This window comes from Xenopus laevis, chromosome 1L, assembly GCF_017654675.1.
Source record: "Xenopus laevis strain J_2021 chromosome 1L, Xenopus_laevis_v10.1, whole genome shotgun sequence".
NCBI lineage: Eukaryota > Metazoa > Chordata > Amphibia > Anura > Pipidae > Xenopus > Xenopus laevis.
The window spans coordinates 167,898,107-167,963,909 of record NC_054371.1 but is presented as its reverse complement, the minus strand read 5'-3'; the positions used below and the strand labels follow the sequence as shown (position 1 = coordinate 167,963,909).

The 65,803-nt window shown below is 38.9% G+C and overlaps 1 protein-coding gene across 1 annotated transcript; it reads right to left on the bottom strand.

The window, feature by feature from the left end:
- Positions 1-23,641: 23,641 nt before the first annotated feature.
- Positions 23,642-41,009, bottom strand: tbx1.L (T-box 1 L homeolog). Its single transcript, NM_001096675.1, is given in 7 exon segments — positions 23,642-25,146; positions 28,224-28,321; positions 29,248-29,315; positions 32,435-32,590; positions 32,949-33,120; positions 36,370-36,471; positions 40,448-41,009. Coding segments are annotated over 7 exon segments (1,392 nt in total). The 5' UTR covers positions 40,858-41,009; the 3' UTR covers positions 23,642-24,760.
- Between the last annotated feature and the right edge of the window lie 24,794 nt (positions 41,010-65,803).

The following is a 65,803-nucleotide window of genomic DNA, read 5'->3' as shown; positions in this document are numbered from 1 at the left end:
CTCTTACCACAAATGATATGGGGCAAATGTATACATTTTTGTTCTGCTATTTATTCAGCGATTTATTTATTTATTGTTTTTATTTATTTTGCAACACAGTTTTTAAAAAAAAAATAGAATAGTGTTTTTACTTTTTAATAGAAATCTGGTTGTAGGTGGTGGGATTTTTATTGTTTGCAAAATTTGTTGGCATTACAAAATCTATAGATAGAATGAAACATGCATTCCTTGTACATTTGGTGAAATTCAGTTATAGGGAACTCGATGTTGCATGACTGCATTCAAGTTTGGGATCATGCATTGGCTCCATGCTTAGGCTGCGGCTGCTGCATGGGCTCGAGAAACCTACAGTCTCAGAGTCAAAAGTGAAATGAGCTCTGTTCAGTGCATCTGGAATGGGAGGTGCTGACTTGCTCTGTTATTCTGTACAAGCTGAGTTATGGGAGCCGTATGATAAATTAAGCCTGTCACTCCCAAGGCATGCTGTTTTTTTTATTGTGAATGTGTATAGTTTATAGACATTTTCTAATTAGCACATGAAACAATGTTTTTATAGAAATGTGCTTTTCATCATTGCATTTTACTACCCTGTAATACTTTGTGCGTTCGAGTTTATAATAATAAAATACAAAAAAAAAAAATCCGTGCATATGTGTTTATACACAGTCCTAACGAAATGTCTATATATAAAACAAACCTGCAAAGTATTTCTTAGCAATGCACAGTCCTGGAAAAATATTGCGTTTTGCATGTTAGGAGGGGAAAAATGACCATCTCAGCCAAATATCATATATTTACAGGCTACATGGTTTGATTGCTCAAACTATGAACTATAAGAGAATATATTCCTTAGCCCTGAGGTCACAAATTGGGTTTCACCCTAAATGTTGCCCTACCTTCAGGCTGGCTTCCTGAAATATCTTGAAGAGAAAACCATCATTCACCCAAAATGTCCCCTAATGGTTCATCAGTTCAAGCAGTGGGCAGCCCTAAAGTTTCTGAACTCTGGCTTTTTTACGAGTTCAGTGAATAGGACTTTTGCGTATTGTTTTAATTAAGAAATGCTTATTGTTTTTGTTATTTCTTACACTAAACAGGGCCAAAACTGAAATAAGTCACATTCAACTTTCTGTACAAACACAACCAGAAAAAATCAGCAGTCCATTGTGAAGCCTCTGTATACTGAGCTCTTCCTTATCTCAAAGCCTAACAAAAGTTTTAGCTAGGAAAGAGGGGGTTATTTATACAGAGGACTTCTCAGTAAACTGTTGATTTGGTTTGATTGTGTCTATTTATTGAACTCATACTGCCCCTTTAATGTTATTTTAAAATTATTTGTACTGTTTTATATAAAGTACGGGTTTAATGAAACGGTCTGCTTTTTTTGTATAGTTATTTTCATTGTAGGTGACTGCTACCTACTTAGTTAGTCTTGCAGTACCCAGCAAGGGTCTTCATGCCTTAAGTCTACTAGAAATTCATTTAAACGTTAAATAAACCCAATAGGCTGCTTTTGCTTCCAATAAGGATCAATTATATCTTAGTTGGGATCAAGTACAAGGAACTGTTTTATTATTTCAGAGAAAAAGTATATAATTTTAAAAAATTTGGATTAGTTGGATAAAATGGAGTCAAATTCTGTAATTCAGAGCTTTCTGGATATTGGGTTTCCGGATAAGGGATCCTATACCTGTATATATGTATATATATATATATCTAGTAAAAACATGAAGTCAGTTAAACTGGCTATGCTCTAGGGCGGCATTCAATTTTCATTAATCAGAGCCTCATAAACACTACCTATTTTGGCACTTTAAGACTACTCCTTCTATATGCTTGAAGAAAGGTCTCTGCAACCAGATCTCATCAGAACTGAAATCAAGGCTCACAAGTAGGACCCCCCCAGTCTGTTTACAACTGAGAATGCATTTCTATATCACTTTATGCATTTTTATATGAAAGTGATGGGTTCCAAAACTCTAGGGCATTTGAAGGTGAATCTATTAAAATGGTGAAAGTGCAAAATACATTAAAATTGCTTTTTTTCCCCGAAATTTATATTTTCCCAAATATTTGAGAGCAAATGCACCTTCACCTACCAGGGCAAAGTTTTACAAGCATTTACATTGGGTAGTGATTATTGTGCATTTGGGCATCTTCCATATTAGGGAGAGAATATGTGCATTCGTTTATATTCCCTTACTTATCTTAAATGATATTGTCATACAAAGAATGTGGAAGAACCCATGGGTAGGCGGCTGCTTTTAAAGTCTTTGGATGGCTACTGACCTACGCTTGAAGAGATTTGGCCTATATGATTAAAATTCTGTATTATCAAAGAAGAAGAGGTAACAGCTAGAATTATTTTCTTTGACTTTGAGGCAATGAAATACAGATATAAAGAGTCATTCATACTGTAATGTGTATTGTAAAACCACTTCCAATTGACTGGTATATGTCTTTGGCAGTTTTATTGTAGAAAAGTAGTGGCACATGCCCAAATATGACCAAAGTTGTGCTTTTTTTGCACAATCTGTATGCACAACTTTCAGGAAGGATACCTGTACTTACCCTTTCAATGATAGATTTTTGTCAGTGTTTATCATCATGTCATAACAGATATATAACATTGGATACATTTAACCTGTATATATTAATGCCGTACAGTATTAGGAATTCTTCCATATCCTCCACAGACATTGCTCTTCTTGCCTCTTGGTAATTTGGAAGAAAATTTAATTTCAATAGAATGCATATTACTCTCATTTATGAATGCAAGCATGCGTGTAAAAGCTCAAAAATCATGCTAACCTGATTCACAATTAGGTCCTGGCAACTTAATTACCACTGGTCGGTCTAATTTGATTAATTATACACAGCATGCAAAATACATGGCTCTTGGACATAATGGGCTGCTGCCGTAGACATCTACATAGAGATGGTGCTAGTGTTATGGTTGCCCCTGTGATATGCAGCTAGAAATATTCAATTGATTTGCACCTGATGTAATTTTTCCCAATATTTATATCGTGCAACTGCCATCGTGTACATTCCTGTGTTCTGATGCCGCAAGTTCATGTGCATGCTGGTTTACAGACACCTTCTATTATGATGGGAAAAAAATGCAGTGTTGCGGGAAAACACTTAAGATTTGCTCCACTTTTTTGACTTTGTACATAGCTCCACTTTTGTAAAAGAGCACATATACCACACTGATCATTTGAGTTGGCCCCAATGTCAGCAAAGGAGTTAATGCTAAGTTCATGAATGGGAGGCATTTGGCTAACTGAATTTGCACACGTGTTTCAGCGGGCCCCATGACATTTTATTTATTTTTGTAAATGCAATATAAGTGTATTTTTGTATATACATATACATTTATAAATACATATATACACTCATTCATATGTATATCAGAAACATTACATTAGACACTTGTTTACAAAGCAGAACTACCTTGGGTCTGTCTCCACTCCCTATAATAATGTTTTTTTGCAGTGGTAGTGCTTGATGGGTAGAAAAACATTTCTTTAAAAAGCCTTGTCCTGTAGGTTCATTAATCATTTGGGCGCTGAGAGCAGGCTAGGTTTGGCTTGTAGGACTGCATGGTTTCCTGCCAAAGATGTGGATGGGGGAGGGAGGAAGACACAAAGGGGATCCAAAATTGGTAGAGCTTGTCAACTGGGCATTAGTTTCTAGTCAAAATATACAGTGAGAGTTCTTAAAATTCCTTCCTTCTAAATGGACATGGTTGGTGTGCTAACAAATACTTTTCCTTTCCCTGAATGTCCATACATATGTGTTTATCTTGTATAAGTTAATGATTTCTTGTAACATGACTACAAGTGCTTCACTGAGATACTGTACAGAGAAGGAAAGATCCTTTGCATGTGTTTTATGCCATGTAAGAAGCAGTGACATCTGATTTACATGAAGGTTTGGCCAACAGCATGCTCTGCTTTGCTTTGCTTGTTGCTTTTTCCCCACAATAGTCAGAGGATGTTTTTATTTGCAGTGTGAGTCTGAAACGGGCAGTTGTGTGAGCAGTTGTATATGCTTTGTTCTTAAATACTTTCCAAACTCTTTTAGGGGCAGGTTTATTAAGGTTAAAATTTCAGATTTTTGTGTCAAAACTCACAAATTCGAATTCAAAAGCACCAACTTGAATGTAAATTCGAATTCAAATTTGAATGTGAGATTTATCATATATCGTTCATGGAAACAGTTCTGATTCGAATATTCACCACCTAAAAGCTGCCAAATTCATTTACAAGCCAATGGCGGAGGTCCGTTGACTGATTTGAAGATGTTAATAGTCTTCCTGACGAGTTTCATTCATATTTGATTCAAATATGAATTAAATTTTCCGGTCGTTCCCATTCTATCGTATTTTTGATTTTTTTTCATAAATAATCTCCCACTGAGTACATTCCAATTTATTAGAGTAAAAAAATTAATTCAAATCAAATCGAAATTTGACCTTTGATAAATAACCCCCTTAATTACTAATACAAAAACAAGAACATCAATTCCAGAAATAGATATCAGGAATCTGTGTTCTGCAAGTCAAGCCTGATTTATATGATCCGTGCTGTTTGCTTCGCTGAAAAATTTGCGAAACGCATTAAGTCAATGGGCGTCAACATAATTTTGACGTGTGACAATTTTGACGCGAGCGACAATTATTATACACACAACTATTTAGTCCCAATGCATTAAAGTCAATGGGCTTATGAACAATTTTATATTGTGACTATTCAGATATTTCGGATTTTTTACTGCAGTTTTGCGAATTAATTCGCTGGCGGCGAAATTCACAGCAAAATCGTGCCTGGTGAATTTATTTGCCCATCACTATACATTTGTCCTTAGCCTCAAAAGGGTCCCTTGGCTAAAAAATAATATTGGTAAAAGAAAGAACAAATATATGAGTGAATGTAATAAAAGTCACATTTCGCAATGTAATACTCTTCCTTAAGCTGTTATTACATTGCAAATTTGAATTGCCCACGTTTAAAAAGTGCTTGAAGGTGTTGTAATCTTTTGGAGCAAACATAACTTTTTCAGTGAGAAGTTCTATTACATTCACTGAGCACTGGCGAAAACTATAAGGGATGCACCAAATCCAGGATTTAGCTCAACAATTAGGATTCATCTGAATGAATCATGTGACTCTGGGGAAGATTTATCAAGGGTTGAATTTAGAGTTGATGGGAGTTATTTTAAACTCTCAAACTTGAAATTCAAATTAAAAAAAGGCCAACTGAAATTTATTTAAAAAATCTATTTTTTTAACTTCTGGTGAATAAGCTTTATTTGATAATTCAAATCGAATTCGGATCATATTTGCTCAAATTCGATTCAAAGTTTTTCCCAAAAAACTTTGATTTTTCAAAGTCCACCAAATGTCTCCAAATTTTTAAAGAGACAGTACATGATAAATTTCAATATTTGAATTTTCGATTTTTTTTTCAAATTCGATTCGAATTTGGACTATTCCCTAGTCGAAGTAGACTAAAATAACCCTCGAAATTCGAATTTAAAAATTTTTCAATTCGACCTTTGATAAATCTGCCCCTTAGTGTGACAAGACTTTGTTCACAACTGATGTGGTCACATCTGAATATCCAGCTTTACTCTTTGATTCAATTGCGAAAGAGCCCCAATCTTTTTGAAGGATTTTGTATTCAACTGAATTAAAAAATTATTAATTGGGGTAATCATTAAACTTAGTTGAACAATAAGTCCTAGCAGTTTAATGACAACTTAAAGTGGACCTGTCACCCAGACACAAAAATCTGTATAATAAAATTCCTTTTCAAATTAAACATGAAATACAATTTCTATTTTTTTATTAAAGTATTCAAAGCTGTTGTAAACTCATTTAAAAATCTCAGCTGTCAATCAAATATTGTCTGCCCCGCCTCTATGCCTTGGGCAATTACTTTCACTTTCCATTCAGCACTTCCTAGATGTCACTGCTCTCCCCACATTCTCCCGTTCTCTTCAAGTTATGGGAAGGCCCCCTCCCATACGTCCATGATTTACTTTTTCTCTTTAATAATAAAACACTACTTTGTACTTGATGGTCACAAACTGCATGAATTCCAGATAATAGTACATACTTGTATAGTGCAATCTACACAAGTCAATAAAACTATGCCAGTGCACTCATTGTAAGTAAGCTGCGAATTGCATGTCGTTGTGGAGACCAAGCTATGACAATATATAGTGAATAAAGTGCCCCCTATTGTAAAATATAAGGATATTATAAGGTACCGAGGAGTTTCATGACCATATAAAAACATGAGGCCGAAGGCCGAGTGTTTTTATACAGGTCATGGAACTCAGAGGTAACTTCTAATATCCTTATATTTTGCAATTGGAGGTACTTTATTTATTATAATACACAAATTTCAGTGAGTCATGTGACAGAAATGACATCAGAACTCACCGTTTATAACTGATGACATCAGAACTCACCGTTTATAAGGATATAATTCATAGCTTTTGTGTATTATATAAGGATATACCTGTGCAGTATGGTTGTGTTCAAACCACATATAAGCAAGTGAATCTGATCTAATTTGGAAAATACATATGGAAGGCATGCAGTGGAACTCAAGCCACATATTCCATATCCTAAAGGCATGTCGAATAGCCTCAATCCTCATACATTTGCAATCTGAAATCCTCAAGTGGCTGTATTGTCCAGTCATTACCCAGAAATCAGTACACATTTTATTTTTACATCAGCTGGCCTAGGCTGCATACATTGACCATATTAGCAGACCACTGCCTTATAGTATAGTACAGGTATGGGACCTGGCGCTTTTTCCGTAATTTGGATCTTTATATCTTATATCTACTATAATATCATGTAAACATTTAAATAAACCCAATAGGCTTGTTCTGCTTCCAAGGATTCATTTTATCTTATTTTGGATCATCTACAAGCTACTATTATTATTACTATTATTATTATTATTATAGAGAAAAAGGAAACATTTTACAGGGATTATATGGATAAAATGGAGTCTATGGGACTCCTTTCAGTAATTCGGAGAATTCTGGATAATGGGTTTCCGAATAACGGATCCCATACCTGTATTAAAATAAATTAAATGTATATTTTCACACTGCCTGTTTTGGGCTGGTTTATATAAGCTCCAGTTTGCTTGTGTGTAGTTACATAGTGTATGAGGTGTTATCATTTTTTATGCCATACTTCACATGATCTTATATAAACTGAGCAAAAGGAAGTCATTAAGCCTAAATAGTGCAAGTAATAGTGTAGAATTTGTAGCTCATGTAAAACAGGCCTCCTACTTCCCTGAAAGTACTTTGCTAAGAGCTCAAGCAGCTTCCCCATTCCTAGATGAACGTTCAGGGAGATTATGAAAAAATATTCCAGGATCATATGTCATCGCCCGCTGGTTCTTAAAGCTGGGGTTGTGACCTCCCCAGAGGGGGTTGCAATATCCAGTTTGGGTGGTCCCCAAGTCTCTGTTTTTAATTACTGAGCCCCCATTTCCAAGTGAGCAAATGAGAAAGGAGTTACAGTGAGTTAAAATATCCTACTTTCTACTCAAAATGTTTACTAACACAGGACAATATGACGTCTCTTTAATGGCAAAGGGAACATATGTAACTGAAACAATCCCCTTCGTTTATTATTTCCATGTGTTTAAAGGCATTAACAAATTAATATACACATGATAATGTTTAAATGCCTTCATTTTCCCTAATCATGTTTTATCCATGCTGTCATTTGAATGTGTTTATAGTTAGCCGAATAATAAATTGCATACCTCCAGCAGCGATGGGGTTAAAATGTTTTGCTAGTATTTAGTAGAAAGGTTTTAATTATGTAGTACTAATTACTATTGAAACTTAAAGATAAAAAAGTGAACAAAAATCATCAAGCATAAAAACTATGATGATAAAATGACAATGAATAAGCAGTCTTTCCGTAATTTGGATTTCCATACCTTAAGTCTACTAAAAAATCATGTATACATTCATTAAACCCAGTAGGTTTGTTTTGCCTCCAAAAAGGATTAGAATCTTAGTTAGGATCAAGCACAACTGTTTTATTATTGCAAAGAAAAAGGAAATCATTTTTTAAAATTGGAATTATGTGATTATAAGTGAATCTATAGGAGATGGCCTTCCTGTAATTTGGAGCTTATACTCATATTTGTATATATTTAATATTTATATGTTTTTCCTAATGTTACAATCGGTTTACAAAGATACAAATTGTAGCTTCCATGCCTGTATTCACTTAACCCTCCCCCCTCCAAATAATCAGTTATTGACAGTAGATTCAAGTTCTGCACCTAAATGATGACTCTGTCATATCTTCAGCTCGTCCTTGTTATTGTTTCTGAGCAATGATGTCTTCATTTGTACACACTACCAGTGCACCCTGATAAATCCATTTCAACACAACTGTCACGGTCAAAGATCTTTTACCATAGTATATGCTTTATTATACTATGTCATCTGTATTTTTTTAAATGAATTGGGAGCTGGGAATATATATTTTTTCTGATTTTCTATATATCCTGTTGGAGGGCTGAATCTTATGTAATGAGATTCACTCCATGGGGCAGATTTACTAAAAAGTGAAGTGGCCATCGCTAGAAATCCCATCCGCAGGGACATCGCCAATTTACTAAAAGGCGTAGCGGACAATTCGCTAGTGAAAGAGACCGTCGCTAGATCAATTTCGCTTCCTTTTGCCAGGCACATTTTTCGCTCAGGCGAATGATTGTTACTCTGCAAATTCACTAAAGTATAAATTTTACAGAATGTTACCGCTTTCGCCATAGTTTCCTTCGCCACCTTAGACCAGGAGAACTGCTAAAATGACACTACATCCTTCCTAATCTTATGTCAGTGACATCATATCCTGTATGCTGAAAAGTCATTAAAATGTAAAAAAAAAAAACGCTGGTGTTTTTTCATATTTTAAAGCAGGATTGTCTTTAAAATTTGAATCTATTAAATATTTTTGTTTTAAATTTTTTTTACCATTTGAGGGGCATGCCACATTTGTTTTAGGGTGGGCTCATGTCTAGGACATTAGAGGATCTCTTTTGCTTTATTTTGCTTCCTTGGGCATTTTAAATAATAAGTGGCCACTTCAAACTTTTGCACCAACATCTCTAATAAAGACATACTATAATGACCTATTTGTACCTGCCCTATTCAAAATGACATAAGCGCAAGAGTACTAACAAAGTTTCGCCAGGCAGAAATGAAGTTAGCGAAAGTCTGCTACGAAATGCTTGCGCTGACGAATTAATGCCTATTGTAATGATCACTTGAGCGCAATTTTGAAAAATTAAAATGCAGTATTGTCAGAATAATGATACAGGAAAGAAAAATGGCAGACGTTTGGATCTATTTATGTTTTAAGATGTTAAACCTCCATAGGATGAATTGATGTATAAGTCTTACAGGGATTTGTGAGTGTGTAACAAATCGTTTACACAGGTGGTTTGTGCTGCTCTCTCCTTCCTGCTTCTTAGATCGATGGCAGTGATGAATTCATTAGGAATGCACAGAGCTTAGCATTTGCTTCCAGAATTCTTGACAAAAATCTCAATTTATGGCAATATTTTGTTTGGACCAAGTTAAAATCCTAATTGCAGCTAATGGCAAAAACTCAGAGACAGACAACAACAATGTCTCTAAACACTTGCGTTCTGGGTGTCTCCAAACACATCTAAAGAATAAATCTGTGAGCTTTAGGCTAGGACTACACGGCCGACATTGATGCGATCCGACGCTGGGCGACTAAACGCACGCTTCAAGTCGGATGCGTCAGGAACAATGTAAATAATGTAAAGTCGGATTGTGTCGCGACGGTGATCCGACGCGACATGACTGTCGGATGCAAACACTGCAAGCTGCGTCTGCATCCGACAGTCGTGTCGCGTCGAGATCACCGTGGCGACACGATCCGACGTTATACTTACTTACCTTGTTCCTGTCGCTTCCTACTTGACGCGTGCGTCGGATCGCATCAGTGTCGGCCGTGTAGTCCTAGCCTAAAACCACCAAAAAAAATAAAACGATTCATTTGATCCAACAGTATTTTTACATGTAAATACAGGTATGGGACCTGTTTTCCAGAATACTCGGGACCTGGGGTTTTTTCAGATAAAAGGGGTGTTTCCTAAATGATCATCATACTTTGTCTACTAAAATATAATTTAAACCTAAAATAAATCCAATAGGATTGTTTTACCTCCAATAAGTATTAATGCTATTTTAGTTGGGATCAACTACAAGGCACTGTTTTATTATTAAAGAGAAAAAGGAAATCCTTTTTCAAAAAAATGTAATTATTTGAAATGGAGTCTGTGGGAGATGGCCTTCCTGTTATACAGAGCTTTCTGGATAACACGTTTTTGGATAACAGATTCTATACCTGTATGTTTTATTGGACGGTACTGTTTTTATTTATTTCGGCATGAATATCAGCTTTCCTGTTTAAGCTCAAACTTAGTTCAAACTTTTATGCCAAAAACTCATCATTCAGAAAGTCACTGTAATAATAAAAAAGCATGTTGTATTTGGCGGAAACTAAACTGCATGAATCCATATTAGTGGCAAAACAGCACTGCTGCTTTTTTTTAAACTGCTAAATGTTTTAGAATCCGTACGGTATGGTGATCTAAATTACAGAAAGATCCCTTATCTGGAAAACCAGATACCAGTAACAATTTGCTTCTCCCTAGATATTTGTGCATTTCCATAAATATACACATATTGGGTTGGTTTCATGGTTCCTGCTTACACATACATGTACTTTTTTTATTTTTCCTTATACATTGTGGCCGATTCACTAAGAGTCGAATATCGAGGGTTAATTAACCCTCGATCATCGACTAGGAATTGAAATCCTTCGACTTCGAATATCGAAGTCGAAGGATTTAGCGCAGATAGTTCGATCGAAGGATTATTCCTTCGATCGAACGATTAAATCCTTCGAATCGAACGATTCGAAGGATTTAAATCCAACGATCGAAGGAATATCCTTCGATCAAAAAAAGTTAGCCAAGCCTATGGCTAACATTGACTTCGGTAGCTTTTAGATGGCGAACTAGGGGGTCGAAGTATTTTTTAAAGAGACAGTACTTCGACTTTGGAATGGTCGAATAGTCGAACGATTTTTACTTCGAATCCTTCGATTCGAAGTCGTAGTCGAAGGTCGAAGTAGCCCATTCGATGGTCGAAGTAGCCCAAAAAAAAGTTCGAAATTCAAAGTTTTTTAACTTCGAATCCTTCACTCGAAGTTAGTGAATCGGCCCCTATATAGAGTTGCTTTGCAAATGCATATAATGCAATGTTCTAGCCTTGCTTCAATTCATTCATGTATTTAAACGTGACCTTTATTACTTTTTTCCCTAAAACACTTGCACAAACACAGAGGAGAAGGTTGCAGAACTACAGGAACAGGATCTTTTATCCAGAATGCTCGTGACCTGTAGTTTTTCGGGTAAGGGATCTTTACACAATTTGGATCACCATAACTTAAGTCTGCTGTAAATAAAAGTTAAATAACTGAAAACCGGATTGTTTTGTCCTCAATATGGATTCATGCAGCTTAGTTACCGTCAAGTTTTTTTATTACAGAGGAAAAGAAAATCATTGAATTGAATTATTTGCTTATAATGGAGTCTATGGGAGATGGCCATTACGAAATTCAGAGCTTTCTGGATAACGGATTTCCAGATAAGGGATGTCATACCTGTATTTGCTTTTTTAATACAAATAATGTGACTATTATGATAATTTATATTTTTTTTCCATAATACACTTGCACAAACCCAGAAGAGAAGGTTGTAGGCTGCATCCATATTGCAGGCCTGATGTTCCATCACTAATTCTCTGTGATCCCTTAGGGTAAGTCCACACTGGGCGTTTTGGGGAGATTTTGTCGCCTGGCGACTAATCGCCTCGTCTTTGCGGCGACCAATCTCCCCAAACGCCTTCCCTGACTCTGTGCCGGCTTAAAATGAAAAAACGCCGGCGTTAAAAACACGCGGCGGTTCATTTTCCGAAGTCGCCCGAAGTTGCCTCACGAGGAAACTTCGGGCGACTTCAGAAAAGGAATGGCCGCATGTGATTAGCGCCGGCGGTTTTTCATTTTAGCCGGCACAGAATCAGGGAAGGCTTTGGGGAGATTGGTCGCTGTGTTCACATATTAGCCATGCTGTAGTTTGCTATATAGTTCATTATATCCTTAATCTGCAAACAAACACCTAGGAAAAAAGTAATTGCTAATAAGTAAACCACATCAAATAAATACATTCATACTACACTATAGCATAAAATGAGAAATTGGATTTTATTTTCCAGGTGCCTTACTAAAATAATATAAATGTGTTTTTTATCCCTGTGAAGAGCAGGGAAATATAATATAGCAGTGTGCATACTTTGCTCTTTATTGTAAATGTGGGTCCACACTCACTAAAGGTGGCCATGCACGGGCCGATAAAAGCTGCCGACAGACCAAGTCGGCAGCTTATTGGCCCGTGTATGGGGGCCCCCGACGGGCTTCCCCGATCGAGATCTGGCCGAAAGTCGGCCAGATCTCGATCGGATGGGGTTAAAAATCCCGTCGGATCGCGGCCGCATCTGTTCGTTGATGCGGTCCCGCGATCCGACCGCCCGTTTGGCGAACGCTAGGATCCGATCGTTGGGCCCTAGCAGGGGTGCTTTGCCAATGAGGCGAGTTGAGGCTGTCGCCTCAGGCGGCAGCGCCCCACTAGGTACCAGGGGCAGCATAAATGCTGCTCCTGGTACTTTAAGAGCGAATTTCTGTGGGAGGGGGGGCAGCAGCAACTGCTGCTGCCTCAGGCGGCGAAGGTGCCAGGATCGCCCCTGGGCCCTAGGGCCCACGATCGGATCAGCCCGATATTGCCCACCTCAAGGTGGGCATATCGGAGGGAGATCCGCTCGTTTGGCGACATCGCCAAACGAGCGGATCTATCCGTGTATGGCCACCTTAAGATTATGTTGCCAACTCTGCTGATAGAAGGACCTACAAGAGCCTACATAAAGCTGAAAAGCTTTCCTTCTTGCTAGATATACATGCCAACTGGTAAAGGGGTAAACCTTCATTTCTTAGGTCAAGGTGAAGCACAGAATGAAAATATGCTGCAACAGGTTACATTTTCCAAATAAGATAAAACAATTAAAAGAATGTACTTTATTTCTCTGCTATATTTTTAGTGAAAAAAAAAAAGAATTATAGCTTTCCAAAAATGTTATTTAAAATCTGTATTAATGTATTGTATGTAGCTTTGTAAAATAAACCTTTTCATTAGTAGTAATTAAGAAAATAGACCCATGATGATTATGAAGATGTACAATAATGTTTATAAACTCGACAATAGTTTTGTACTACCAGTGCAGCTGAAGGTATAATGAAATAAAAGTTACACTGAAATATTTCATTTTAGATGAAATTTTAGCCTAATATGAAGACCATTATGGGAAGAAGTAGATTCTTGCACTAGAGATAACCTACTTAAATGTAACTATTGTATTTGGTAAACCAGGGGCACAGTTTGAGTCCCACCCTGAGTAGCAACCCTGCCCCCCCTACCTTGCACATGTAGTGACTGCTAGTAGTTCTGACACATTGGGGAAATCCCTATATTACAATAAACGTTCTTCCTGGAGCCTTACTGGGTCCCCTTTCCCCATGGGCCCTTCTGCAGCCACAGTGTCTGCTACTTGTATTGTTTACTGCTGTAAACCAGTATCAACTCTTGCAAGGTCACTGGGAGCCATTAGCAAACTTTAAGGCACTGCTTGCAATCCCAGCCTCAACGTAAACTTGTCCTTCAAGATAAACACTCACATATATCATCCAGGGCCCACAAGCAGAACTTTGGCTGCCATACCTTTTGATTGAAATATCCACCAGAAATGGTAGACCCCTCATTTTAATCATATGGAAGAGGTCTTCAACATATTCATCTAAATTTTGGTTAATCCACTCCCAGCGAAAGCACGCCTGGACCTGATGTTTACTTTGGTAAGGCCTGAGCATTTCTTTATAGCCTGTATTATTAAATTCAAATTGCCTACTTTAGAATCCTTACATGTTTCTTGGCTGTGGGGCCTACTAAAGAGATCTTTGCCCTGGGCCCACTGATATCTTACAGCAGCCCTGTCCAGCAGCACTAGTGCAGAGATGTCAAATAACCACACAATTTTATCTGTAGGCCTATGTAACACATGGCATTTGCTCTACCACTGAATAAGAAGTCAATCTGCGACCTGTTCAGTAAACATTTGAACATGGCACCCATCCGTCAGTGCTCACCCTTGGTGAATTTTGGGCCAAAAGTGCACACTTGCATGTTATCATGCTGAGATCTGCCCCACATGAGCACTGGCACATGCCAGCATTTTGCACCAGCAAAGAAAATAGCAGATGTGACGTAGGCTTTTTTTTCTTTGCAGGCAGAATATTTTCCTGTACAAGTACGGGACCTGCTCGTCACATGGGGTGTTCCAGATAAGAGACCTATCTGTAATTTGGATTTTCATACATTTAGGGGGTTATTTATCAAGGTCCAAATATCCGAAACCTCGAATAATTCGTTGTTTTCAGAGCAAAAAAAAAACTACAAATTTTTCAAGATTTATTAAAGTCCGATGGTCTAAAAACTCAGAATCCGAAACCCTGCCATCTAAAAGCTCTCGGGGTCCTGTACTACTCAATGAGGAAGGCCCCAGTGTCTGTGCTGATGTCTGTATCGATATGCATTGATTTTGGGGGTTTGGCGCGAAAACCTCGGAAAAAAGTTAGTTTTTGCGGAAAACTCCAAACTATTCCAAATTTTCGTGGAAAGCTCCGAAGTTTGCCCGACCCTATTTTTTCGGGTTTTTTTCTACATAAATAAGGTCCATTCGGGAATTCGGAGTTGCTCGAAGTTTGATATTAGAAATACTGAGATAAATTCCGGACCTTGATAAATATCGCCCCAAGTCTACTAGAAAATCATTTAAACATAAACATTGCTTCCAATAATGACTCATTATAACTTAGTTTGGACCAAGTACAAGTTTCTGCTTTATTATTACAGAGAAAAAGGAAATCATTTTTAAAAATTTGGATTTATTGGATACAATGGAGTCTATGGCCTTCCCGGAATTTGGAGCTTTCTGGATAATGGGTATAATGGTTTCCTTTCAATATGTTTAATCGGGTATGTCTGTGTAAAAGAAAATACATTTGCCAGTTCAGATAGTATTTATGCACCTTTTCTATGTAACCCCAAATGAATTCTACCTTTGATGTCATGGATTTGTTGGGTTGAATAATCTGGGCTACTGTGTACTACTGGTTATTAACTCAATACCTAGGTATAGATGACAATCTGCCTTTGGGCATCCTTAAACAATTCTTCCTTTTTGACTGATTGACTAATTGTCTATCCTAATAATAAAACAGTACCTGATGTGCCTAAGCTAGCATTAATCCATGTTGATTGCATATTAAGTGCCAGCTTTAAGGCATGGTGCTCCACATTACTGAAATACCTTGTATACAGAAAAGCCCAGGTCTCAAGCATTCCAGACAATAGATCCCATGTCTGTATAAGCCTTCGCTCACTGCACTGTGTTGTTACAGTTGCAACTAAACTTAGAACTGAAAGAAAGGTGAAGTGAAACTGGGCTTGATTTCAATGCAAATGGAATCTGAGAAATGCAATCCTTTTGCACTCACAAGGCCTAACATTTCAGCACTCTGATTTCTGTGGAAGTCCTGAGGGCAGAAAACACACACACAGAGCTCTTTTTTTTTTTTTATAACATCTACGCATTATAGGTTCGAAACTCATTCAGTTCACAGAATGTAAAAGAAACGTTGATAATTGTGAACATATACAGAGAATAATGAACGGTTTAGGGAGGTTTCCTCCCCAAAAAAGAAACAATCTTTATAGTTTATAAAGCATACAGTCAAGGTTTATAAAGAATACAATGATAAACTCTGCAATGTACACAATCATACTTTCCCATGGAAAGCCATCTGTTGGTAACCTCTCCAAACAAAGAATTGATCAGGATATTTTAGCCACAATATAAGATGGGTTTTTTTTAGATCTGAAATGAACAAATTCAGGAGTATTTAGGGAGAGGGCCTTTTAAAGAGGTTTGGTTCCAATTATATATTTGAACATGTATCATTCTGATTACCTGGGGTGATTAGAATTACAAAATGTCCTTTCTGTATATTCAATGGGCAGGGTCAAGTGAAAGTACCCTATTAAATATGGAACGCCACTCTCAAAGAAAGTGATGAGCAGCCGAACAGTTCTGGTTCATAATGAAGCTTTTTGTCCACTGACATGCGGATACATTCAGGCCCAGATATTGCTGCATAAAAACTAAAGAAAACCATTGTGTCTGTCTGCCTCTGACCCCTGAAGGTGGCCCTCCTGCCTTTTTTTAAAGATCTTTTTATCAGTGAGCAGACAGGCAATACATGTCACAGGCAGAGTAAATTGTTGGTTTGTTGGTACTTCTGTTTTAAAGCAAATGACAGTTAACATCCATTCAGCTCTTACAGTAGAGAAGAGAATCTGTCTTGGCTCATATAATACAGGTTATGAAAAAGATGTTACATTTTATATATGGGGGAGTATGCTATCCCATTTGATAAAGGTCACAAGCAGCACATATAATAATTTTTCATTGAATTTGTATATGTCTTCCTGCCTTTAGCTACAGCCGCGAAGCTAAAATAATTCACTTGCACTACTAAAAGCTCAAACATATACTTTCTGCTAGACTGTATTGCTAATTAATGCATAGCTTCTTAGAAATCGGTGCAGTCCGCAGCACATATGTAATTGAACTGCTGATTAGCATTGTAGCGTTGCAACAATTATGAAGACATCCATATCCAGCTTAATATATGTCAGCAGCAACTAATTATATTTCTCCCACCCAAGGTCCATGGTATTACAAGAATATTTGCCTCCTGGCCAGTATAAATAATCATTTAGGCTAATGTTATTAATAGAATAGAAATATAGGAAAGCCAGTATTTTCTTTCGAGGCAACCCTGGCAACTCTAAGGGGGTTATTTATCAAAGAATTTATCTCAGTATTTTCTGCTATAAACTCCGATCGGGTTTTTTGCACTAATTTATTATTACATTTTCCCGAAAATTTGGTTTGCGGTGAAAAAATCAGATTTTCATCCGATTTTCACGATTTTTTTTCCGATTTTTCTCCTGCCCGAAAACTTCGGGGTATTGCACGAAACCCATCCGACATCAAAAAAACATTGGGACTTCTCCCATTGACTTATATGCAACCTTGACAGGTCTGAGATGCCGGATTTTCAGATTCAGACTTTTCTATCCTTGGGGTTTAATAAATTCTGAAACGTTTGTGATTTTTTAAAAGTCCAATTTTATTAAAAAAAATCAGTTTAGTAAATAACCCCCTAACAGTAATGGTAGACTCCTTTCCCTCTCCATACATGTACCATTCTCAGCACCGGATTTCATTTCTGGACGCCCCTAGGCCGCGCGGTGCGACCAGGCGGCCGCGCGGTCCTAGCGCCCGCCTTCCCAGCGCGCCGGCGAAAAAACGTCGACGCAGCTGGTGTAGTTGAACGGGGACGCGAACGTCCCCATAATGCGGCTGGGCGGCATGCCTCCCCTATTTTTTTGCCGCCCTAGGCCCGGGCCTATGCGGCCTTGCCGCAAATCCGGGCCTGACCATTCTCTCCTCCTTTTCTATGTCAATATTTCCCCTTTTTCCCTCTCTTTGCCAACCCGTTCCCTTTTTTTAATTTCTGTATGTAAATTTCAATCTTAGTTTCCTCATGCTCCATATGTAGCCTACTACTCCCTCAGATATGTCATTAGCTTTTAATTTTCCTATGCCTGTGTGCCCTCTGCTCACCTCCTCCCTCTGTCAGCATACGTATTGGAACTCCCAATGGTTCTCCCCCCGTCTGCCTTTTACATGTTGTTTGTATGTAGCGTTTATTTCCCAGCTTGTATGTATTACATTGTGTTGCTCTTGCCCTGTGATAGCCGACCGGAGTGCCAGCAGGATCCTGTAATAATGGAGAAAACTGGCGATAAAAGGAAATCCTTTTTTCTGAAATGGGAATATTTTCTCTTTAACCACACTCCAGTATAAATAAAAGGAGTATTACCCTACTGATGTAATGTGTGCAGAAAAAGGCTAATTGTTCACTTGACATTTTGTGAATGGAACGTTTTTAAAGGATACTGCACATTTTCCCTCAGGTAACGTTGCTTCCCATTATTTTTAACATTAAACTATGAAGTCAGCCTACATTTACGAGTATGAGCAAGTGATAACAGCACAGCATACAGGCAACTCATTGCGATTATAACGTGAAAACCAATTGCTAGTCTGGGTTTATGAGATTTAACGCCTGCCTACTGGGATAATATCATCATCAGATCAATCGTAGGGCTCATTTATATAGTACGAATTGCAATATGCAAAAATATAGGTACAAATTGCCATGTTTCATTACCTACAATGCAGCATTTTCTCCCGAAACTTTAGTGAGTTGTTTATAAGTTGTAGCACAAAAATTTGTTAGTGCAAATGGTCCGACTTGATGCAAGTTGTGTAGCTGCAACACACTAAGTAATACCTTACACTTTGCTCTTGGGAATCTTTAATGTGACTGTACTTGTATTTATTTCTATTTATTATAGAAGGAGGAAGAGGACTGATTGCTCACAAGTACCTTGGGCCAGTGTATTTTTCTGCTAACAGGATCACCGGCCTGGGGTATCAGGTAAGTCATTACAATCCTTGGGGGTGCCTTAACATTTGCCACCCCTTTTGTATTGGAACTTACATTTTCCTTTAAGTCTGTTCAAAATAGCACCTGATTTCTTGCCACAAATATTGGACCTGCACTTTTGTGTTCTGTTTAGCCCAGAGGTGGGGCTTCCTGGGCTTAGTATACTTTGGTCTGTCCTGTTCCCTCTGTGGGTGAGTCTCTGGAAACCATGGCAACTCTATGCTTTGCCATGTGACTATCAATTGCAGGGAAAGATACCCTATCTATAAGCAGAGCCTAAATTCACATTCTCTATAGGGACACAGTAGTCTGGCTCATTTATAAACACTGGACAATTTTGCACCTTTGCAGAAACCCATAGCAACCAATCAATGACTGCAGGTTGAACAATGAAAGCAAGCATCTGATTGGTTGCTATGAGTTACTGCCTATGTGCAGATTTGCCCAGTGTTTCTAAATGAGCCCAACTAGTGAGTGATTTGATATTGCACCTCCACTTTAAAGCAGGGATCAGTATTTAAACAGTATTAACTTTTTTTATTTTAACTTTTTGCTGGCATTATTGATTGATTGACATGATTTAACTTCAATAGACCAATAATAATCAGACAATAATGTGCATCTCTTGGTTGTGTTCATATGAATGGGAAATACTATAGGTGTTAGTATGTACAATATCACCTGACAAAACATTGGCAGCCAGTTGTCATATTGTCAGCAAAAATGTAGAAAGAATTATGACTTTAAAGGGGTGGTTCACTTTTAAGGTAACTTTTAGTATGTTATAGAATGGCTAATTCTAAGCAACTTTACAATTGGTCTTCATGTTTTCTTTTGTATCCTTTTTGAATTATTTGCCTTCTTCTTCTGACACTTTTCAAATGGGGGTCACCATCTAAAAAACAAATGCTCTGTAAGGGTACAAATTTATATTTATTGGTACTTTTTATTGTTACTCTTTCTATTCAGGCCCTGTTCATATTTCAGTCTCATATTCAAATCAGTGCATGGTTGCTAAGGTAATTTGGACCCTAGCAACCATATGAAATTGCAAACTGGAGAGCTGCTGAATAAAAAAGCTAAATAACTCAAAACCACAAATAATAAAAAAAAATGAAAACCAATTGCAAATTGGTAAAATGAAAAACAATTGCAAATATCACTCTACATCATACTAAAATTAAACGCAAACGTGAACAACCCCTTTATTGTAAATGCTCGTATAGGGAGAACTCTTGCTTTACAAAACCTGAGTTGTCTTTGATGTAGTTGTTATGTATCACACAATGCTTTAGAAACAGGGTAGAAAGGTAGTTAGAAGGAGAATAGGGTTGAGATACCAGGTGGTGTCAGGCTTCATTTGCCACCAAGTGAGAGGCAATTGCTGTTATAGTCCAGTTTCAGAGGTAGTGAGAGTGGGCTGAGAAGCATCCTTCCCTGACGCCTATCCACTGGTGTAATAGAGGACATTATTTGTTCTGCTGATTTATTGTTCTAAATTACATATGTGAAATGTACTGTGTCATATACTGTTTGCCTAGCTGCCCTGAGCTGTTCTATAAATGTTAACCCACAGTGCCTTGTTCAAATAAACAGAGTTACATTTATTTTTAGGAACCTCTGGTTCCCACCTTATGGCTATAAATGAAGGCTTTGCACCGTACCATAAGGTTCATGAATTAAACCTGTGCAAAGAGCAAAATTCATAAATGGAAATCAACATGAATTTCTACGTGCATTGTTGGCTTTTCCCCCAGAATTCCAGAGTAATATGGTAAATGTGATTGTAGCTCATACCCTCCACTCAGCCTGGCTAAGATGGGGTTAATTAACAGGATTCCAATGCAAGACAGTACCAGAGTGTTATATGTGTAAGATAGAATGCAGTAGGAGCTGAGTTCTTCAAGCTGTCAGGCTCCTGGGCAAATCTGGTGAGGCCCAATGGACTCCTTGTGCCCCTACATAACAATAGCGACTGCACCATCTTCACAGAGACTATCAATTTGTAGTATAGAGGCTAAAAAATGTATTTATTAGCATCATTGCACCTGCAGACAGTTGTAGGTATAATTGTAATTTCAGAAGGGATTTTTTCAAATGGGTTAGACCTTGGGGTTGACTATAATAAATGTAGAAGTTCAGGGTGAAAAAAAGCTATTGCTGCTCAAGGGCAACAAGACAACAAACAAGGTTTGCCGAGTGCTATTTTCACGTACATTTTAATGATTCGCTTGTAGTCACAAGAGAGCCTTAATGAGTCTAAATGCAGGGACTGGGGGTACATATCTAAGGGTGAGGAAAGCATACTTGTGGTCTATTTTTGTCTCTGCAACCTTATGTTTTCATACTTTTCATTCAAAGAAAACAAAGGTAAAAAACATGGGGGAATAACAACTTGTTATGGGAATAGAGAAAACATGGCCGAGTCACACTCTGCAGAATAGAATCTGTGGATAGTTGGTTTTTTTAATGAAGAGGAGTACTTCCCAGGGTAAAAGGTCAGCTTTTTACGTCACCTAACACACTGGCACCATCCAGTGTTTTTATTTTCAATATTTGTGGCCAAATGGGGGGTTCTATGATTTTGTATGTGTCAGCACATCCTGTTTTGCTCACAAGTAACACTTTACTAACACTTTAAATTGTTCTTATTGAAATATTAAAGGAAACCCATACCTTATTGTCAGACTTGCAGAAAAGGTTGTATAACAGTTCCCTCTAAGGCATGTGCTCTTTTGTTTGTGTGCACAATAATTGGTGGAGTATGCCAAAAATTGTGGACACACACACATAATTCAGCATTGGCTTGGACCCACCATAATGTGCACACAGTAAACAAAAGATACTTTCTTGTGCCTACAATAAATGAGAGGTAATTTGCCCCCATTAGTGCAGGGGTATCATAAGATATTAATAGGGTCATATTTAAATGGGCCTGTCCTGTGAGATACATTAAGGGGGTTATTTACTAAACTCAATGTTTTCTGGTCGAGGATGTTTGGGCAAAAACTTTAGAGATTAATTATACCCCAAAGCTCCAAAAAGCCAGAATCTGAAATTCCACCATCTCAAACCTGTCGGCTCATATATAAGTCAATGGGAGATGCCCCTTTTACAATTTGAAGATAAAATTGAAGATGAGAGTTTGGTTGAGCTTGGTTTAATAACAATTTTCGATAAATTTGAGTTTTAGTAAATAACCGTCTAAGTCTAAGCCATCATAGGTATTGAATTGTTCTCATAGCCTCTACTGTCAGTCTTAAGGTGGCCATACACGGGCCGATAAAAGCTGCCGACAGACCGTGTCGGCAACTTATTGGCCCGTGTATGGGGCCCCCCGACGGGCTTCACCGATCGAGATCTGGCCGAAAGTCGGCCAGATCTCGATTGGATGGGACAGAAAATCCCATCAGATAGCGGCCGCATCTATTCGTAGGCATCGTTAGGATCCGATCGTTGGGCCCTAGGGCCCACGATCGGATCAGCCCGATATTGCCCACCTCAAGGTGGGCATATCGGAGGGAGATCCGCTCGTTTGGCGACATCGCCAAACGAGCGGATCTCTCCATGTATGGGCACCTTTAGCCTTGTATTAAAATCCTTGTACAACAGAATGGCTTAGGATATGGTCTGTCATTGGGTAATGGCCAGAACCAAATAAAAACCCCAGCAATGGCAGGGGGTCGGGAGGGGAAGGCAAATTATTTGAAGTTGGTTTACTTTTAAAATTGCCAGAAAATGTGCAGTTAACTTTTTTTTATTTAGCCTGTACTTTCTTGTACAGACTCCAGCCCTCATTTTAACCACTCCCATACTGGTCTGTGTTTTTAATTGATTTATGTGAATAGCCATTACCGTTACATTGCAATTTAAGTCTTCTTTCGCAACAATTATGGCTTTTTTCATTCGTTAGGAAATAAAACACAAGGCTAATTTTTTTTTTTTTTTATAAAAAGGCAAAATAACATTTATAAAAGCTCAGTGACGTTTCAGTTGAACAGGTTACAGTAATACATATCTACAAAAGTATCTACATATTTATCTACAGGGTATGCAGAAATTATTCTTTGGATGCACTGGCCCACCTTGTTGGGGGGGGATGTTTAAAGAATAAGAAAATAAATATGAAAACTCTTTTTCAACACCGAAGGAATCGTGTGAACCCTTTCTTTGGAAAATACAATAAAACATGTATGAGAAACCTGTTCTGTAGGTATCCATCTAAACTGCACGTCATAGGTTGAGTATAGCTCAGAGGATTTTAGAGATTGCTAGAACCTTTGGTGCAACTCAACTACTTTGTGGCTAGAATTTAGGAATTGGATATAAAACATTAAGCAAATTGAGTATTTGGACTGTGGGGGGGCATTCATTTAAACTGTTTCTTTGTATATGGATACAGACAAAATATAGATAATATGCTCCTTTGACTCATAAAGACCCAACTGTACGGGCCCAATGACAGGGTCTGGGCAACTGCCCAATAACTAACAGGACTAGCAGGACTAGTCAAAACAAACAAAGTAAGTAAGCTCCCATGGTCTGATGTTTAGGAGGGGGTGACTGGCTTCATTGACTACTTCTGAAGGCATGTGACTCCAAAAAGTGTCATGCTTTAATGTGTGATTAAGCAGCACTTTGTTTATAAGTAGAACAACAATTTATACTTAGATCAAATTTATATTTTTTTATTATTGCTGTTCTTATGTAACCCTTATTGGATATGAAGCCACGAAAGCGGGGGGGGGGAGGATTAGGGAATATATAAATAATTGTCATAAATAGAGTCTGTTAAATTGGTTTACTGTTTTATTTTTTCAGTTTACACCCTTTGTCCCCCCCCCCAGAAACAGCATATTCGCCATGATTTTGCTCCAGTACACTGTGTACTGTGTGTTAATGAAGTGCAAAATAAAAATTTCATGTTAAATAAGAAGAAAGAAAAACGTAACTTTAGAAACTCCTGCCCTTAGAGATCCATATTTCAACCTGGATGGATTCCTTTGATAAATGATAGTTCTGCAATATCATGGGAAACTTCCGTACACCCACCTTCCTATAGTTTGTCACTGGATAAAAAAAAAATCTAGGGGAGGTAAACAGACTTACATTTTGAAAATACACTGCAAATTTATAATTGTTTGAGTCACAAAACACACATTTCTTGATGAGACATTACATACTAATGCAGTCAGTAGGGGTTATGGATAAATGGCTTTGGAAAAACAAATTTTTTATGAGTGGGTGGATTATGGTAACAACAGTGGCAGGTAGAAGTAGCTTACTACATATCGCCTCAGAATTCCTCTGCACCTGCGCCAACTGAACATTTTTTTTCAAGAAATTGAAAATAAAACCAACAGCAAAACAAAGTATATGGCTTCTTACAAGCGTTATTAGTGCACCAGGCCCCATAAAAGTCAATGCCCTTGGTGGGTGGACTGATGTCAGTTAGTAATTGAACAGTGCATCTGTGGAGGTCTGGTGGGATGAACTATCTCCTCCACAAGCAGAAGGAGACTTGGAGCTTTAATAAACATGTGCATGTACAGAGGTCCCTGGACACCTCCTCTTCAACGTGTCTGTCCTCTGTTTCCAGTTAGCATTTGAACAAATAAAAGAAAAAAGACGACAAACTCAAGTGCCTTTGCTTGCTTTCTGCTGATGTAATATCGGAACAGCTCGAGCAGGATTTGTTAGATGATCCAGTTTGTTTGCATGATGATTTTCACAAATTACTGATAAAGCTGCAGGGCTGCCCATGTGACTTTAGGGAGAGGTCAGCTTTCATTTTAACAGTAATGTAATATCCAATACACTACTGAATAATTAAAATCATGCATGAAACATCCATTGTCTTACATATTTATTAAATAGTCATTCAATAAGTATAGGCTCCTGCTGCAGATGTTATCTTGGCCCGTATTCATAACCGCCTGGTGCACCAGCTCCCGAGTACATATTTGCTGCTGCTGGGTTCATAGGGTGATGATGGTAGCCATGTCCTCTGATACTTGGCAAAGGGTAGGGGGCCGGTCGGGTTTTTGCTCCTAGGTAATGATCGTAGCTGGTTGGGTACTTGTAAGGATGGTGGTGCAGTGGTTCTGAGCCTTGAGAATGGGGGTCTAGGCGCAGTTCATGTGGGGGGCTGGGTCTGCCAGTACTGAGAGGTACAAGTCCACCAGGAACAGGCAGGGACGGGCTGAGTACTCGTGACATAAGCTGTTGATGTGCTGCATCCCCATGCAGAGGTGTAACACTAGCATCTCTTTCATATTCTCTTCGGCCATCTCCATCTGCAAAAAAAAAAAAACGTCATTAGTCTTTGGCTCATCTGACATAATATTTTCAGCAAAATATTTATTCTGTGTATTTCGGATTGATCCAAATGTTCCTTTTGCGCGAGTAAAAAAATTAGAAAGATTTACAATAACTAATGTTGAGGAATTAGAAACACTTAAATCTCATTCTACAGTAGCAGGTACTTATGGCTCACAATGGCAACACATGGGAGGCTCCGATTGGAGAAGTTGACCAGATGCCTGGACCCTGTTGTGATTCAGTCTTTTTGCCCAAATTTACCCGTAGTTAGTAGTTCTACCAGACCTGATCTGTGCCCTTGTATAGCCACCATCGCACAGACATATGTTATGTTTGTCATGCATAGAAGATACTCAATGCCAAAACCACCTATTTCATTTCTGTGTGACATAAACAAAAACGAATGCCAGGATTGATCTAAAGATGGTAATTCATATAAATATTTAGTTTTAGCTAGACTTTACAGTTCACACCTGTGTAAATGTCACAAATTCACTTGTTTTTTTTAAATCCGTTTATGTTGGTTCACTCTCATTCTGTAGTAAATGTCTACTGCAAAGATTAATTCTCCAAACTACCCAGAGTCTGGCAAGTTGTGGTTCAACATAACATGACAGATGGATAGAAACTATAGAAAAAGCAAATGCACAGAATAAGAGGGGAAAAAAGCTATTTATTATTTTTGCTGTTGTATTAACTGGTCAAATATTCTTTAACCATGTTAGTAAAATAAACACTGGGATTTCCATTGGCTCTAACACAGAAGCTGCCAACAATACAAGAAAGTCTATCTGAAAAGTAAACTGTGTATTTCACATTAATCCAGACGGAGTGGAGGGAGGAGAAAAGGGCAACAAAACCACTTTCTGAAAAGCCACCATTCCATAACATTGTGTAGGGCTCTGAATCCTGTGTCCTCCTGACAAGCCATTCTTATAGGGATGAAATCTGAATGAAGTGACTGACAAGTATGTACACGCTTGAAATTTCTTGAAGTTGTGCAACACTAAACAAATACAGACTGTATTTATTTGGCCAGAGCCAAAGTGTGCTATAGAGGATGGGCCCCTGGTTGTCTCTAAAGCTGTTTACTCTTCATAATGGAAAATAAATACATGTAGAAAGTACCCGTGTGGGACAGTTTCCTAATCTCCAGCGTCAGTAGCATGGAAAGCTCCCACGGTGTGTGTGTGGTAATATAAAAAAAAGAAAGCCCTCTATTTCCATGTGGAGATTCCTAGATTAAGGCAAAGAACAGGGCTGCATGGGAGGGCTGCACATAACTGCAAAGTGCTCTTTATTTGTGTTATATTTTAGTGCATATGTGTGTGTATATGTATCTATATATTTGTTGTTGGTTAGCCACATTTTTTTTATACAGATGTTTATGTATTCCTATTTGCTCCCTACTCTAACTAGACAGTGCTGTTTAAAAAGTGTAAAGGCTTTTTATAAATATGTGATGTGGTAATAAAGCACAATAAAGCATATGTTTACTCAAAGTGCCATTGACCATAAAGGACTACAGAGCAAGTGCTGTAGATGTTACATTTACGCCTTCCTTTGATCTATGCCAAGATCATAGCTCAAAGGGTCAATCTTATAGTGAGTGAACGTCTGAGTTCCAAACTTGGGCAGTCTGCTGATTTTGACCTATTTATTTTCACATACTTGCAGCTAGATATCATAATAAGGACAACTACTATCTGGATTCTCTAAACTGTCCAAAAGAGTACTTATCTGTCCTGAGCCTGTCTCGTCAGTACTCCATGTATTGTTTTTCCATGTTGTAGTTGTTCCAACTTTTTCCATGTTATAGACTAACTATCCATTTATAGCATATTCTGGAGAAGGATATTATACAATCATAGGACCATATGAGGCCTGTAGACCTCCAGTTTAAGAAGCATGATTACAGCTTTGTGGCATGGGTAAGTCTCCCTTAGTGACTCTAATGCAGATTACTCTGATGAGAAGCAAACTGCCTTCAGTAGCAATGAGCTGCAGGAGGGTAGTGGGCATGCATGTAAATCCTTGCGTTGTCTCTGCTGACAACCTGAGAACATTCCATCCAATAGGACCCCAGAAGACTAGTACTGTTGTATGGCAAGCAATCCTAACAGGCAGTGACTTCTACTGTTGCCAGGGAAATTGAAGTGTAGAGGTTATAGTAAGCTTCTGAAATAAAACTTACTAGCACGTGATCCACGTAAGGGTTAATTAATCTCATTCTTTGCCAGTTAAAATCTTGTATACATACTGAATATTTTTTAAGTGGATATAAAAGCTATGCCTTGTCATCCAAAATACAAATTACTGGTGTGTGTGTGTGTTACAGCATTTTTTCCCCTAAGGGGATTAGAAGTCATGATTCCTGTGCAAGTGCTTAGTATGAAGGCCATGTTTTCAATGAGCTGTAAGTGTATTTTTACCACTAAACACTGGGGCCACTCACACAATGAGCTGCATTTTTTTGTTTGAAAGACAAAACTGGGAAAAATCTAAAGTATGTGGTAATCACAGCACGATGTGTTATATTTACCAACGGCTGGAGCTGGCAAATATAAAGGCCATGGACAATAAGGCCAAAATATACTGCTAGTTTGCAAAACTAATGCAGAGAAAACATATGCTAGATGTAAGTAGGGTTTAGCTCTTTTGGGTTTGGAATGACATGAAAAACGCTTACTTTGGATATTAGTGCATCAGTGTGCAAAACCTGTGTATTGCACTTGTGCCCGCAGAGTAGGGTTGCCACCTCACCCCGAACACATGCCTGGCTAATCAGCAATTCATTTAGATGTATGCTGCAGACTGGACTGATTTATGTGCAGCCATGCATCTAAATGAAGTGCTAATTCGCCATGCAGACTGTAGATTCCATATGTGTTCAACCTGCGGTAAGGTGGCAACCTGCGGTAAGGTGGCAACCTTACCGCAGAGACATTTATTTGGATATCTTACTTTAGGAGGTTAAATAATAGAACCTCACACTTTGCTTAAAAAAAGTATAACTGACATTGATGATAAAGCCTGTGAATTTTCTACTAACCTTTATCACTTCCATTCTGTGGAGGGGAGGAGACAGGATTCCTAGACCTTGCAAAAGCATTCATAAGAGGGAGGGATCCAGGTCTATGATTTCTGGGCCTGCAAAGGTGTAAGCATGAAGGTTAGGCAGAGCTTTCCAAAACAAAAACTAACAAATAGAATCTGCTTGCCGTCCTGTCTTTGGTATCTATTTACAACTGCAAAAATGATAAGATTAATATAAATGGCCTATAACCGGAGGTTGTGCCATGAAAAAGACAATATTACTATTATGGCTCTATTTAACATAGAGTGCTCTAGATAACAACACGTTTCTGGGCTACCTACGCTAATATTCTTACATTAAAGAATCAGCTTCATGCCCTAAAAATTGGTTATCCACCCTGTTTTAATTGCAATTGTTTTAGTGTAGGAAGACATTTCACATTGTTAAAGGGGCTAATTATTGCCTGTTGTTTAAAAGACAAGAAAACAGGGAGATTGAAGAAACTTCATGTTTGTATCTAGTGCAGTTACAAGCTATTTATTTACTACAGATTTTATTGTTAAACAAAAAAAGGGATCACTAGAGGGTTGCTTCTTTTGGCTGCCTAGCCTAAACAACATGGGGGGGTCTGACCCATAACTTAAGAACCCCTAAAGTAAGTTGTATATAGAAATATATGATGGAGCATAGTAGAAAGCAAATTATTTCATTTCACTTTCTTTTGTGCATTTAAAGTTGTGTGTATTGTGCAAACACATCACACAGCAGCCCCGGGCAGACATGCAAGCACATGCACCTACGCAGGCTCCTAGATAATGTACAGCAAAAGGCTATTTTTTTAAGAAATTGCTCTCTGTACTTAACTCATTAGTAGCAAAACAAAAGGAATTTAACTCCTTTTCTGCCAACTGTTTACTGCAGCCTGTGGGTGATGAATGGGTTAATAACACTAGTAACTTCTATAGAAACTCCTTTAACCAATAGGGCCAATTGTCGTCCAATTCCTAAACGTTTCCATTCTGTAAAGAAATACACTCACCAGTCTTCTGGGTCACAGTCTCTGAATCCCTTGGCAAATGGATTGCTAGCAATTTTCAGTTGTGTAATCTGAAGAGGACAAGGAGAGTGTATTAGTGGACTTTGTTCTAAACTGCTATGCTTCCTCTAATATCTACAACAGGTGTTTTTTTTCTTTCAGACTATGCACAGGTTTTTCATGCATGTGGGTCCATTTTAACCCAAATTGTACAATGATTGTGATTGTGACCCCCAAAAAATGATTTTGTCCAATCAGTCTTTGGTACAATCTCTCCAAATATAGAAATCAGACCCAAATGCCACTATGTGTGCAGTCACTGGCTCCTCCAAAACTATATGGGCTCTGTCATTAGCCTAGTGTCCACAACATTGGCCCATTTAGGAATCTGGTGAATCCAGGTTTTCACCCATGTGTGCCACAGTTTCCATGACACCAGGTTTTATACCAGATTTCAAAATCCAAACAGAGTTGGCACAAATGTTGTCAGCTGCAGGTAGCTTTGGTGCAGTATTTATTTAGTTACATTGTAGCAGTAATTATTTACTGTATAAAGTCTGATTTGACCTGGTGTTATTATCAGTGTTAATACAAATACATTTTAATCTATCGGTTTGGAGGCAATAAGGTTATTTTTTATTATGTAAATAATGTGTTTCTCGTCTATTATACAAAATGACTGCATTAACACCTGCATAAAGGGTTGGTTCACTTTTATGTTAACTTTTAGTATACTATAGAACTATATTCAATTGGTCTTCATTATTTATTTTTTTATAGTTTTTGAGTTATTTGCCATCTGACTCCCAATGACTAACCCCATTTAAAAATGCTCTATAAGGCTACAAATGTAATGTTATTCCCACTTTTTATTACTCATCTTTCTATTCAGACCCACTCTATTCACATTTCGGTCTCTTGTTCATATCAGTGCATGGTTGCTAGGGTAATTACTAATTTGGACCCTAGCAAACAGATTGCTGAAACTGCAAACTGGAGAGCTGCTGAATAAAAATCTAAATAATCTCAAGAGCTACAAATAATAAAAAATGTAAACCGATAGCAAGTATCACTCTCTACGTCATATTAACAGTTAACTCAAAGGTGAACAACCCCATATAATGATTCTAAGTGAATCAGGGTTCATTCTGTATGCATTTAAATTTGTTCTCTCTTTGCCTACTAAAAGAAAATGTAATAATAACACAGCAGCACAGATGCTGCTTCCTGTAGCACTTACATTTACAAATAACTTTAAAACCACCGAAAATATTTCATGAATAATTATTGGAAAGTTGTTTAGAACTATAATTGATTTTATTATGCAAAACATGTAGTTTCCCTTTAATGTCTGTGTGTGTTAGTGGGCTGCATTTTGTGCCATTAATGTTACTATAATTCCAATAGTGACATTAATTAATTTGGGTAAAACTATTGGCTGAAATGTTTTGTGGGTGCCAAGGGGTAAAACATAATTATAAAGTAGCATATGTAGAGAGAACGAGAGACAATGGTGTGTAATGTAATTTATTACATCTTAAAACGAATTTCGCTTAAGTCATGCATTATCATCACTGGAAACATGGGCTTTTTCCCTTATTGAATTTCTCCATATTTTACCATTTTTGAGAAATGTTAAAACATGAGGGAGCATCATGGCCTAGTAAATCTGACCCAAAATGGCAGCTGAAGTCTCAGAGTAGTTTGTCTATTCGCATTCGTTAGGAATATGAGACAATTGTCCGCTATTCAGACATTAAAGTAATGTATTATTTTGTTCGTTGTTAGAAAATATGGAATTGTGTCCCAGACATGGCGGGGTAACTGCTGAATGCGCTGTGGTACTTTTATACTGCAGTTTTTTTCCCAGTTTGGGCGCGTGTAAGTCAGTGCAGGGGGTGAACGCTAAGCAAGTCGCCGTGTGTATAGATGAGAAGTGTCGGACTGGGGGTCCCGGAAGGGGCAGCTTGTGTGGTGACAATGTGATAGTGAGAGGCCGAGCTGATAAAAAGCAGGAGAGAGACAGGCCGGGGAGATGGGGGAAGCGGGGCAGACACGGCGCAGCTGTCCCACATCATCAGGGAAATGGCAGGAGCCTCAGCGTGTCCTGCAGCCTCGTGACTGTTGTGAGCAGCACCAAGACCCGGGCTAAACGCTTTGCCAATAAATAGAGCGTAGTGTGGCCATGTGCTGTGTCTGTGGCCCAGAGACCTCTGACTGGCACTGACCCGGTTAAACTTATAACGCCTGACGGGCCCTGGATAACTTGTAGTCTGTGTCTAATGGAATCTGCTCTACTTATACCTTTTACTCTTTATCAAAGTATAAATGCAAACTGGAGTGGTACATTCCCCATTTAATATATCATTTCTGCCGCTGCGACGTCGCACCATTGTATAACGCCAATACTAGCCGCTTATTCTCCCAATAATACACAATAAACTAGACTTGTACACGCCGGAATGCCTTCGTTTTCTGTCATTGTAACTGAGGAAACTATTTTAGCGGCCTTTGTACATAACTGCTGCTGCGTATTACTGATAATTATTATCGGGTGACAGGTTATGGAAGGGTACGAAATAATCATGTACCATCTATTGCAATTGTTTTTACACAAGTCTCTGGACTCCCAGGGGATATTACGTTATTAGTTTTAGTGAACCACATGATGCAAATGAATATTTAGAATGGATTATTATAAGTGACACCCCCTATTTCAGGTTGTACCATTTTAGAAGGACACAATTCCCCAGAATGCCTTGCGCCACTACGCTAGCAGGTTCCCCAGTGCCGTCAGAGCCATTAGCCAGGTTCAAGGCCCAATAGAGCTTGTGGCCGGAGGGTTATTTAGTCTATAGAGGCAGCGCTGTTCCCATGCAAGTGTTTATTCTGTAACACTAGTATCCGGGCCTATATGCGCGTAATGTAAATGTTACTCTGCCTTTTTAGTAACGGCCTTTTCCTAATTGGAAGTGACGCGCTCACAGGGCCAGAAGTTGGAAAAGGATAAGCGCAGGGAAATGTATTTATTTGTGAGGCAACGAGCTGACGTTTCCGTGCGAGCAAAGCCCTAGTGTGCGAGGTTGGACTGCTCTGGCTCTTTCCGGCCCATCATCCATCACTGGGAGAGGCCTGCTCCGTCGTGTACTGGGAGCTCCGCGGCTGCCTAATCAGCTCCAGCCCTACTCACCCGGTGGTTCTGATAGGCCGTCACTGCCGTAAAGCGCGTCTCTTCGAACACGAACGTTTTAAAGTTCTCCTCTGCGTACTTCTCGCTGTCCTTCCTCGGATCCACGTAGACCACATGGAAGCGGGGCTGGTACCTGTGCATGGAGTTCAGGATGATCTGCAACAACAACACACAGGGACAATTGGCATCACATCAGTAGCTCTACACGCTATATAGCTGAATAATAGCCGAATTAATGGGACTTTCCATCTCTCGCCAAACTACATTTCCCAGCATACCCCGTGACAAGTGGAGAGCCACAGGCTTTGCCTCCTGCTCTGGGCAGTACAGGAAACTGTGATTGATAGATGACAGATGCAAATACATCTTTGCATGCAACTGTAACAATTGTTTGGATACACAAAATACGCCCCCACACACATGCACAGTCTTCCCATTAGCCCATAATGCAAGGAAGGCAACCAGCCCTGAACCCTGGCCTGACTGCAACCCCATCTCATACAGTCATACTCACGTGCCCGTTGTCGTCCAATAAGTTATTTGTCAGTTTCAGTTTGTCAAAGGACACGATCTGCTTCATCCACTGAGCCCCCTTGGCTGGAGAATCCGGGTGATAGTGAACTCTACCGGGTGTGGCCGGGTCTGCTTTGCCTGCCACTAACCACGAGGAGCTGTGAAAGGCATACCTGGGGGGGGGGGGAACACAGAGGTGACATTTAGTGCAAGGTCACCTGGGAGCCTCTACATGCAGCTGCATCCATACACGAACATTTACAATTTTAAATCATTTATAATTTGATTCTGTCATTCTGTACATTAAAAAAAAATGCAGCTCCTTCACCTGTCCTCGTCCTTTATAGGAAAATAACTTGGCTGCCTGCAATCATTTTCCCCAGCTCATAAGCCTTTCTCTCTCCCCTAATGAAATGCAGATATGAACTACAACTAACAACTGATATGCATTCTCTGCCTCATTTGCTTTTACTCTTTATTTGAACAAAGGAAAAAAAAATAAGCAAACAAAACAAGAAAGCCCCCAAATAAACAAACAATAAAACAAATTATATTGTCCGTATGAAATGGGCTGGAAATATTACAGACTAGCCTCAACTACCCCCCCCCCCCAAACAGTTAAAAGCCACCAGGAAACACTTGTGTGCCCGTGGCATTAATATTGCACAGGATCTGGGGAATTTGAAGCTAAAAGTACAGACTTGTTGACGTTAAGAAATCTGCCCCAATCACTGTCATTTCCTAGCCAGATCTGTAGCCACCAGCCCTTAAGTGACAGCACTCTGATTAAATCTGTAGCTGATCCTATTGCCCTGAAAACCAAGCATCCATCACCCTTTTCCTTATTTCAGGAATGCTGTCAGAAAACTAAAGTCACATTTAACTGAATGCAACAAAAAATTGTGATTCCATTTAGACGCAAGCAGAATTCTGTTCAGATGTGCGACATTATTGGTACATGATGAAATCGCACAAAAGCGCAATCTGCCGGTGTGTGTTTGTAAATAACAAATTGTGCACTGTGCTGGCCTGAATCATGTAGCCTCGTGCGCCTTTCAATTGACATTACCCTAATGTGTGTACATAAAATAGAATACTAACTGCAGCAATAGTTTTTTAAACGAAGCTTGAGCAGAGACCTTTTTTTTTTTTTTTAAATCACTGCAATAAAACACTCGCGGATTTTTTTAAATTGTATAACTGCATGTACACACACACAGACACAAGCATTGGTACAAGAATATAATTATAATACACACAGGCCTTCCATAAAACCACATTGCCTAGGCTGGGGAGATAAACGCTGTCTTCGTCTATTTATTTTGGTTTGGGAATAATGCGAGCGCCTGTGAGCTCCAATCTTACAGCATTGTGGGGTGAAACAAGGGGATCTTATACCGGCGGGGAGCCAGCTTTGCAAGATATATTATACACCAAAGGATCCGCGCATTCTTTCCAGCTGTACAAAAATACATTTTAATCATTTTTATGGTGCGGAGCTGAATCTTGAGTCTTTAGCTGGGGCTGGGGGGAAAAGATTCCCTTGAAAAAACATTTCAGACAGGAACTCTGCTTGTTTTTATGGCTAAAGATAGATAGATGGGGAAACTTGGGTGTGCTAAATTAAATCTCGCTTATACTGACACACACAAATAGACACACAATCCACAGCATAAGCACAAGAACACACAATTTCTCACACTCCTGCACTACCCTTCACTAGATTCATTTCTCAATCAAATACAGTTTCAAACCTATATATATATATATATATATATATATATATATATATATATATATATATATACAGTAGAACCCCTATAAAATGTAAAATCCAGGAAAATGTAAAATCAGGGAAATGTATTATGCATAATATATAAGTGGGACCATAAAACAACAATGTAAAATCAGGGAAAACTTAAAATCATGGAATGTAAAATGGGGATTCTACTGTATATATATATATATATATATATATATATATATATATATATATATATATATATATATATATATATATATATATATAATATCAAAACAGGGGGGTTGTGGGAGCACTCTAAAGGCTTTAAAGTATATATAAGTATAATAAATGCTATTGCATATGTACCCAAAACAGGGGTTATTTTGTTACAAAGTTATGATCATAAAATTGATAAGCCACCATACCACGTCAAGGTAAACCCCGAATGGCGGTCCCTAACTTGTTTTATATTTTATGTGCATTTTAGCATTACCTGTAATCAATGTCCGTTGAACGCTGTTTTTTCACTAAGGGCTAAATCCTCCCCAGCCAGCAATCAGGCTTTTAAAGGAGAGATATTCCCAAAACAAACGCCCAATTTTAAAAGCATAGGATCACCACTAGTTTAAAGGGGGGGTATGGGGTGCTACAACCACTGAAGCTATGCCACAGCTCCTGGCTAAATATACAATATCAAAACAGGGGGGTTGTGGGAGCACTCTAAAGGCTTTAAAGTATATATAAGTATAATAAATGCTATTGCATATGTACCCAAAACAGGGGTTATTTTGTTACAAAGTTATGATCATAAAATTGATAAGCCACCATACCACGTCAAGGTAAACCCCGAATGGCGGTCCCTAACTTGTTTTATATTTTATGTGCATTTTAGCATTACCTGTAATCAATGTCCATTGAACGCTGAAAAAACAGCGTTCAACGGACATTGATTACAGGTAATGCTAAAATGCACATAAAATATAAAACAAGTTAGGGACCGCCATTCGGGGTTTACCTTGACGTGGTATGGTGGCTTATCAATTTTATGATCATAACTTTGTAACAAAATAACCCCTGTTTTGGGTACATATGCAATAGCATTTATTATACTTATATATATACTTTAAAGCCTTTAGAGTGCTCCCACAACCCCCCTGTTTTGATATTGTATATATATATATATATATATATTATTTGCCTCTTAGCATCAAAATACTATTCTGTTTTGAGTGCAGTATACTTTTTTTTAATTTATATACATGTGTGTGTGTATGTGTGTGTAATTTTACACACACACTTGCATGTGTTTGCATCAATTTCGTGTGTGTGTCGATGATTTCATAGGCATGTATGATTGATATATATATATATAAAATTTTATTGTTTGTGTATATATACATATATATATGTGTGTGTACATAATTTTCAGACTTGTGCCCTTACTGTAACAGAGATATGTGTGTTCTGAAAGCTCACGACCATATTTATGGTGTGAAATTGTTAATCAGTAATTATAAAGTCACAAACATTGCTAATGCAGATATAATTTGGGTTAACATCCCCTGTGCTTGTAGGCCAAAATGCTGGGTGAGGGATTAGGTTGCTATGTATTGGTGCAAACATTGTGAGCCACCCCCCTCCTCATCCCCACTTCTGTGCCATGGTTTATTTTACTTACCGATACCGTTTATCGTCCACTGGTACAAAGTCCATTAATAACATGTAATCGGCCATGGGATCCATCCCAAAAATCTTAACCTGGAAGGTGGGGAACATACGCCTGGCAGGAGAGAAGAAAGATGTCAGCTGGGGTGAGGAGGCAGAGGGTACAGTTGATGGTTATTATTACAGGGGTGCCCTAGCAGCTGCACAATCACCCCAGACTATCAGCTTGCCTTCTATTATACCCCCATCCCCTTTTCTCTTTTTATTTTTCACACTCAGGTTTTGCATGACATTTCTTTAGATTGATGGCCCTTCGTGAATAGCATTTAATTGGGACTTGCATGTGGATTGTGGTATCAATTTCAAAGGATTGAAAAGGAAAATAGATTCAGGGATAACAACTAACTCCAGGCTACATTTCATTGATCGCACTGATAAATATAACTTGCTTTATCTTTTCAGCAGATAACCAATGGGGCATTCTTTAATTCTGCACTTATGTATTCCCTCTGTCCAGCAAATATTTATACCGGGAAACGAAAAACACAACCAAAACGCCTTCCATTATTTAGTAGTAAGAGTGCTGTATATAAACATATTTATGCGCATAATCAAGCCACCGTAGCTTTTTAGGAAGACCCCCAACTAATTCTTAATGTAGTTCTGAATACCCTGCTCTTCTTATTTAGCTGTACAGACAGGGAACCATGATGTCAGCTTGTCTGAATGTGTGCCTAATTTGTTAGCAGAATTAAGAATGAAGGCAAATACAGTGCAGCCCAGCAGGAATGTTGCCACCAGCAAGCGTGCTTTAGCCTGGCGGGCAGTTGGATTTCTCTTGGGCGCAGATGTTTAGCTGGCAGTTAGTGCATGAGTGGAGGACACACAGGTTAAACACACACCTGATGAGCGGAGGGACACATTCCCTGAGAAGTGCTTTTAACTAATTTACTCCTTAAACAAGTTGCACTGGGCTCTGAGTGCAAGAGCATGTCATTTATTACATTCCTTTCACGCTAGCCCCAAACAAAGGGCGCAGTTTTCCCCGGGAGGGGGTCCCTACTCTTTCTCTTGGGCTCTGCAGCTAAAAGCCCAGACACCAGTTTGTAACTAGAGATGTCACTGCTTGAATAATTCAATGGCTTCCTCGGGTTTTGCGCCGTCTGATTACAGCGCAATGGAAAATTATTTCCAAAAGATGAAATCTGGCTGCGTATTGAGCGCATAGTGCTAAACAGGACGATGGAATCCATGCAAAAATTCCTCTTCCATTAATTCGTCATAGAATGAATCGTCTTTAATTGACATATAATAAGGGGGACGTTATTAGCAGATGTTTGGCTTTGGAGCAATTCCGCAGCCAATCCAAAGAAAGTATACGTTTAACGTCATAATGAATTGACTAAAACTCTTTTGTTTTATCGTTGGATATATTGCCAGGTATTTGTAATGTATTATTTATGTTACTAAAGGTTAATATTTCAAGTATAAGCTGTTGTCCTAAAATGTTCACAATATCAAATTGTGCAAAATAAATAAATAAACATAAATTACATATGTATAGTTTGGTTTTAAGACTGTGTAGAGAAATGCAGAAATTTGCGGCCAAGGACTAAGCACTTTATACATAGCCGGGGAAGATAAGTCCCCTGTAAATATCCCAATTTACTTTAACAAACAAGACCGAGGGATAAATGGCAGCTAGGAAAACATTTTCCCGAAGGCACAGTAGGTTCCTAAAACCCACCTGGGAGACCCTTAAATTGTTACAGATGTGCAGATCCCTTATCAGCCTCCTTTTATTTACATATAAACCTTTTATCATCAAAGGAAGTGGAAGAGTTAAAGGTGCATGAACTCCGTTGTTAGTACTAATACTGACATTTCATGGTACATTATAGGTCAGATGGCATGGCAGAAAGTGGCACAATGTATACTTAGGATGGCATCATTTCCAGAGATCTATTGGCTCTGCATCAGATTCCAGGCCCAGGCTGTTTTGAAATAGGACAGAATGCAGTGCACTAGGGCCTGGTTCTCTGCAGGGATTTGCAATATCTATTTGGTCAATCTATTGAATACAATAGGAATTTACTAGTGAATCCTATAAGGGTTAATCCAGAGGGGGCATGTGACATATAGAAGCTGCCATGCCTAATATGAATCAGACCCCCCTCTCCCCAATCCAACCTCGTTGTATTCCTTTCTCCCTGCTTTTTAGGCACAAAATGGCTCATTCTGCTCAGTCACCTGTTGGGAGGTAATTGGATTCAGTAACTTGGAATAATATTTACCCTGAGCTTTGAGGGGGAAATGAGCAAACAAAGATGGAAGTTCCTAAAAGTCCACAGCCCATTGTGGGGGCTGTGACTTCTCCAAGCATTCAGTGTGGGCCAGAGCCTCCCAACCTACAGGGATCAGCCACCCTTACTGTCAGGGCCCATAGAGCCTCTATACTAAGCCACAAGGCCACCCCAGGATCCATGCCTTCATGTATTTGACCTCTTATTGCATGTTATAATAATATCTATATCTATCTCCAATGGATATATTTTAAATAAACAACAACCAAAATTGAATCAATTAATCTAAAAACAAAGTTTTTTTTTAATTGTACAACGCTGAGGAAAATGATGTTTTATAAATAAATGCGTGTTAATATACACACATACACATACGCGTGTGGATACAATGAAATATGTATGTGTGTGTATTTATAGGGCCTTTTTTAATCAAAGGATAAAGAAAAAAAAATCAAACAATGATTACTAATGTTTTTCTGTAGCACTGCAGAATTATTTAGAATATATATGTACGTATATATATATATAACACTTTGAAAGCCACTGCACTTCTATAAATATAGGTATATACATGTATCTATTTCATATGGATTTCATAGAATGATATATAATTCTGACATTGTCTGTATATATATATATATATATATATATATACACATATATATATATTCATATATATATATATATATATATATATATATATATATATATATATATATATATATATATATATATATATATATATATATATATTAAAATGTTGCTAAAACTATAGGATGTGGGCATTTGGAAACATTTGCATAGTCTGCGTTGGCTAATATTTCATATATATTTATATTTAATAGTTACTTTCTGTGTAGAATGTATCTACAAACCTTGAAATTCTATAAGTCATACATTTATTTTTGGATAAAAAGAACTATTGCTAAGCAATTATTTAATTTCTCTTAACCACACTGAAATATTACTTACACACACATGCACATATGCAGCACTCAGGAGTTTTAAATAAATAAGATATGATTCAGTTATACATGTAGAACCCTAATTACGTTCCTACACGGTGGACTGAACAAAAGCGTTTCCTATTTAATAGCATAAATTTCTGCTTAATGAAATGCAGCCAGCATGTATCTTTAGACTCTATATCAGTTTTCCTGACCTGCCTTGTTGTTTTACTATAATAGAGTCCCTAATATTTATGTGCAGATTAGTATAATATGCGCAAATATGATATATTTAGCTATATTATTTATTTTTTATGCCCCCCGCTTATAAAAAGTGATTATTCATTTTTTACCTAACTTTGGGGGAACATACAGCTACGTTTTTCTTTTTTTTGTTGGTTTCTGTAACTGAGCTGGTTATTGTGCTAACATTGAATTGTTTGAGCGCAAATGTACCAGTGACTTTGCTTTTATTTTCTATATTGGTGCCAGGGCAGGGGTAGCCAGCCGAATCCCCCATTTGTTGTTAGCCCTGGTGGTGTGGCTGCAGCTGGGCCCACCCAGCCTGTGTTGTGGCGATTAATTGGGTAGAAATGGCTTGTTCAAGTCACAAGTGTGTCTATATCAGGTTATGCCTGTTGCTAGTGCCAGTGTGGGAAACATACAGCCAATGCAGAGTAGTTGGGGTATTGTGTGCAAGGAAATATGAAGAAAGTCCCACATATCCCTGTAATGAACTCATGTCTCTATAAATGGCTGACTCCCACCCTCTCCCCAGCTTGCGGCACTAATTGGCACAGCGGGGGCAACACTAGTAACCATTGCAAAAGATGGCCCTTACCTGCCAGCCTTGGTGACTATCATTTCAGTGCCCAGCTGGTTGAACTCGTCCCACAGAGCTTTCATCTCCAGCTGCACGGTGATGTTGGCCACCTTGGGGTTCTTCTTCACCGGAGCCTTGTTGCCGCTGCTGCTGCCTGTACTGCCGCTCCCCGGGGTGGAGGAGGCGCAACTAGAGGACGAGGCTCCGCTCTCAGGCTCTGGGCAGGCATGGCCGAAGCTGTACGAGTGTTGGCTGGCGGAGCATGGTTCGTAGTGGGGTTCGTGCTGGCTGTACGGGTCCCCCGGGGAAGGGGAGAGGTGGTAGCCCCCCGAAGCGTTCAAGCTGCTCAGGCTGTTCGCCGTGAAAGCTGCAACATCGCAAAAATGGGAGAGCTGGGTGAGCCAGGGGCTGGAGATGGCCGAGATCATCCCAGGAATATACAGGGAAGAGGGGGGAGAAAACAAAGGGTTAATGTGCTGCTGCTGCTCCACTCTGTCCGTGGGGTAGGGGTTGGGAAGGTGCGGGGATCCCGAGCAGTGGCTGTGGGGCAGCAGAATGGGGAAGGTGCGCTCAGTTCCCTGTTGCTCCCTTTCCCTGGAGTAAGTTGAGCCCAGCTGTAAGTTACACAAGGCAGGTTTTGGCTGGTGCTGCTGGCAGTGCCCGGTGTAGTCTGCAAGTGGGTAACATTCCCATTGGAAATAGATCCTTTGTGTCCTTGCCGTGTGCCTTGTGCGCTCTCTCTCTGTACTGGCCCAGTCTGCGCTCACTTCCCCTGTGTAGGCTGCGGCGGTGTCTGTGCAGGAGACTTAGTTGCTTTCGTGCTCAGGCAGCCCCCCCGCCCTCCTGCCACCAAGCAGTTGCTATTAGTGCTATTATTTGGATAAGCGAGAGCTGCAGGTAACTCGTCTCTTCCTCGCTTGGGAGACTCGCAGCTCTAAGCAGATGATTGACACCCAAGTGCCTCTTCTCATCAGCGCTTCCTCCTCAGGGCACCCACTTTTCAGTGCAGTTATATAAGGCGTCACCCTGCGAGTACCCCCTCCTCTCTCTCCCTTCTGCCCTCCCCTTCCTATTGTTAAACAATACACATGCACACCAGTATGGGACCTGCAGCCGCAGCAAAACAAACAGGGCAGATCTCCCTGAGCAAGAGCAAACAGCGGGCACCAATGAGCGGCCACCAATGAGCGGCCACCAGAGTGATACCTGCCCAGTGCCAGTGACCCGGAGTGTGGCAGCAGCAGCAGCAGGGCAGGGCGTGTTGTTGCTTAGGGCATGGCCAACTCACTCTGCACATGCAGCTCGGACTCTTCTCATGGGGACCATTTTGCCTTTGCATGTTGGTGGCCTGTGGCTGCTAAAGAGGCTGAAAATCATCTGGCATGGCCTGTTCCTAGGTAGGTTACCCCAGACCCCAAGCCACACGCACACTAGCCATTATTAGAGCCTGCCCTGCTCCTAGATGACTTCTATAGCCCTCACATGGACCATGACATTAAGGGCAGGTGCCCACATAACTGACACTGAGCCGGGCGCTAATCACACAGCACCTATTGCCTCATCTTGTGCTTGTGGGCCCAGGGAATCCGTTATTTTGCGTCGGTGCCATTTCAGCAAATCAGTCTAGTAGTTTTAGCAATAACAAACTTCACTGCATCTAATATTCATACATTTGTATCTGTTCTTCTGAAGGATGCGCAAGTGATCAGGGACCTGCCTTTCTGGTGGTAACTACTTTTATATGTGTAACTTTGTCTACTCATTTGCTGTTCAGTGCGACTGTGTTTTTATGTGTGTAGCCTTGTATATATGTATCACACCCACATATATTTAACTGTATGTGCATATTGTTTGTTATATTTTATATATATATATATATATATATATATATATATATATATATATATATATATATAGTATAATAATGTTGTATGAACATATATATATATAATATATATATATATACATATACACATCATAATCCATATCAGGTATTATTCACTTATCACAAATTTTATTGAGCGTCCAACATGTGGGCCAGAAAAAGAGCAATTAGTATATATAAATGCATTGAATATATATATATATAGCATGTTGGTTTCCTAATGCGAACTGTAGGTTTTAATAATATTCGTTTCTAAGGATATTATGGCACAGGTATCTGCTATAGGTATCTGATATATATATATATATATATATATATATATATATATATATATATATATATACACACACACATATATATGTATAAGATTGGATTACGTGTATCTTTTAAATTTTTATATTTGTTCTGGGCAGTTTGCCTGATTTGAAGTGTTGACTGGATGTGATCATTACTGAGTGTGATTATTACTGGGTACACTGTCCATCTGTAGGGGATGGAAGAGCGTTCAGCTGAATTTTGCTTTGGGGGCCCTTGTACAAAAGTGAAGCGTTATACTGGGATTAGAAAGTTATTAGATGGGCTGTTGAGGATGGCAAGATGAGTGTTGCCCGGGGATACCTTCTCTGTGAACATAAACAGAGTATAGGTGAGATGGCACAGGTTCTATAATGGGGCAGCATGCAGAGTTGACATTCACAGGGCGCACTTTTTGTGCAAAAGGCAACTTGGGATGGTTAGAGACACACAGTCACAGGCTGGCACACTTACCCTCAATATCCCTGGTAACAGAACTGAAGTGCATTCTCATGGGCTGGGACTCGAACCTGCAGAGTTTCTCCAGGGCAGCGCTGGGCTCAGGGGTATCCACTTGTTCTGCGGCTGAAATCAGAGAGGCGATACTGAAAGCATTGGCTTTGGGGGATAGAGGACTGCACTCGTCCATAAGGGAAAGCAAAGAGCAGCACCTCGATCAGCCCCCTCCCTCCACTGTCACAACAATCAGGTGAAGGAACCTTAGGAGCCAAGGAGAAATAACTCCAAAACTACTGAAGAGTCGGGACTGTAGCAGAACAAGTTCTAGCTGAACTTCAGCACTTTCCCTTCATTGCGCTTGCACTCTGCACTCAAGCACTGGCGCAGCGCTATCCAGCTCAGGCCGCACACAATCCGCGCTTTTCCTGACTGGCCAGTGTGATTGCGCATCTCCCCAGCAGCCCTGTCTGTCCTCAAGCTCCCTCCGTGATGTCACCGTGTGTCCTGCCAGTGTCCCCCGCCTCCTGCAGCAGCCTGCTGTCACTTCACCTTCTGCTCCATTATGCCGATTTAAATAGATCTCTGTCAATCACAAGCCCAAGTGCAACTGGAAATTACAGCGAGCATCACACTGAGGATGTCCAGCGCACTACACACTCATCCACTGTACCCCACTGTACCCCTCACATCCAGTGTAGCCCTGTCTCACACACACAAACACACACACACTCATCCTTTGTACCCCACTCAATCACACACACACTCATCCAGTGTACCCCCCACTCATACTCACACACTCATCCAGTGTACCCCACTCACACACACACAAACACACACTCATCCTTTGTACCCCACTCACTCACACACACTCATCCAGTGTACCCCCCACTCATACTCACACACACTCATCCAGTGTACCCCCCACTCATACTCACACACTCATCCAGTGTACCCCACTCACACACACACTCATCCAATGTACCCCCACTCACAAACTCATCCAATGTACCAGATTCACACACTCATCCAGTGTACCCCACTCTCTCTCACACACACACACACACTCATCCAGTGTACCCCCACTCACACACTCATCCAGTGTACCCCATTCACACACTCATCCAGTGTACCCCACTCACACACACTCATCCAGTGTACCCCCACTCACTCACACACACTCATCCAGTGTACCCCACTCACACACACTCATCCAGTGTACCCCACTCACACACACTCATCCAGTGTACCCCCACTCACTCACTCACACACACACACACACATCCAGTGTACCCCACTCACACTAATACACTCATCCAGTGTACCCCACTCACACACACACACACATACTTATCCAGTGTACCCCACTCTCTCACACACATACACACACACACCCATCCAGTGTACCCCACTCACACACACACACACTCATCCAGTGTACCCCACTCACACTCATACACTCATCCAGTGTACCCCACTCAGACACACACTCATCCAGTGTACCCCACTCACACACACACACACACACACTTATCTAGTGTACACCACTCACTCACACACACACTCATCCAGTGTACCCCACTCACACACACTCATTCAGTGTATCCCCACTCACTCACACAGACACTTATCCAGTGTACTCACACACACCCATCCAGTGTACCCCACTCACACACACACACACTCATCCAGTGTACCCCACTCACACTCATACACTCATCCAGTGTACCCCACTCAGACACACACTCATCCAGTGTACCCCACTCACACACACTCACACGCACACTTATCTAGTGTACACCACTCACTCACACACACACTCATCCAGTGTACCCCACTCACACACACTCATTCAGTGTATCCCCACTCACTCACACAGACACTTATCCAGTGTACTCACACACACACATCCAGTGTACCCCACTCACACACACACTCACCCAGTGTACCCCACTCACACTCATACACTCATCCAGTGTAACCCACTCACACACACACGCACTCATCCAGTGTACCCCACACACACACACTCATCCAGTGTACCCCACTCACTCACACTCACTTCTGCTTATATTATATATATGCGTATGTGGTGCACTGGCACAATGCAGTCTAGTGGGGGTTGAAGGTCAGTTAGAGTGAATACTTACTGTACTAGATATTGCTGTTAGAACTGGAGGGTTACTTACACGGAAATATTTCATATGCGTATTTGTTATTGGCCGAAATGGGTCATGAATAGAGTTAATACATTAGTGCTAAAAATACAGTAGAAGGCATAGGATGGACAGGTCCAATGAAATATGATTTCTTTTCACTTTAATAAGGCGTTGGTGTACTTATCTAAAAATAATAATTTGGGTATTAAATTTAACGAAATTATGGATTATGTAGCTAATTGCCCTAATTTAAAGAAACGTACTATAAGTATTAGGTTAAAGCAATGCTACAACTATTATTGGGTAGGAGTTGGCTGCTTTGGCCCACAAATGTCATATTTGCCCTCTGTAGCCCCGCCAGACAGTTGCAACAGTCTCTGAGCACTTCTGACTCCTATTTCCTTTGACACACAAGGTATGACTGTGTGTTTGCACAATACACACACGTGGGCGCTAGAGTCAGAAGTTAGACTGGACATCAAATAGACAGGACCTTCTGTAGGTAGCAATTTAATTTGTCACCCACCCCCACCCGGCCTATCAGGTCTGCTTTGTGCCCCAGCAGATTCCAGGCCAGACTGGGCTCTTTCTCCCTTTGCTCATAACTGATTCCCTATATTTTAGTAAAAGCGGCAACTTGTCTGTGGGTAACTTGAATAGCCTTATAATGGTGCATCACCGTTAACAGGGGTCACTGTAATGGGGTTACTCTAATGATATCAGCCAATCAGACGCTGCACATGCGTTTATATCCGCCCCTGCGGAGTCGCTGTATTGCTACACGCTCTGATTAACGCTTCCACTGCGCAGTTTATCCTTCTGACCCACACACCGTACTGGGGAGTGGCCTGCTAGTCTCTAACGTAACCTGCACTGGTTCGGGATCATCAGTATGAACCCCCTTATTTCAGGGCTTGCCTAAAAAACGGCTACTTCTTGGAGGGACTGGGAAGACGATATTTAATTAATGTTATATTTAATTCAGCCCTTAAGGAAAACTATATAAATATATACATATATATAATATATACTATGTAAATATATAAAACTATATATTTTTTTTCTCTATCCATGGACATGTGGTTTCTTCAAGGGGGAACACCATATTATCCACAATCCGCATACACATTCTTTTTATACTTACCCATTCCTAAAAGACGCACCATTATTCATAACCCGAAGGCAAATTAAATGCGCCATGTTCTTTGTATATAGAGCAGCCTGCGCATGAAATCTTTATTTCCCTACATCAATTTAGTTTGTTTCTGCTGCACCCCTTCTTTCTCCTGCTTTCTCATTCATTAGAACATTGCAAAGTATACACAAACATACGTTTACTAATTCATTTCAATTTGGAAATCCTTTTTCAATTACAGAAAATCTACATGAAAAAAACAGTCTTTTATGGGGTTTGATTAGGCTTTTTATTTATGTTTGTTGGGCTTTTTTTTCTACCTCTCCCCAGTAAACTAGGCCACATGGGTTGGGTGGTAACAGGACCACAAGGGCTCACAAACCCCAGAGCTGAGCTTTTTGACCCTCTGTAAATATCAGGGTGATAACAGACAGCCTTCAGGCCTGTGTGTGTGTAGCTAAAGGGGTGGGGGATATTAACATATTTGCAGCCAGGGAAAACTCTGCAGAAGGTATGGCTCAGATTCACAACATGTTATTGGTGATATGGCTAAACATCTTTGTACTAAGAGCACAGAGCACAGAAATAATGCCAAGAATTAGTGTTATAGAAACCCAAGTGATTAAATTAAATATACGAAGTGACACTTTTACCAATTCTTAAAAATGACAAAGTGGCACTGTTCACCAAGAAACAATTTATAAGGGCCTATGTCACTACTGTCACACAGAATTGTTAGTTTGTATTTCTCAAAAAATACCAACTCACAAGTCACTGGATTTTTTTGCAGCCAAACATGTATTACCTTCAAATATGATATTATTCAATTTGTTTAGCTGTAATTTAAAAAACAGGCACCAGATTCATAATTTGCCTGTATTTCCACATATCGAAGCAGTAATGTTATTCTTCCTTAAAAATGTGGACGAATCCACCAGGGAAAACGTGGCAATGTTTTGGGCTTTCATTTCGAGTGCTAATAACGTATGTGTTATTTTAACCCTACATTTAAAGTGGATATTAGATAGCATTATGCGTAAAAACAAGGAAAAACCTGTGAATGATATTTAATAGAATGTAAAAGTGCGCAAAGATAATCTGAGATCCTTGAAATAAAATTGTCTTTTTTATTGTAGGGTTAGACATAATATAGGTAAACTGGATGTCACTAAATAGTCTATATAACCATTATTACAAATATCTCTATGTGGGGAGGTGTGACTTTAAAACTTTTGTTACTTCTTTTAGAATAAAATATTGCTTATTTCATGTATTACCCTTGGATACGCACAATTCTTTGCAGGCACATCTCGTTTCCAATTTCGATAATTATACATATTATAAGGGCAATTAATTGCGGATATGATCTGGTATTAGATACATCTTAAGAATGAGGAAACGTTGATCATTAGTCAGCCTATGCCACGATCATACAAATTATAAGCATGACTAAAGCTGAAATTGGGAATTCCATGTGCCTACAATGCATTTTGGGTAAGCCAAGCCAGTAACTTGTGGGTACTCAAACCTAAAACTTAAATCATTGAGATGAAGTGGCAGCTGCTAATATTAATTTAATATGGTACATACACCTACAAAACTAGGTTAGTCGTGGTTTTATTTGGTTAATAAAAAATTGTCAGTTATTACGTCAGGTCTGACCTGGTTCTTTTTTTTAGTTGTTAAAATCGCACAAATATAGGTTGGTGATGGTAAATATACTGACAGTGCCTCGAATTCATCAAAGATAATTTTCGCATTGTCATTTTACATTTTGATAATTCCTAATGAACTCCACAAACGTTTAGTTAATTGTCATTTATGCACTATATATTACAGTTCTGTGCTTTAGGAGTCGTCCATTTACCCAACAATCTTACAAAAAAAAAAATTGCATTGTCAGATAAACAGAAAACTCATTTTATTCAGTGTGATCCAGGCCATCGTTGCACAAATAAATATGTGTGTGTGTCTGTGTACGTAATAGGATAGTATTACCTTTTTAAAAATCATGATTCTTTTTATTTGTATGCTTGGCCTCACAATTCATTGTAGGAATGAATAACTTCTGTATTATTATTATTATTATTATTATTATTATTATTATTATTATTATTATTATTATTATTATTATCAATAATAATAATAATAATAATAATAATAATAATAATAATAATAATAATACGTGTGCAATTATTCATTACTGAGAATAACGGGACATTAGTGAAGCTTGGCTGGCTCTCAAGTTCAATGTTAAGTCTTTTCTGCATATAAAATGGGCTCTGGTTGTTTGTCCATTCATCAGCTGTCTGTCTTTCAGACTGTTTTAGTCTATGTAGGTACATGAATTTAGAATAGATTCAGTCCATACAAAGTGTTAGTTGTGCCTAGCTAGCCTGTGCCATGATAATACCTATCCTTTCCCATAAATCAACCTATATGCCTACCCCAAGCTGACCTGTCCCAGCCCAGTGGTGCCCCTTATAAGCAAGTAGATGTGAAACTACAGGCCCGGGCGGATCATTTATTTTGCATAGTGAACCGTTACACCTACTGTATGTGTGTTGCCTTATTCACTCCTGTGGCTCAGAAGTCACTGCAGTTCCCAACTTTTGAGCCCTTTGTTAGTTTTTGCTGTGGCTTTTCTCTGATAATGCCCAGCTGGAACAGGGTGCATTAGATCTAACGATACAACTTTATTAAAAGCTGCAAGCAAGCACCCTCAAAGCTTTATTGTTATTATTAGTATTTAACCCTATGCGCGTCGCAGGAGAAACGACCTTGTGCCAGTGTGACAGGTCCCTGCTTCTGCCATACAGATCTATAGCCCCCAGCCTCGGGCGTTTGTTTATTATTCTCCAGTAATGAGATCCTAAGCGCTAAGCAAATTTCCTGCCTGGGCCCAGTTACTGTATTGTGTTTAACCATCACTTAATCCTCATATCAACAGATCACGTTACTGATTTGCTACAAACCCCACCACTTTCCCCCAAGTGCCCCTTGTATACCCCCCCACCACCACCTAAGATGAGAACCAGACAAACGAATATTTTACACTAAATAGAAAATCGTGATAGTGCTTCAAATCAGAGACGCATCTCCTAAAATCGCACAGTGTATGTAGAGTACAAGGTCACAGGGCTGGGGCAGAGAGGTGTATACTGTTTTATTAACTCTCTATAGTGATAACCCTGTGTAGGGCATGACCTATGGATCTACTCTCTCACCCCCAGCCATCATGCGAGGAGCATTATTTCCAGAAATGTATTCATTCACTAACTTTTTATTCCAAAATCTGAAATCTTAAAAATAATATATATATATATATATAACAAACAAGGGAAAGTTGTGCTCACCACTAGTTTTTAAAAACATTAGGCGGGGGTGCAATGAGGGTGTGACCACAAAATACATATAGACAAATACAAGATTCCTCTGCACTCAACCCATTATCAATATATTTAAGACAGAGACATTTTGTGCATACTGCTACTGAAAAATGCCTTACCCTTTAAACAAAACAGGGATTGTTTGTCCATATATTGCAATATATTTAAGCTGGCCAACTACGTCAAAGTCATCCCATATCTGGCCAGTCCTATGCTCAATTTTCATCTGATTCATTAAGAATTCTATGGTTTAATTATACATTTTATAAAAGGGACGAATACGTTTTACCTGCAACTTACTAGCTGCTTTCAAAGTAAAACTCCCAAACTTGGCTGCCCTTTTATTAGACACCAGTGGGATCACCTGACTATAGTTGGAGGGGGTGGGAGCTACAACATAGAGCTGGTCACTGCTCTTGTAGAACTATAACAAACAAGGGAAAGTTGTGCTCACCACTAGTTTTTAAAAACATTAGGCGGGGGTGCAATGAGGGTGTGACCACAAAATACATATAGACAAATACAAGATTCCTCTGCACTCAACCCATTATCAGTATATTTAAGACAGAGACATTTTGTGCATACTGCTACTGAAAAATGCCTTACCCTTTAAACAAAACAGGGATTGTTTGTCCATATATTGCAATATATTTAAGATGGCCAACTACGTCAAAGTCATCCCATATCTGGCCAGTCCTATGCTCAATTTTCATCTGATTCATTAAGAATTCTATGGTTTAATTATACATTTTATAAAAGGGACGAATACGTTTTACCTGCAACTTACTAGCTGCTTTTTTATATATATATAGGGCATTAGGGCATTACCCTATGGATCTACCATCTCACCCCCAGCCATCATGTGAGGGGTATTATTTACAAAAATGTATTTAAGCACTAACTTTTTTATTCCTAAATCAGAAATCTTAAAAATAATATATATATATATATATATATATATATATATATATATATATATATATATAAGCGATTACTTTTTTTTAATTTTTAACACGAAACCTTCACTAAATAAAGCATGGGGATTTTATATCCGCCTTTAAACTCTGCACATTTATTCCTATAACAGCACATTGATTATTTGAAACGGGTACACACGTTTACTTTTGATATTGACATTTTTACAACCTATACGTGCACTGGGTTTTTTTTGTTTGTTTGTTTTTTGCTTGCTTTTGATATTAGACTGCATTGTAGTATAAGTGAATGGATAAGGGAATAATAATCTAGTGCATTTGAATTACTATTAATATAGTCCTATCTTTAATGTATTGACACAGTAATACAAGCATTCTCGTTACCCCGAGTGAAGTGGAAAAGTAAACACTTAATTAGAGGAGAGGGGAAATTCAGTTCTAGTGGTGGAACCTATACTAAAGGAATACAGGGAAGAGTTTTATGATCCAGTCGATGATAATAGTAACTTTACAAGAGGTTATGTTTTCATTTATTTTTAAAACAATTAATTGGGGGTAACTAGTTGTATTACCCACGAAGGAGGCAATATTCGCTTTTATATTCCATTTAAAAGGCAGACTGACAGCTTGTAATTATTTGGCATTTTGGAGAAATTAAGTTTGCTACGTATCAATTTAAGATGGCAGTTGTATCAGGGACCTGGACACAGACACCCAATAAATATAATCGCACCCTGTTGTCTGGGGGAGCAGTTAGAGTCAATAGCTGGATATACTGACACCCTACAGACCCCCACTGATAACACAGGCGATTAACCCTTAGTGCCCACTTACTTGAGCGGTGACAACTGGATGGAAACGTTCGCTTCTCTTGAGAGCAGACAAAGCTTGGAGCAGACAGTGGCATCAGCAGCGTGCGATTTATTTATACTCTTGCCATCACAGCATGCAGTCCCGACTCGCTTTCTCCTGCCCTATAAACCCAACACTGGGACCACACACACCAACCACCATGGCTGCTACTGGGACAGGCTATGCCAGCCTATAATATGGCCAGGCATTAAATAAACACACACAGAGAATCAACCGAATTACTTAGCTGTTTTCACATTTTCAGCTCCCAATTCATCCTTGGGAGAGGGTTCTGGTTGGATCTAGTATCCCAGTATGCTGGGCTGGCAGCTGAATTAATGTGAGTCTGTATGGGAAAAGTGTTCTAGAGAGACAAGCCTGGAGCCAGTGTTCTCCCTGGGCACTGAATGGGGCTCTTGTTTCCTATAGCTCTAGCGCCTCTTCTGTCTGTAGGCAGGTGAGTATCAGGCTCCCTGACTGATTGTCACTGATCTTTCTCCATCATGCGACGTTTGATTGGGGACACTGCTCTGCTTCCCCCACATACCCACTGGCAGGAGCAGGGCCCTCCCTATGGTGCTACAGAATGGACTGGTGCTGAAACTATAGGCGAATGGCACCAGTAACTACCAGGATGCCATTGCCCTTTATTTGCCAACCGATATATCCCAGTGCCACTGGCTTCAGCTAAGAGGATCTCATCGCCCTGAAGCAGTGGGAAGAGCCAGGGGGGGGGGGGCACAGACAGTCTCTACCAGCATCAACTTGTAAATCGGGCGCAGTTAAGAAATGGAGCAAACGCAGGAATTTCCGATGGGGAATCCCCAGCCTCATCTCAGGAAAAATATTGATATTTTCTTTCCATAGATGATCTGCTCCAGTACTTGATCCAATGTACAATCAGGCAGCTGGGGACTGGAACACTAGGCTAGTGGCGACAGGCAACTAAGGGGTTAAGGGGTGAGTGTCTCCTAGTGATTTCTGTAGAACAGTAATATAGTGCTCTCTAACAGGGGCGATAGGTACAAACTCACACCGACTGTCTCTCCTTTGCCATATTCATGATGAATATGATATCTAACCCTCTGCATTCATGTCTACTGTCCTCGTCCTATTCTTCTCTCCAAAAATGGCCTAATAAAAGAAATTGTAACTCTCCAATACTGAATACGCATATACAGAATAATTTTCAGCTACTAGGAGTATTTGTCTGCAGGGACTATTTGTCAGTCCCTTTCTGTGTTCCTGGTAGGGACTTTTTAATGAAGGAGAGCTGACCTCGACTGCTACTTTGTTGCAAAAGTCAGAGCCACAAGTGCAGATAACAAGGGGAAGAGACATACATTCCTTTTAATATCAATTACATATAACTGAAAATACTGACAATCCGTAGAGAATATTTATGGGAAAAGTTGCTTACTTTCTCATACATTTTCTTTCTTTACGCACGGTTATTGTGTTTTTACATTCTTTTAACACTGGGATTCCCTCAAAATATTCCACTGCAAACACCCACGGCCGACCAGTCATCTCTTTCTCTCCTTCTGTAATATTTTATATAATCTTCTTAATATGCATCTGTCTGGACACACACATCTCATATAATCATTGTGCTATCCAACTCCAATATTTATTTTCCGTTCTTTGTGCGTAATAGTAATTTATTGGCTTGTTCTATTTCTCTTACACGTACAAACACACACAGCACGCACAGCAGTTTGTGTGTATATGATATGTGATATATTTTAATCTTATAATTATCAGGGCTTCCTCGTGTTATCTGTAGGGGACCAACAGATCACATAAATTAAGAGCAATGGCGCAGATTTACCGGTGCCAATGTAGGTGAACCCACACACACAGCAGTAGGCACTGAGCCAAGTTGTTAAAACAATATATTTCCTTTGATATATGCTCACAGCTGAGCCCAGGCCCCATAATATATCACGCTCCTGCTGCATAGTTTGCTCCAAAGCTTCTCACTCCCTACTGTACCCAGTCTCGAGTATTTGTCATTGAATTGCTTCTGCTCATCTTCTTTCTGTACTTACTAATGTGAGCATCTCAGGCACCCTGAGATGCATGGGGTCTTCTGGGGAAGGGATCTGGTGGGGAATAATAAATTAATAATGATAATAATGAATAAGACAAGAGCCTTCTTGGGGATCTGTTCGTTGCTGTCAGTCTAAGCCATGTTGTACATTTTGGGATTTCTCTTTTCCTTCTCTAAAAATGTTATTAAAGGGGATATAAGCTCAACCTGCTCAAAAATAAAATGTTGTTTAATGGAAGAGAATGCAATTCTAATCAGTTTATCAATCTATATAAATTATACGCCTTCAGTTGTTTTTAAAGTTATTTTCAAATGTTATTACAAATGAAAGCTGTGTTTGTATCCTGCATTGCTCTGCCTTGTAATTCTCACTATTAGCGCATCAGAAGCACCTTATGAACCAGAACTGCTGAAGCTCTCATAGCATTGTGAAAAATGGAGCCTCGGCTGGAAGAGAGCTGGGTTCTGCTACATTGTCTCAAGAGTCAGAACCAGGATTGCTAAAAGAGACAGACACTGGTTGCAGGCGCATGCATAAATAAAGCTAAAACCAGTGGGAAATTGAAAATACTCTCTTTTATATGGCAAGATTTGGCATAGTTACACGATGCGGAGAAATGTCATTGCCTCTGTGTGTAGGTTTGTGCTTGAATATTATGCCCATAACATATGCAAATAAACTAATATGGTAAATAGCAAATTGTTTCAACATTTCTTTCCACCTCACCCTAATTCTTATTGGATGTTTTCCTTTAAAAGTAACATTGAATATGATATAGTGTGTGAGATATTGCACTGCAGTTCTGAGTTAAAAATAAGAAGAAATACCAACTGCAACGTTACCAAATCATTTCTCTGAACAAGATGCGGGGAGGGGGGAGATTAGCTCTGCAGATTTCAGTTACAGATTCAGAAAGAACCCTTCCCCTTGGGGCAGAAGAATCAATTCAATGATCTCTGGTAACAATCCCTGCATTGTACCATTTCCACTGGTATAAATGATGATGATGATCATAGTTACCAGGTAAATATAAAACTTGCGGTACTTATTTCATTTTCTATGTATTTTGGGTAGATTATCTGAAAAGATACCCTATTTCACATAGCTGTATTGAGGTACCTTGTATATCATGGTCCATGGAGGCTTTCACTGAGGAACCTGACATTATTCCATTCATATAAGTTCCTGGCACAGGCACAGCCTGAACCATTGAAGGGAAGTTTGGGGGAAATTGTTCCAGAATATCACCCTCTACAGCATAATACAAGTTAATCATGGTGAACAAACCATATAACATTTGTGAGCAAGTGTAGAATATACACATATACTATTATAGATAGCACGAGAGCGCAAACTGCTGTAGATTAATATAGATAACATGGGGGCACAAACTGCAGAATACTAATATAGATAACATTGGGGCACAAACTGCAGAATACTAATATAAGATAACATTGGGGCAAAAACTGCAGAATACTAATATAGATAACATGGGGACACAAACTGCAGAATACTAATATAGATAACATTGGGGCACAAACTGCAGAATACTAATATAGATAGCATTGGCATAAATTGCATAATACTAATATAGTTAGCATAGGGCACAAACTGTAGTATACTACTATAGATAGCATGCATGTAGCATAACCTGCAGAATACTAATAGAGTTAGCATAGGGCACAAACTGCAGAATACTAATATAAATAGCAAGTGGTACAAACTGAAATACATTAATATAGATAGAATGGAGCACAAACTGCAGTATACTAATATAGATAACATGGGGACATAAACTGCAGAATACTAATATAGATAACATTGGGGCACAACCCACAGAATACTAATATAAATAGCAAGTGGTACAAACTGAAATACATTAATATAGATAGAATGGAGCACAAACTGCAGAATACTAATATAGATAACATGGGGACATAAACTGCAGAATACTAATATAGATAGCATGGGGCATAAACTGTAGAATACTAATATAGATAACATTGGGGCACAACCCACAGAATACTAATATAAATAGCAAGTGTTGCAAAATGAAATACAATAATATAGATAGCATGGGGCACAAACTGCAGTATACTAATATAGATAACATGGGGGCATAAACTGCAGAATACTAATATAAATAGCAAGTGTTGCAAAATGAAATACAATAATATAGATAACATGGGGCACAAACTGCAGTATACTAATATAGATAACATGGGGGCATAAACTGCAGAATACTAATATAAATAGCAAGTGGTACAAACTGAAATACATTATTATAGATAACATGGGGGCATAAACTGCAGAATACTAATATAGATAGCAAGTGGTACAAACTGAAATACATTAATATAGATAGCATGGGGCACAAACTGCAGAATACTAATATAGATTACATGGAGCACAAACTGCAGTATATCAATATAGATAACATGGGGGCATAAACTGCAGAATACTTATATAGATAGAATGGGGCATATACTGTAGAATACTAATATAGATAACATTGGGGCACAAACCACAGAATACTGATATAGATAGCACGTGTTACAAACTGAAATACAATAATATAGATAGCATGGGGCACAAACCGCAGTAAAGTAATATAGATAACATGGGGCACACACTGCAATACATTAATATAGATAGCATGGGATATAAACTGCAATACATTAATATAGATATCATAGAGCACAAACTGCAGAATATTAATATAGATAACATTGGGGCACAAACTGCAGATTACTAATATAGATAGCATAGGGGACAAATTGCAGAATACTAATATAGATAGCAACATATAGGGCATAAACTGCAGAATACTAATATCGATAACATTGGGGCACAAACTGCAGAATACTAAAACGGATAGCATTGGGGCACAAACTGCAGAATACTGATATAAATAATATGGGGGCACAAACTGCAGAATACTAATCTAGATAATATAGATAACAATGGGACACAAACTGTAGAATACTAATATGGATAGCATAGGGGACAAACTGCAGAATACGAATATAGATAACATGGGGCAGAAACTGCAGTACATCAATACAGATAGCATTATTGTAGCCTTTGGGCCAACCTGGGAGGCTCAGGCCCCCTATAGGTATAAGTACTGTGGGAGTACTGTGCACTATATTACATAGTACTGTGGGAGTGACGGGCTGTAGAGAAGGTGTTTAGGGGACACACTGGGGCCCGTAGCTTTGAATATTTTGGGAAGTCCTCTCATCAGCCCATTGTTGGCATATTCGTTAATGTAGGGGGGCAGGCCCTGGTTTCGAGTTAATGCTTACTCCGTCAGTAGCTCATTAATTGGAGGAGCCAGTACAGCACAGAGGGCCGAATTCCTGCAGATAATGAAGGGCACATGAAAGGCCAGGCCCGGGTTGTTTGCATATTTCTCAGCTTTCAGAAATAAAACTATTGTACGCTGCAAAAAGCCTTGTATTAACTATCAGGGGGGGATGAGATTTCACTTGACAAAATTGCAAAACAAAAATATGGTTTGTGAAAATAGAAAATCCCTAATGATAACACACATTCCTCCTTGTACCCAGGTGCAAATTATTGCTATTTCCCAGTTAGCAAAGCCACAGAGCTCTGGAATGATTTGGGGGGGGGGGGGGGGGGGGGCATCAGTTATCACCAGTGCCCACACACGCAAATAAGAGACTTTCCACAAAACACTAGTTGAAGAATGTGATATTCATAAATATTTGCGATGAAGTATGTCATGCTATTTAAAATGATTCCAAATCAGTGTGTCGTTTGACTAGGAACAGTCTCCCTTGCTCACATACCTTTAGTTTTTGTTTGCAGGCTCTGCAGTCGTGCAATAGGAGTTCGGAAGCAGCTTCCAGTCTGAGATTAACAAGGAGAACATCTTATCTTGATTTATTCTAAAACCCGAAATATACTGTATTCAATTATAAATCCGCAAACAATTTTGTGCTGTTCAATTTTTTTTTTAAAGAACTCTTCTTGTGTCGTGTGTGTGTTTGCTTTGTGTTATGTCTTATGTGTGTGTGTGTGTATGTGTGTTTGCTTTAGCTTTAATATCCTAACATTGCCTGAAATAAAGGGGATCTCCGTCTAAAAAAAAGGACAATAGGGGGGTTAACAAATAGTGCTTACACGTGACTATGAAACTACTGAACATAAGACAATTATGAACTGCAGATTTCATTAGAATACTATTTTATTTTAATATGCACTGGGTGTAGATTCCCTCTATATATATATTGCCCGTACGAACCAACATTTCCCATATTGAATTGGATCACTATTGCAGTGAACTAAAGGGAATGTGAGGTCCTCTAAATCTGATGTTTTGAATGTGTACAAATAATGTAATTGATTCAAATCCTTATGAGAGTCGGATTGCAGCAGAATTGCCACTTTGCTCTGGTCCATTTGGGCACAGCAGAACTATTGCCAGTTGGGTTATTTCAGTAGCACTTTGAGCTCACTGTCCATGCGATTTTATTATCGTGTTGTGGATAACGTATAATTGCTATATCTGGATATTCTATATCAATTCATTCAATATATTAAATTCATTCTTCTGCTGGGCTGTAGAACAGTGTGTGCTCCCATCAGAATTATTGATACATCATTGGGTCCAAAGGTACATACACATACACACACACACATATATATATATAGTCCTATTCGGAAGAGCTAGCAATTAAATCCACCAGCCAGACCAGACCAAACCACAGCCCCATGCACAGAAATAGGGTTCAGCATAGCTCCCACTGGATAATACGTTTCTTTACCCCAGTGCTGCAAATGATACCCAATATGTCATTAATATACAGCAAAAATACCGCTATAATTGCTGTACTGCTGCCCCATGTTACAGTGGGACTCAGGCTGTTACAACTGGGGGGCAGCTAATCCAGTTTCTAGACCCTACACAACATGTATATATATATTTGATACAGTGTGTAGATTGAGTAGATTGATGGCACTTCACATGATTTAAACAACAGCAACAGGGGCTCCTTTGTCTGCTGTTGTTTAAATCCTGTGAGTACCATCAATCTACACACTGTGTATATATATATATATATATATATATATATATATATATATATATATATATATATATATATATATATATATATAGATATATATAGATATATATATATATATATATATAGATATATATAGATATATATATATATATTTCTCCAGAATGACGAATAATATCTTATAATTATTGTAGTCAATTGATGGGAGTGTAAGCGCAGGGCTGGTTGGCTGCTCGTGGCCACACATTGGAATTGCCGGAGAGGAGCGTAATGGCCAATGGGAAGGGACAGGGGATTCAGTAGCCAAATTGCTTTTGTCTCCAGTAATAATAAGGGGACACCTCGTGCGCTAACTCCCTTGATTCTGCTGCCATTGAAGGGCAGAAAGAACGAGTGATTTATTGCCTGTTTGTGATAATAGCTCATCGTTCTCTCTGACATGTGTCTGCTGCCTGCGGGACTCCAGTTGATGCTGAACTACAACTCTTATAAAGCTGCCAGTAGGGTAAGTCAATATGTGCTGCCAGGGAAAGACCCTGGGGGTTATTTATTAACCCTGGGCAGTAACCCTTGGCAACCAATCAGATTTTTGTGGTCATTGTTCTACCTGCAGCTGGCTGGAAAATTGATGTGGTTGCTAGGGGTTACTGCCCAGGTGCAAATGTGCTCAGTACTTATAAATAAACACCAGTCTGTACTCTGCCCTATATTGATCCATTTTTTATAGCCAAAATCCTGACTCCATATTATTTTACTGTATACATTTTCCCTCCCCAGATTTTTGGCACCTCATTTATACACATAACCCCTGCTCTAAAGGCCCCTTCTCGCATCCCCCTAAGACTTAAGGCCCAAGGAGGGAAATTAACAATTAACAATGTTATGTCCCATATTCTTTTTGTTATGGCTGTTTTTTCTTTTCAGCAAAAGAAAAGTTTCAGTCGGATAATGTGAAAAAAATGTGAATAATCAGTCACATCAATATAAATAATTCCATTGCTAATACCATTAATAACAATAAAAACAATGTACACAATAAATGAGCAGCAACACAATCGTCACAATTCTTATTATTCAGATAAGTACATATACAGGTAAGTGCACTACTAGGAAGGATGAGTACAAACCTCCAGACCTGGCATTCGTTTCGCTGCGTTCTATACATATTTAATATAGTATTCTGTGACTTGGATAAAATCTAAATTTAAAAAAAAAAAATCTGTTTCGTTTATAAGTTTCTGGGCAAGCTTAATACTGATTCGAGTGAAATGGTGCTCCGATTATGGATGGGATCCAGAGAGATGGAACATACATTTTTTGCAGCTTCACCTGCCCCCAGGGAACGCTCCGCAAACATAAATATTTAATGGTAAATTCCTGCCCAAATCCGCGATAACTCACTCAACGCAGCCGCTTTGGACAAGAAATACAATTTATCTGAGCTGCAGAGTAAACTATAGAGCAGAAATACAGGGCAATTCACAGGGACATGGTCAATATTTTTTAGGCTCGTTCAGAGCATATACACTGAGTCTTGCTATTAGACACCCTGACTGTGTATAGTAGTATAAATGGCTGGATAAATGACTGTTGTTCTTGTAAAGCTGGACAAGCAGAGAAAGGATTGGATTTCTAGAGAATTAATCACCCCTGATCCACAGACCAAAGCGATGAAATCTATAAATCATATAGATTTATATAAATGCATACATCACCTAGATTTATATGTATATACTCTGCAGGCTGAAAAATGAACGAGTCAACGAATTTCTAAGCGAATTTAGTATTAACTCATTTCTAAGGTCTGATATTTATCCCAAAGATTTAAAATTGGTAGGAATTGCCTCGCTAGAAAAGAAGTTATTATTTAATTTCTCTCCTGTTTACCTCTGCCATGCACACTCTCATTTGTCTTCATAAATACTTTGTGGATGTAAAAACCAATAAAAATGTAAATAAAAAATAAATAAATACTTTGTGGGGTTTGGAAAAAAAATCCCTTTAATTTGAATGATGAAAAATTCAATTAATTATCAATTAATGATAGTAGTTAATTAATTGGCAGTTGGGTCCAGCAAAGTCACCCCGTTTTCCGTCGTTTTATTGTACAGAGAGTGGGGGGTAACCCACACAGTGATCAGTAGTAACGAGAAACGCTACTGTGACACCCCACGGACTGGCATGCAATATAAATGGTCTGTTATATAAATATACATTGTTTATATTGCGGTTTTAGGAGGAAAAGAAAGTAACAACACGAGAGGAATATTTATTTTAAGCGACCGACTGTGTTACATCTCCCTAGTACTGGGTTATTTATCCGTCTGGCGCATGCAAATAAAATTCACATAAAAACAAAATAAATAATGCATACAAATAAGGTATAATACTGCAGTTTGTAAGGCTGAGCTCACACTGAATCACTGAATAGGTAGAGGGTTATTATTTCTTACAGGATTTTATATATTCTGTAAGAAATAATAATAATTATATATATATATATATATATATATATATATATATATATATATATATATATATATATATATATATTTATATATTTATATACACACACATAAGGGAAGGCTGTTGCAGAACTCTCAGAAGGCAGCAGCGACAAGCTACGAGCTTTAAACTGAAAATCTCAACTGCAGATTTAAAACAAAGAAATTTAAACAAACCCTGCCCTAAATATGTATTCGTTCTTATTAAGGCGCACTCAGCATGGCAGCTTTGCAGACATACAATTTGTAGCAGCTGCAGAAGAGCCATCGGGGCTTAGTCTAAATTATGCTGAAAATATTCGTTTTCATTGAGCAATGCATTCATATAACCAAAGAACCGCTGGTATAATAGTTCATTTTGAAGCGGAAACCTTTAGCTGATAATAATAATACTAATAATAATAATCCTATTTGTCAAGGTTCAAGGGCCTGCGATGAGAGAGGATTGCTGTACAGGAACATTGTTCAAATATATCAAACAGCCTAGGCATAGGGGGACTTGTAGTTGCACCATTCTTGGGTCAGCTACAATAGGTTTATCATCTCTCTGCTACTGTACTGTTTGGGTAATGATAAAGTCAACTGGGACCTATACAGATTTGTGTTCATTGTTAGAGTGATCATTGGGATGTCAAGCAAAACTGGTACTTGGGTCTCCTACTGGCATGGGATGGATTCATACTGCAATGTGACCCATATATTATGGGTTTTTGCAGGCATGGCACCAACATATTATGCAGATATGGTATAGTGTGGATTCATACAGGATTGATCCTAAGAAATTATGTCAGAATGAGAGCATTGGTTAGGGTTAAGATAAGTATGGCACCATTAAAGGGATACTGTCATTGGAAAAAAAAAATTTTTCAAAATGAATCAGTTAATAGTGCTGCTCCAGCAGAATTCTGCACTGAAATCCATTTCTCAAAAGAGCTAACAGATTTTTTTATATTCAATTTTGAAATCTGACATGGGGCTAGACATATTGTCAATTTCCCAGCTGCCCCAAGTCATGTGACTTGTGCTCTGATAAACTTCAATCACTCTTTATTGCTGTACTGCAAGTTAGAGTGATATCACCCCCCTCCCTTTTTCCCCCCAGCAGCCAAACAAAAGAACATAACAGCTCGCTAACACAAGATAACAGCTGCCTGGTAGATCTAAGAACAACACTCAATAGTAAAAACCCATGAGAAGGAAAAACAGCAGCCTGCCAGAAAGCATTTCTCTCCTAGGGCTAGTCCACACGGGGAGATAGCGACGCGTTTGCGGTCGCGGCGACAAAGCGCCGCGACAGTCGCCGCGACCGGCGCAGGCGACAGTTTTGTATGGGCGCCTATGTAAAAACGCCTGTGCTAACCACACGAGGCGATGCGCTTTTCAACAGTCGCCTGAAAATGCCTCGCCAGGCTTTTTCAGGCGACTGTTGAAAAGCGCATCGCCTCGTGTGGTTAGCACAAGCGTTTTTACATAGGCGCCCATACAAAACTGTCGCCTGCGCCGGTCGCGGCGACTGTCGCGGCGCTTTGTCGCCGCGACCGCAAACGCGTCGCTATCTCCCCGTGTGGACTAGCCCCTAAAGTGCAGGCACAAGTCACATGACCAGGGGCAGCTGGGAAATTGACAAAATGTCTAGCCCCATGTCAGATTTCAAAATTGAATATAAAAAAATCTGTTTGCTCTTTTGAGAAATGGATTCCAGTGCAGAATTCTGCTGGAGCAGCACGTTAATCGATTAACGATTAATTTTGAAATTTTTTTTTCCCCCAAGACAGTATCCCTTTAACAATCTAAAGCATCACATCTTTATCTAGCAAACCCTAAGCACCCCATTTCATTTTATTAAATACACAGAACTGAACTGTTTCTAAATATTACTAACTAGGGAACAAGTATAATTAGAGTAATTGGCCATAAGCGCTAGTAAGTAGCATTCTGCATTGACTGCATTTCTAATGACTTCCAAGGCCCACCCCATCTGAAAATATTACCAAAAACCGATGTCTGGGGTTTAGACTATGTGAACTACAGTACTGGGTTTTTTTTTCATTTAAATGATATATTCAAACCCAACCACAACATGGAAAAATATTTATTAGCATATTCAGCATGATGCCACTACATGGAGTGTGCTATGACAATAGGAATTGGAAAATGGCAATGCTGCAAAAGCTGCACATACTGCTAAAACCCACCCTCTTGGGTTTCTTGTCACTCTTTTGGATAAAATGCAACACTTAAAAGCAAATTGCCTCCTTACAAGTCATAAGAGCTTGTGCTGAACATACTGTTTGCCTATTGTTTAAAAAAATTACGAATATACAACCTATCTCCTTTCACCCTCTGTGGTGATTGATTTGTTGGCAGGGATTTATTATTCAGGGGACTGTCTCTGCACTGGTAATCTAATTTCTAATAATCTAATAATCGAATAATATATTTCACAAGTACCAAACATGGAGTAGCTTCAATCTCCATGTTTAGCTCAAGAAATAATTATTAAAACAATAGGAAAAACATATGTTCAGAGCATGCCCTATCCATTGTACTAATTTTGAACTGCCCCTTTAAGGTGAGAATTTAACCTGAATGTAGGAGTCTAGAGTGGGAGAATTCAAATAAAAGAGATGTGCTTTGCAGACATAAAGGTTACTGAAAAGGTATATGCATCCAGTGCCCTCAGGTTTTTATATTAAATGGAACATAGAACTGACAGCATTTATAAAAGGACAGTGTTTCCCATATATTGTGAAAAAAGCTAAATTATACTGACAGCCATGGATTCTCCTAACAGTACAGGGTAAACCAATGATACTCTCACGTCTAATGATTTGTTTAAAAGTAATTTATTTATATTCCATTCATTTTTATTATTCAGACATTGTCTCAGAGGTCCCTGAGTTTTTACATGAATAAGTTACCTTAACCAAGCAATCAAAGTTGGTTTTCAAGCAGATACATACATACATATATATATATATATATATATATATATATATATATATATATATATATATATATATATATATATATATATATATATATATTACTGTAAACAACTTTGATTGTAAGCTCTACAGGTAGTGCCTGAATAAAGCCTGTGTACAAAACAATTAGTAATATTATATAGGAATTGTACTTATAGTATGTTGTGCCACTTTGGGCTCCAAACCTCTAATTCCTGTATATGGGCAGAGAAGTGTGCTGTTATTTGCCAGGTGGGTGTTCTGTAAATTCTTTGCTGTCAATAAAAGAATAAATCATGAAACCCTGTCCCTGAATTACATGAACATAATCACTTGACCTTATTGTATCTTCATGGTTGCCACATATACACGGAGGACGGAATTTCATATCTGTTCAATAGATCACATTTCTTACAACTGCAGTCTTGCACATTTTTGTCATTTTCTGAGTTCTTTTGAATGAATTTATTTCTGGCGGTTGACACTAATACAGGATGCACTGAAACCCATAAATAGAGACTGAGCATGTGAATGAATTGCTTGCAGTCTTACCCAGCAATGGATCATACAAAGACTTATTTATTTCCTTACATAGGCAACAAACAGAGATTTTGCTTTTGCAGCTGATATTAAAATTATGGCTGTCAGAGACCAAGGATGCCCTTTAAAAAAAAGCTAGTTTGTCTGTAAAGCTCAGAATACTGTACACTGGCAAGGCTCTAACTGGCTGTATAAAGCACACTGCTCTCGCATAGTGTGTACCATATATATATATATATATATCTATATATATATATATATATATATATATATATATATATATACTCAGTCTCCCCCAAACTCCCTACCAATGAAAAGTCCCAGACAGGCAGACACAGACCCAGCGAGCACATCCCCTACTGCTGGCTAATTGCTATCTGGAGACAGGAAGGGGGGAGTCAGTTTTCACTAATTATTTTTCCTATGTCTCCAAATTAGGACTAATTAGGAAATAAAGGATTCTGAGGCACGGTTTGTTTTTCCGGATATCTTCTTTTAGTTCCCCTGATATCCAAAACAAACGGGTACTCACGAAATGCCAGCAAACCTCAGTCACACCCTTCTAAAAGAAACACTATCTGCACTGGAATTGTGTTTCTCTGCTGTCCTGCAGGGAAATGTGAACCCAAGAGCCAAAGAACATACCAAGAAAACTGCTATCCCAGAGAGTCAAGCAATGTACCCAGATCATAAAGAGAAACTGGTATCCCAGAGTCAGGCAATGTCACCTGATCATAGAGGAAAATGTACCCAGTTCATAGAGGGAAATGTACCCAGTTCACAGAGGGAAACGGCTGTCTCAGAGAGTCAGACAATGAGTCCATATCTTTGGGGGAAACTTAAATTGCTGAGAGTCATCTAAAATACCCATTGAGAGAGAACCGCTATACTAGAGTCAGGCAATGTGAAAAGATCATAGGGGAACACTACTATATTAGAGTCTGACAATGATCCCAGATAATATGATAAAGAACTAGGTTTAAACTGGCCAACGAGGGCACCAGAGGATCTTCACATTAGCATAGGCATCAGTTCATCATGTTCTTTCAATCATTTAGCCTCCTTTGTCTATATCACTAATTTAACTAGTACAAGAGAGATAGAGAGAAGAACAGAAAGGAAAGTTAGATTTTTAAAAAGGAAAAAAAAACCAT